General features: G+C 37.8%; 3 protein-coding genes across 3 annotated transcripts; 2 read left to right on the forward strand and 1 right to left on the reverse strand.

Annotated features, from left to right (window-relative positions):
• Positions 1-202: 202 nt before the first annotated feature.
• On the forward strand, positions 203-11,442 carry LOC128541168 (paired box protein Pax-6-like). The gene is made up of 8 exons (XM_053511425.1): positions 203-280; positions 1,014-1,139; positions 1,359-1,529; positions 5,060-5,142; positions 5,692-5,845; positions 5,977-6,047; positions 6,845-6,962; positions 11,281-11,442. Exons 2-8 carry the CDS (start codon positions 1,031-1,033, stop codon positions 11,376-11,378), a joined length of 804 nt encoding a protein of 267 aa, XP_053367400.1. The 5' UTR covers positions 203-280; positions 1,014-1,030; the 3' UTR covers positions 11,379-11,442.
• A 6,464-nt stretch (positions 11,443-17,906) lies between these two features.
• On the forward strand, positions 17,907-35,936 carry mmp25b (matrix metallopeptidase 25b). The gene is made up of 10 exons (XM_053511421.1): positions 17,907-17,964; positions 18,172-18,327; positions 23,255-23,387; positions 23,865-24,006; positions 24,129-24,601; positions 26,266-26,365; positions 29,506-29,588; positions 29,701-29,853; positions 30,568-30,855; positions 35,162-35,936. Exons 2-10 carry the CDS (start codon positions 18,223-18,225, stop codon positions 35,410-35,412), a joined length of 1,728 nt encoding a protein of 575 aa, XP_053367396.1. The 5' UTR covers positions 17,907-17,964; positions 18,172-18,222; the 3' UTR covers positions 35,413-35,936.
• Positions 35,937-50,920: 14,984 nt separating this feature from the next.
• LOC128541267 (uncharacterized) lies at positions 50,921-66,923 on the reverse strand. Its single transcript, XM_053511616.1, has 15 exons — positions 66,863-66,923; positions 66,673-66,699; positions 63,675-63,842; positions 62,546-62,697; positions 62,350-62,439; positions 62,168-62,240; positions 59,676-59,839; positions 59,126-59,313; positions 54,631-54,866; positions 54,206-54,357; positions 54,010-54,102; positions 51,829-51,901; positions 51,541-51,704; positions 51,222-51,446; positions 50,921-50,991 (listed from the first exon to the last, which is right to left on the reverse strand). Exons 1-14 carry the CDS (start codon positions 66,885-66,887, stop codon positions 51,234-51,236), a joined length of 1,818 nt encoding a protein of 605 aa, XP_053367591.1. The 5' UTR covers positions 66,888-66,923; the 3' UTR covers positions 50,921-50,991; positions 51,222-51,233.
• Positions 66,924-72,089: the final 5,166 nt, after the last annotated feature.

The raw sequence follows: 72,089 nt of genomic DNA on the forward strand, positions 1-72,089 counted from the left end.
CTCTCTCTCTCTCTTGCTTTGAGGACATAAGTGCCCGCAGACGCAATTCTCTCTGGAGCCCTCCCTTCATCTCACTCTCTTCCACTCTGTCTAACTCCATCTCTCTCTCTCTCTCTCTCTCTCTCTCTCTTCCATTCTTTGCCCTGATATCTCACTCTTTATCTTACAAACATACAGTCCAGTGTCAACAAACAGAACGAGCAGGATAAAACTTCTGTCTTTTATAAAGAGCAATGACTTTGGTATCACACGCTACGTGTTGTGCATAAATCGACATTTGGTAAGTTTTTGTTTTAACTTTTATTTAAATTGCATTTTACTGTCATTAAAGGAGTCTGCTGATTTTTCTGTCTGGATAGTCATGGGAAAAAGACAACTTAACAAAAAAAAAAAACATTGGACCTGGGCTACTGAACATGATTGTCTTATGGCATTCACACCCTTATTTTCAGTTAGTCCATTTCAGTTATTTGTGCAGGTTTGTCCATTTGTGCCTGTTTTCATAAATGTTATTTGGACTGGTTGTATTTTACTGTATAATACACAATGAATGAAAAAGAACCTATTACAATTATATAAATTAATGATGCCACATTTTCACATTCTACTAAAACCTACTTAAATTATTACACCACTCTAACATGCGCACATTAACCATTTAGATGTTTTATGTATATTTAAGCTCAAATGCCGTAAATGTGGGAGATAACTACATGTAATTCTAATGCAGTGCTCTTCCAATAGTTATGTTCGCCCAGTAAATAACTGTCCAACATGAGAGGAATCTTTCTGTTCACATAACATATTCCAGCTTTTTTTGCTGTCAGGATGATGCTAATTCTTTTTAATGCCAGACCTGTGTAGATTCATGCCATCTCTCTCTCTGTCTCTCTCTTGCTCTCTATATTTCACACACACGCACACACACACACACACACGCACGCACGGTCCACAATAGTTGGAGGTCACGGCTAATTTTTGTTGCTTACATGCTCATCTCTGTTCCTCTCTAGTTTGAAGGACATAGTGTATGATGTACGAGAAGTTAACAATGCTGAATTTGCAAAGTAGTTCGAACTGGAACATGCCCAGTGACTGGTACCATCAGCAGAACACCACTGCCTCCCATCACAGCACAGGTGACTTTACTTACAGCATTTAAGATTAATATGTTTAAAGCACATCAGGTTTAACCTGTTTGCATAAGACCATTCATGTAGTATATTGCACTTTATTAACAAATGTTGCATTTTTGTCAACATTTTTACTTTAAATTATTGACTAGGAATTTGCACTGATTATGTATAATTGACTTGGGGAAAAAGTGTCACTTTGAAAACTAAACCTCTTCTTTGTAGTGTCTGATGGCTGCATGGTGGACACAAACACAGGGATGGGGACAGGAGGAGGAAGAGTGCAGATGGACAGGGACGAGGGTGAAGAATCCCAACTGAGGCTGCAGCTAAAGAGAAAACTGCAGAGGAACAGGACCAGCTTTACTCAAGAGCAGATTGAAGCGCTGGAGAAAGGTACAAGTCTCTGTTTTGGGATGTGAGTGTGAATTCTATCCTGGATGTCTGTCGTAAAGTAATGATTTTATTCTAGTAAAATTTTGTTTATTTTGATATGCCAAATGCATAATTTTCTCATCTAAACCACTAATATTGACCAAATTTATAATATAATAGATAATATAATTATTGTAATTTTTTTTACTTATTGTGGCAATCTGTGCTTTTTTTTTTTCTTCGTTCTGTAAGAACAATAATGATAGGGTATTTGGCAGGTATTTCCTAGAAAACTGCTGTCTTTCCATTTATAATATTAGCAATGAGTGATCATCCTAAAGGATTATATCACATACACGCCAATCATAGAAGGCTTTCTGCACAAAGGAATTGAAATTAGGAATTGGGCAAGGCCAATGGGCAATGCACTGGATCCAGTCAAAGAGAAAAATACCATTTTCAACTAAAGGGCGTACCAGGCCTTTGTGCGGGGGATCTTTCATTCAGAACTATTTCCTAGACTACTAGTTCACAACTGGACATTGAGGCTGAAAAGTCAGACTCACAAATATACATGTTTTGGCTGAGGCTGCTGTATCTTGTCTTCTGAAAGTCCTCAGTCTATTACTGAGTCCTTTTGGTCTTTGTGCAGAAACATCCAGAAACTGGATTCTGTGGCCTACTTATTATAGTGGAAAGGAGGGGACAAAAGTAGACTGAGATTAAGCTGACTGTGCATGGTCTAATGGGGCCAGGGGTAGCTCAGTGGGGCCAGGGGTAGCTCAGTGGGGCCAGGGGTAGCTCAGTGGTTAAGGCATTGGACTACGGTTCAGAAGATCCCAGGTTCAAACCCCACAACCACCAAGTTGCCACCGTTGGGCCCTTGAGCAAGGCCCTTAACCCTCAACTGCTCAGATGTGTAATGAGATAAAAATGTAAGTCGCTCTGGATAAAAGCGTCTGCCAAATGCCCAAATGTAAATGTCCAATGCCAGATCTGGTCCAGATACCTAATGAGTTTTTCTTGGAAGAGTCAGAAATGTGTAAATAGGCTCATCTAAAGTTTTCTTTTTTCAGGATGATACTATTTAGGCTTATTTCACCATGATGTCTGGAATAGCTTTCGTACTGTTGTCCTTATGAACTATCACTTAAATGGCATCTGTGACATCTGAGAACCTGAAATAATTTTAGGGTGAAAAGGACCATTGTAAATTCCTGTTCTCCTACACTCCAAGTTGATCTTTGTTTGTTAGAGATTGTTGGCAAAGCATGACACCCAAGTAAGTACATGCTCGTGGCCATTTTGTTTGCGGTTCATCCAGAGACTTGTAATCTATCAGATTCTAAAAGTGCACAGGGTATCCTGACTGAATATTATCAACAAGCACAATAGTATCCAATAAAGTATAATAGAGTGATAAATTTAGCCCCATGTTTATAGAAGGGTCAGATTAAGTGCTACAACAAGATTTAAGTTAGGAAAGCATGATCTAGGGTGAGGCTAAACAGGGACCTGGTCCAAATAGGGCAATATTCTTGATCTAAATATAGTTATATTCTAATACCAATTGCCATCATGGAAACACCCATGCATCTTGAAAACAGCCATGGTGTTATGGAGAAGCAGAACAGTAAGTAGGATTTAAAATTTTAATGCCTCCCCTTGGAACAGTGTTGATGCAGCAGTGAAGAAATGCATTTCATGTTGGGGGTTTCACTGACATCCTCCATACCTACTCGCTGGACAGTCTAAGTGGAATCTCATGGTTCCCTATTAGAAGGATAGAAAGAATACTGGGCAGGGATCAAGAGTTACGATGCTCCAGTATCAGTTCCTGGATCTTTGATTGCAGGAAAGCAATGCCTGCTGGAAAATGCGGAAAAATGCGGTTCCTAGATTGAACCCTGGTTGTCCCTGTCATACCTGTCCCACAACTAACATGTAAGTGGTGAAGTGATTGCCCTATTCATCTGGAGACTGTAAGTTTGATTCCCAGTTAATGGTCTAGCCTCCCACAGCTGGGGCCCTGGAGAGAGCTGATTGGCTACGCTCTCTCAGCAGGGTGGGCTGGCAGACCCACTCCGGACCTGTCTGACCCATCCTGGTGCCCCACTTCTGGTTGGTGATCTCGTCACATGGATGCCCTGTGTGTCTCTTTGGGATGCGTCTGGTGTCTGGGTATGGTTCTCTCTACCTAGAAGATGGTTCTGGCCTCGACTGGTGTTGGCAACTGTTTCTCTGGGGACTTGACAGCTCGATAGTTCAGGACTGGAACTTCTTACAAGTCTACCTGGGTCTTCAATAACTACCTGGACTCCATATTAACATCAATTAACATCACCTATTATAGCTGAACTGCCTCCCACCCTACACACTGTATAAATGCAGATCATTTACTGCTTTCTGTTTCACCCAAATAAGGATGGGTTCCCTGTTGAGTCTGGTTCCTCTCAAGGTTCCTTCCTATTACCATCTCAGGGAGTTTTTCCTTGCCACCGTCGCTGTCGTCCTCGGCTTGCTCATCAGGGACTATCATATTATTTTGATTCATACACATTCACATCTCATACAAACTTAAATAATTCTTTTAATTATGTAAAGCTGCTTTGCGACAATGACAATTGCTAAAAGTGCTATACAAATAAAATTAAATTGAATTGAACTCTCGCTGGGTGGAAATTGGATGCGACTAAGTTAGGGAGAAAATCGTTACATAGCAAATAAGTAAAAAAGTATTATATGTATTTGTATGAGAAAAAATAATAATAAAAAAAAAATATTTAGAAAATGTTGACCAAATAAATAATGCTACGCTCACTTCATGGCTATTTTGTTTTTCTCAAGAAGGTCTTAAGTTCCAAAGCATACCACTTCATCTGTCACACAGGGTGGGAGCTGTTTTACAGTATGGCACGAGCCCATATGCCTGCTGCTGGAACTGGGCCATTGGTGTTTATTGATAATTGACTGCTAACAGAAATAGCAAGATGAATTCTAAGCATATAGAGACGTACTTTCTGCTCAGACTCAGTCAAAAGCTACAAAAATGATAGGACAGCATGTTACAGTACCGATGGATAATGTCACAAATTTACCACAAATGTAATGAAGGAACGATCTAATAAATGGAGAAACAAAAACTAATAAACAATTAAAAAAAAAATGTATTCCTAAACATACATTACTGAATGTATGTCAATGACATGCTTCATTTTAAATCCATTATGGTGATGTACAGAGCCTAATTTATAAACACTGAGTCACTGTTCAAATACCTATGGACCTGATTATATTTAATTTAATATCTGATTTCGCATTTTGTAACTATTCTAGCATCCTTCCCACCCCACAGACACCTGCATACATAATGTGTGTAAATACATGAAAGAAAATAATGGCATTACTGTACAATACCAGAATAAGTGCCCTGATTCCATGTCTCAAGTGATTTTAGTAAAAGAAAGCACTTGTTCATATATGTTTTGCCTGGATGTTGTGAGCTCCTCTGTCTGACCTTCTTTCTTATTTCTTTTCTTTTTTTTGTGCAGAATTTGAGCGGACACACTACCCTGACGTCTTTGCACGAGAACGCCTAGCAAATAAAATAGACCTCCCAGAAGCACGGATCCAAGTATGATGTTCTGATCTTGCATTTCCTTTAATCCTAGTTTAATTATACGTTATGGTAATGTCAATGCCATGGTAATGCAATCAAGCCTGGAAAAAGGTGCAAAGGACCAAGCTTCTCCTAAAACCAGAGTTTTTACTCATCTCTTTAAGACTTTATGTGCATTAGTATAAATATGTACTATGTCTCACATGTGGCAGCACGGTAGTGGCGTACTGGCGTAGCACTGTTGCCTTGCACCTTCAGGGTCTGGTTTCGATTCCCACCTCTGGGTGCATAAAGCTTGCATGTGCTTGATGGGTTTCCTCCAATAATCCTAAAACATGCAGATTAAGCTAACTGGCAGTCCCATGTTTCTCGTTTTGCCGTGAAGACGTGTGAATGTTGACCTGGTCAATGGTCACCATTGGCCTCCATGGCCCCTAGTTGAACTACAGAGGTTCCTGGATGGATGGATAGAGATTTACCACATGTACAGTAGCTTTAATCCAACAGCTAATAAGTCTCATGTGCCACATCTGTATGTCTCTTCACATCCCAAATGACTAACAGGTGTGGTTTTCCAACCGAAGAGCCAAATGGAGGCGGGAAGAGAAGCTGCGCAACCAGAAGAAATCTGGGAGTGGAACTTCATGCACCCAAACACTTACTCCACTTAGCACTTCCTTTAATTCAGCCCTCTATCAGCAGCACAGCAACACTGCAGGTGTGTATTCCTACAACACTAAACTACTCATACTATTTGCATGGTATAAACGTTTGATCTAAATGCTTCTGTATTTGCATGTGTGTGTGTGTGTGTGTGTGTCTGTCTGTCTGTCTGTCTGTATGTGTTAGGTTCCATGATTACTCAAAGTGAGACATCTCTTCCTAGCTACAGTTCCCTCTCTGTTTATTCTGGAGTACAGGTAATGTTTATTTGATTTATATAGTGCTATTTTGATTAATATCCTGCAGAACCCAAGCCACAATTAAACATAATCATTATAAGAGAACAAAAATGGAATAAATTGCATTTGTGATACTACATTTCAATAGCTACAAGATGTCCTTAGTGGTCATGATGTCATGATTACATTGCATTATTTACCAGTAAGGATGCAGGTTTACAGTGTAATTTCAGTGGCATGTACTACAGCATAATCACTAAATATGGTTTAGGAAAAATATTATACTGTACATACACTATATGGACAAAAGTACTTGGCCAAATCTGATAATTATTGAATTCAAGTGTTTCAATTAGGCCGATTATCCCCAGTGAAGGGCAATCTTAATACTCCAGCATACCAAGACATCTTGGACAATGCAATGGTTCCAACTTTTTAGGGAAGGCCCTTTCCTATAACAACATGACTGTGCCCCAGTGCACAGGGGAACAACTCCCTACTGAATTATACAGTATGTGTTTGGATACAAAGTCATTCCAGGTTTGGATAAATACTTTTGTCCATACAGTGCATTCTGAGCATGTAATGTTTGTAAGCTAATGAGGCCCTCTTGTGGTTAACAGTACACAAGAGTCATGGCAAAAAAAACAATAAATAATCAGCATTGCTCTGTCAAAAATACATTTCATTCTTAAAAAGAAAAACTCTTTTCTCCATCCCACTCTTTCCTTAATTCCTTATTCCTTAATATTCACTCCGGTTATGTTTTATTGTGAATTTCTGTTTTATGGCATGAATTTGAATTGTCTGGGTAGGCTGCCCCATCATATCCTTGCATGCTGCCCCCTTCCCCTTCTGCCCCACAATCCTTTGAGCCGTCTTCTTACCCCTCCCCTCACCTCCCAGGCCCGCCTACCGGAAACAGCAGCGCAGGTAAGATCCGTCCTGTTTCATACTGTATGTATGTCAATTTCAGTTTAACTGTTTAGAAACACTAATAATACATAATATAAATGATGGAAACTGAATAAAATAATTATTATAACTGTTTAGTAGTTATAAAATAAATGAATAAATGAACATTTCTATCAAAAGTGGAGACCAATATTGAAAACTGGAACAACAGTAAAATCTAAATGATTTGGATGGGTTTCTATAAGGGTCATTGACGGATAAGACTTTTTAATAGGCCAATTTTAAAATACCAAAAATATGGATATGTTTGGCCATTTTCTAAACATTTGGAATGTAGTGTACACATGCCTTTATAAAGAAAAGTAAAAAAAAATGTCATTTTAGTGTTTTTACACTTAAGTTAATAAAACATAGCCTTAAAAAAGTCATCTGGGGCGACCGTAATACATCTCAAAATTCACATTTTTATGTATCATTAAGACTAGTTGAACTCATATCAGTAAGTAGATAAACTGATGAAGAAAGATAAACTTTAGTGCCCTTTCATTTTATGAAAACCATTATTTCACAAGTTTATTCTATAATATCAGAGTCTCCTTCATTATCCAGTTAAAATAAATGTTTATCCCCATAAAAGGAATGGAAAATTGCTGAATTTAGAGAAAAAAAAAGATAAAATATACAAATAATTATACTTAAACAATTAACTCTATGTCTATAATTGATGTATAGGATATGAAAACTACAAATATAGGACATATATCTATCATTTAAAAAACTCAGCAGTGGTCGCCCCACATGATACTCGGTCGCCCCATATGATGTTTTCAAGTTTACTCAAGTATAACAGGCTAACAGTTTCCTCAGAAACCAAACAAACTTCTGCTAGTGACAAAGCACTATCAAATTTATCATCAAAATATAGATTTGTGGGAAAATAATTATAATTCACAGTTTTGGGGTGGTCGCCCCACATGATGACCAAAAGTGACTACGACATCACAGCAGTTAAAAAACAGCTTTTTCCTACTATATGAGAGAGACTGATTTACCTTACAGTTGTTTCCAGGGGGTCTTCACTTGTGTCTGGTTGATGCAGTATCCCATCCTTGAGATGTTTTTTAAAATAAAGGTCCCAAAATTGTGGTTTGTTGATGGTCGCCCCGGATGAAATGGATAGAATCAACATAATTTAGACAACATTAGTTTGTATATCATGATAGAAATATATGTGCAGATGCTTTATAGTTTTGTTAATGGATGTAAAACATGTTTCAAATTATGCCAACTAGGAAAAGGGAGATATTTAAGTTGATTTAAAGTGTTTTTAAACCAGTTGTCCTAACTAAAGTCAAGGCCGGGCGGTCGCCCCATATGGTGTTTTGGCACCAAGTAGTAGTATAACAAGTAGATGAAAAATTTTTATGTATTTTTTAGTTTTTTCTGCAAAATAAAATTAACCCGGACAGAAAAAGGGGGCGTCACGTCATTGACCCATAATAAACATGGAAACCCACATAGTATCACTTGTACCGTCCCCTCCGAATGTGTGAGAATAGAAATGCCAATACTTTTGTTTTTGCTATACACTAGGCACTAAGGGTGTCCTTTAATCCTGACTGGTATAGGAAGGGACCCCAGGCCTTGACACCTACCCCTGAGCCATCAGTGACCTAAAAAGTTAAAGCAAATACAGTATTATTACTTTAAAGCAAATAATCCTTTAACAGTAAATATTGCTTCCTTGCACAGTAACAACCTGAAATGACTTCTTGTACCGGCTGTAATAAGACCACACTTCTCACTTTATGAGTTCTTGACCAATGAGCAGATCATTTCTTTCTTCACACTTTCGCATCCCCTTTGGTAGAGGGTGAATCTTGGTTCCAGAATTTTGTAACTCATCTCTGTATTCCAGTTTGAAATCAGTCTGATTTTTGCTGCTTCCGATTGGCTTGCATTCTGTAGCAATTTAAATATTCCGTGCAAGGTGGATTGTAATACTTTTACCCTGTTCTGTGCAGGTTGTTGTTGTCACTGGGCTTTTCTTCACAGCTCTTTCATCAACTGTGATTTTTCTTTCCCAACCTGTTTTGATGTCCGGTTGTTTGTACACCAGTGGATTCTTTTTTTTTGGGGCCAAAATTTAATGCAATGACTCTGATTGATTTTCTGTTTTTTTTGTTTTTTTTCATTTTCACAATCCTTTTATTTAAAAAATGCAACTAAATATAAATATTCTGAATAGAAATTAGATTCAATTATCTGTTTAGATATTGTTATTAGAAACACCCTGTAAAGAAGGACATAATCCAGTATCTTTTAAAAGATGATGGATGTCCTCAAACAAAAGGTGCCATTTTCCACCCTTTTTAGAAGGGACAGGAGGTGCACTGTTGTTGTTGGTGTTGTTGTTGACGTGTATCTGTGTTTTGCTCAAGTATCCTAACTTAACACCACATTACCTATCACATCTTACACAATGCTTGATAAAAACGTCAACAGGGCATCTGTAATGAATGGAAGTGATGTTGAGGAACTGTGGTTTAGGAGACAACCAAAGTTATATTTTGCACATTGCTATTTAGGTGGCATTGTGGCATTGTGGCTTAGTGGTCAGCACTGTTGCCTTTCGATTCGATTCGATTCCCACCTCGGGGTCTGTGTGCTTAAAACTTAAAATTATGCAATTTCCCTCTGGGATTAATAAAGTTCTTTGAATCTTAAATCTTGAATCAAATTTGCATGTTCTCCCTGTGTTTGGTTTGTTTCCTCCCAAAGACATGCAGATTAGGCTAACTGATGTTCCTAAATTGCCAGTAGTGTGTGAACGAGCATGTGAGTGTGTTTACGTGTGTGCCCTGCGATGGGTTGGCACCCCCATCCTCGCCTTGTGCCCTAAGTCTCCAGGGATAGGCTCCCGGACCCCTGCAGCCCTGTAAACATGAAAAAATGGTATAGATGATAAGTGAGTGAGACATTGCTATTTATTGTTTTATTTTTCATTTTAATGTAAAAAATGATGTCTGGAAAGAGCATCCTTGTTTGTTTTTTCCTCACTGAAAGATTTTGGAGGAATACTGAGATTCCAGGACAATCCATGTCAGGACAAGTCCACCTACAGTACAGTTTATGTTCAATACAGCTATTTGGACAATTAAACATATCTTGTTTAATACATGGATGTCAATTTTGTTTGCAATAAATAACCAAATAATCATTGAAACAGACAAGCATTTAAACATAACTGAATGCTGGAGTAGAGTGAATTTGAATGGGGATACCTTGATAAACCAAATAGAGTGGAACCTCGGATTACGAGCATAATTAGTTCCGGAAGCGGGCTCGTATTCTAAAACACTCGTAAATCAAAGCACACTTTCCCATAAGAAATAATGAAAATTAAAATTATTCTTTCCACAGCCCCAAAAAATAAATTCATAAAAATAATTAACACAAAATATAAAGTAAAAATAAAACAAATTAACCTGCATGTTACCTTAGAAAAAGTAAAAAATCCCGACCAATAAGTGTTTCCATTTATGTGCACACACACACACAAACATTAAAGGCGAGAGAGAGAGAGAGAGAGAGAACTGAGAGTGTGAACCGGCACAGTGTCAAATTACGCGTGCGCACACACACATAACACACACTCAAAAACGGACACACACTAATGACGAGAGTGTGTGTGTGTGTGTGCGAACCTGCGCGGTGTCAAATTACGCGCACACACATAACACACACACTCAGCAGCGCAGGAGAAAGAAAAACACACACATTTAACCACTGACACACAGTAAAGGCGAGAGAGAAAGAGAGCGTGTGTGTGTGTGTGTGTGTGTGTGTGTGAACCGGCCGTTTCAAATTATGCGCACACACATAACACACACGCTCTGCAGTGCAAGAGAAAGAAAACACACACACACACACACACGGATTGATTATACCAGTAAGAGACGAGCACTAAGACCCAGCAGGGGAGATGAATACCCGCAGCGCCAGAGAGAGAAAAACCGTTGGCTCAGTTGTGATGACGCGACGCTCGGTGTCAAAACAAGAAGCGCATGCGTTATACATGATACGCGGAGCTCGTAAACCACGACAACGCTAGTTTTTTAAGTCAAGATTTATTAAAAATCTTAGCTCGTCTTCCGGAACACTCGTAAACCGCGTTACTCGTAATCCGAGGTTCCACTGTATCATATATCAAGTTTTTCATGCACTTGAATTTATACTCATAATTATTTTCAGCAACATGGCATGTAGCTCAATCATGTCAATGAAGTAACTGATCTGAACTGATTAACGCTTCATTTGCTGTTTTGTGTTATAGGTCTGATCACACCTGGCATTTCAGTACCGGTCCAGGTCCCAATAAATGAGCAGAACATGGGCCAGAACTTGGGCCAGTACTGGGCCCGACTGCAGTGAAGAAAAAAGCAATTCATGAGCATATAAAGAAGTGATGGAGTCTGAAACAAAAGCTTGAAGAGAACACTCATGGACTCAGCTATTCTGAATTCTCAGTCTAGAGTTCACAGGGATACATAATATGAATTACCGTTCAAGATTAATGCATTCTGCAAAAGTGTTGTAACTTTCTGATTTTGTAACCTATATTGCATTGTCACCAGCACGACATGGTTGCAATGCACTATGCTTGATATTCTGCTGTTTAAACTTTGACGACTGAATTCGCAAGAATCAAGTGTTATCAGGATTAATTTGAAAAATTGCTACATTTTTGATTGAGCCTATTCAGAAAGTTTACTGATGAGTAAGTCTAAGTTTGTGTCCCCATTCATGAGCTGAGAGACACGCAAACATTTTTTAAGTTACACAAATCATTTAAAAAAAAAGGAAATCATGTAAGTTTGTTTACAAAACTCTTTTAGAATAGTTTCATAATGGGAGATTTGGAGAATGAAAAATGCTGTGAATATGAACTTTTGGTAAATTTCTAAATCATCTTTTTTTAATTTACACTTTTTTTTTTAAAGACTGAAAAAAATATGTTTCGCATACTTCCACATGTGGACTTTTCACATGTAGTGCATGTGTATGTGTGTAGTTTTTTTTTTTTTTTTTTAAACAGAAGATAAATTTATTCACATGTGAATATGTGATAGGGGGGATTCCACCATACAGAAACTGTGAGAGGAAGTCAGCAAACATATTGTAAAAACACTGCAGCAGAGCCATTGTGTCAAAAGCTGACATCTGTCGAAAAGCATGCACTACAGCGAACGACTATCAAGTACGCATTACAAAGCCAGTGACAATCAGCGCCAATTATGCATCTTGCATTTTAAGAATCTCTTCAAAAACACTTGACAATCCAAAGTTTCTTATCACTGTTTTTTGCCCCGATATATCACCATGCTTTAATTTAAACCGTAAAAAAACATTTGATAGTTATTCATATTATTTGCCATCTTTTGTGTAACCATGTTTAAATGGTATGATTTCTGATGTGTGTACTCTTTTTAGTATACTGTATACTCATTAAATTTGTGAATGTGTACATAGTGTATGTGCATGTGTGTGTTTGAGGGCACAGATGCAATGCAATTGTTTTTTTTTTTTCATGTAAGTATAAAAAAAGTGTCTTTTTCCTGCAGTCAACCTATTTTGTGTATGCACTGAACCCTTTAATAAAAATCTATGTGTACTCAGTAAAACTAAGGGGTTGTTTTATTCCACGTCAAAAGACAACACATTAAACTGGTAAAAATACATCAATGGATGCTTTGCCTACACTATGCTAGTCATTTAAAAATAAGTTTCAAGTTCCCTGACATTTGACATCACTGTGACCTTGACCCTGTTTAAATAATTTCTAGAATGAAACCAGTTTATCTTCTGGTCACAGGGATAAATCCATATAAATGCTACAAGTATTCGATCACTTTGTTCTTGAGTCCTGGATGGATGGACAGATGGACAATCTAAAAAACATAATGCAACCTGAACCACATTCTTAAAAATGAATGTGCACTATCAAAATGTATTTTTTTTTTTTTTTATTGTAATTCAAAACAATGCATATTAAGTTGTATTAGGATCTCTATTTTTTATTTCTTGTGAATAGCCAATTAATATAAACTTTTTTTATGTGCTTAGTGGACGTAAAAGTGTAATTAGCAAAAACATGCTTGCTCAAGATTGGCAGTTTTATCTCGGTTCACATTTATTTATTTATTTATTGAATATTTTTTTATTATCTGAACAATAAGCTGCATTATCTATACAGTCATGTTTGTGCATATTTCTAACAGAACAAACAGGCCTACAATGATTGCAAAATATGTTGTCTGGCTAAGTTGTAATGTTTATCATGACTTTGTCCTGTGTATAATGTAGGGACAATACAAAAAAAATATATATTTAGATTATTATTTTTCTGAGTCCTGATCAATATGGTATAATTAACTGTCAGGAGAGTGAATATCTATTTAATGCGTTTCTCCTTGTTTTTATTACATGATAGTATTGAGGCAAATGCTATGAAGATGGTTGATGCTTGACCCTTGACAATCTCACTCTCTCTCTCTCTTTCTCTCTCTCTCATTTTAGACACACACACACTAGACCAACATAATCCCCCGCCCCCACCACCACTAATAACATTATTAGTCTGGGTAAGAAGCTGCACAGTTTGGAAGGCAGAATAAAGATTATCACTATCTATCATTTGTCTACTTGGTGCTGCAGTGCTGCTATGTGTTTACACATTCTTGCACTCTGTGAAGTTTAGTCCATATTAGTTTAGTTCCATTTAAAAATGTCGATCACAATGAGCACAGGAAATGTGCAACACTTATTTCTATACATTACAACATACCAGTTTTGCAGGTTAATTCTTAATATCAAAGAATTTGGCTTCTTTACACATTGTTGCTACCTTGTGGTTAAAACACAGCTTGGATCCAACTGTACTTTTAATACCAGACTTACAATTTTAAATAAAAATAGATGTTATCATTAACAAGGTCCCATGATACCCTATAAGAAAATAAAAAAAAATATGTGCAGACTCCATTCGGTTCTCATTTAACTAATTTACGCACATGCAGTTCCTGTTATGTTGTAACAGGAATTGTCTTAATCATGCTTCGTATTTTAACCACATTACTTACGTCATTCAACCTTGAGAACGCAGTTGACGAGAGTAATCTGTGAAATAAAAGTAATAAAGACAAAGGGGCTTTAAGTGATGCTGTTGTGGCTGCTGTTGTATACCTGGTCCTTTTCTTAGTTTTGCAAGAAACTTGGAAGACTTCTGAATCAAGACTAAACATTTCTATTTAGCTAATTTAAAGGCCTTGCTCGAGAGCCCTTTGTTAGTGCTGGGAATGATACTTGCAACATACTGGTCACTAGCTCATGACTTTAACCACTAACCACAAAGAATCCACTGCTGCTGCAGCTAGATCTATTTTTATTATAAAAACTGTGATAATAATCAATCCTATGCATACACAGTAAAGAAAAACAGAGGTTCAAATATGATTTTTGTTTCTGTATTAATTGCAGAACTTGGTGCTTTTATAATAATAATAATAATAATAATAATAATAATAACATGTGACCATAAAACCTGAAATAAACTTAGTTTAGTGACAAATTAAAAACTTTTCTTTCCTGTAGTTTCAAGCTTTGTTATTGTAAATCTTATGTACATTTGGCTGGATGATTTGCATATATATATATATATATATATATATATATATATATATATATATATATATATATATATGATTCATGAAATATCTGCAGTAAACAAATTAGATGTAATTAAATGAAAAATTGTTGTCTAGTCAAATGCTGAAAGCAAGTTGGTCCAGTTATGTATACTTCCTACCTCCTACAGCTCACTTCCTGTGCTTTGATGTGGGGTTGGTGGATGTGTGTCAACTGCTATGTGGTAGGGATCCTGTTTATGAAGGTTTCCTGGCTTGGTTATTAATATAACTGCATCTACCTTTAAAGCAGCTGTGTTACCAAACAGAAAAATTACTGTTAACTAAGTGGTTAAACAAGGGCTTCCTTACAAGTCTGAAAATGAATCTTCACACATTTAAATTATACTGCTTATGTTTACTGGTAATTTTATAAATATATTTATTATATTGTCGTTTTTAAACTCTTGCTAAAAAAAAATGAATGTATATAAAGTTTTTATTGAAGTCATACTGAATGTGGTGTAGCTGTGAGAGTTGGCAACTAGACTTATGGTACGATGTTTAGTATATATGTGTAACTTGGGGGTAAAATGAGAACTGAGAGGTGTGTGACAAGTGTTGCATTAAACACCACACTGAGGAAGGTGTCCATTGCTTTATATTGATTTTTATTTTTTTTTGGTTATGATAGATTCATATTTTTAGATAGTGACTTACGTCAAATAATAGTTATACATTTCAGTATATAATGTATTGACAAACTGAATATTAAACATAAATTGTAAATATAAATGCCAATATAAATAAAAAAGTTACGTTATATGATCATTTATCTTGTCCTTACTGAGTGTGCATCATGGATAAACACACACCAGTTCCCATATTTACCAGATATAGGATGATTTTTTTGCCTCTTTTTTTTTTCTTTTTTTTTTTTAGAAAGTCCTATGACCCCCAAGGTATTGTTGCAAATGATCTGATCAAAATTAAATCAATTTCCAGAAATGCACAGTCCAAAGGCAAGCAGATTAGTTTAATTGGCATTCTTAAATTGCCCCATAGTGTGTGAATAAGCGTGTGAGTGTGTGTACTGTATGTGTGTGTGCCCTGCAATGGATTAGCACTCCATCCAGGGTGTACCTATGCTGCATGCCCTAAGTTTCCTGTGATAGGCTCCAGGCCCCCCACGACCCTTTATACAGGATGAGTGACTGAGTAAGTGAGTGAGTTATGATCTTGAGAAAAAAATATTTGCTGTATGCTTTATTAAACATATATACTGTACAACAGAGATGAGTGCATCTGTTTTAGCTTGAATCAGTGAAAACTGGAAACAGTTTCTTTCAAAAAATTAAATCCTGGTTTAAAGCCTGTTTATTTAAAATTCCCCAAATTTTCCCTTGCTAGCCAACAAAGTACGTTTATTTATCCAGTCACTTCTCTATCTAGCTGTATGTTTATGTTTGAATATTAGTTTCCGTCATTTAAGAAGATGGCTCAGAAATCCGCAGCTATACTGTCATCGATACTATATTGATCATGAAAAGATGGTCATTTCAGAAATATACCACAAAGATTGATTTTGGATGCTCATTTTGGTCCATTGTGTCATCTCAGAGCTATGAAATTACACAAAAAATATATTAATTTCAATAACTTTATAAAACATGTGCAAGAAGTCTGCATTGTGCCCTGGATCGACATTTCTGCTACATTGTGCTGATATCGTAAGCAAAGCAACATCAGTGTGCAGGAATAGACTTTATTTAATGCGCCATAGTAATCAGACCAGGATCTAGCTCTAAATGCAAAATAATAAAAAATTTAGTCTTGCTATTAACTCTGTATGCTGCTACATTGTATATAACATAATAAATTTTGTAAAACCCTAGAGAAGACAATTTTGTAATCAGTCACAGAAAAAGAAAGAATGTTCAATATACATTTTATGTATTACATTACATAATTAAAATGCAAGTAATGCTCTTATGGGAAAGAAAAATTTAAATTAACTAAATTAAGCATGTTGATTTTCTTTCCACATCTTATTGTTAGCTGTGGTTACCCTCACAGGTTTATTTCCCCAACACGTCATAATGTCTGTCATAGGATGATACAAGTGTCAAAGTATAGGTATAAGGCAGAGGTGTTTGTACTTAGAAAACCACAACTGGTGAGAACCAGTGAGGTGCAATGTGCTGTGACATCCTTCTCATAATGGAAGTAACACCAACATAATGCTAAATATCACACAACTAAACATAATTATTTAGATGCACTTTATAATTTTAAGAGAATTTACATGCTAAAATTGTTTTAAGTAACAGGTTTATTATTAACAAATTACAAGTTTACTCCCTACTAATGAGCTTCATTACAAGCAACCACCTCATGTGAACCAATCTGAAAGATTTTGTTTCTTTTCTTTCTGCTACATCAACATCAACTCAATAGTAAATCGACAAATGTAGATTGTTCTGTACACTTCGTGAACTCAAGATTTCAAATTAATTTACCAAGATTCAAGCAGGTTATGGAAAGAGAAGCATGAAGAAATGGTGTGTTTTGACATTGAGGTGTGACAGTTAAGTGCATCCACCCAAAAGGAAGTTGACATCCTGTGCATGTAGTTTAACAGACTGTATATTCCACCCATATTTATTTGGTATATACCTCATCATTTATCATGTGTATATTATATAATCTGAGCTCTTTTTGACATGTCTCTATTCCACTGAACAATGTTTGCAGTGCAGTTACAGTATATACTGTATACACCATATCTTCATTACTTACTGCACCTTCTGTTTGTCATAACACAATATACATTCATTTATTTATTAATATATTAGTTATTAATTGTAAACATGCCACTTATGGTTAACTGCATTTCACTGGATCTGTACATGTGCAGTACTTTGCACAGTGACAATAAAGTTGAATCTATTCTAAACAAATTATATTCTAAGATTTTATATACCACAAATATGCTAAATTGAAATGGTGGTGCATAAAAGAAAATTGAATACAGTATATACAAATATAATAATAATAATAATAATAATAATAATAATAATAATAATATACATTTTATTATTACTACTAATAATAATAACAATAATGTGGGGGAGTGGGGGGGAATTTTATGGGTATAGATATATAAATCTCCCTAGACACCCCCCCCCGCCCCCCCCCCCCCCCCGAGCCCACCCACCCACCCACTCACTCGCACGCACGCACATAAAGAAGAGAGAGAGAGAGAGAGAGAGAGACTTGTTATTGATCTTTCTTGGCGCTGGAGGAAGAGCCGGAGGAAACAAACAGCGCACCGGGTAGGAGCGCGCGCGCACGCACACACACACACACACACACACTCATACATGCATACATACATATGTAAATCTTTTTTATAAATCGTATTATTTCCTTATTTCCAAACTCTGCACTTTATCCCTAAGATTTGTTATCTCAGCCTGATGGATATTAAGGATGTGCTGTGAACTCCAGAGTGACTCTATCCGCTTCTTTTGCATCCACAGCTGGAAGACGCAGTGTCCGCTCGTGTGAGGAGTAAAGTGCGATCTTTCGGGATGGAGATCCTGGCTGTCCTCTACCTGAGCAGCGCGGTGATGGCGCTCGTGTCTACGGGAAGTGCCGCGCCCGCGCCCGCGCCCGATCTCTACTCCCGGGGAATGGTGAGTGATATCCGACTCCGACATGAAAGCATCCGCACAGCACTGCGTCTTATCTTCTACACACACTCACACACACACACACACACTCAATGCATGAACAGATGAAAGGTCTATGAACGGCTAATTTAATGCAAATAAAAAGAAATCGTCCTTTGATGTCAAATCACTGCACCGTTACAAAAGTAACATAAACTTCCAGTATGTGTGGTTTCTTTAAACACTCCACGTTTCACACTTTTTCTCTCTACAGAACAATTTTCACATGGGGCTTTTACACACTTACTCACGTGACTAATTCACACTGAGGGGATATCATGATTCGGAAGCTTTTGTTTTTGCAGGATGTTTAACCCTTTCGTGCATAGATGAGATATTTTGAAGACCACCAAGCAGCATTTTTCAAATTGTCAAAGAATTCTAGAGTTGGGTGTTTAGTGATGATGTAAACGCATTCCTTGTTGATTAGTACCTTTCTATAGAAAAAGAATTACTCTACCAATGTGTGCAATTTAAAACCACCTACTGTATGCCAGTTAATGAAAATGTTATCCTTACTTTTGCATTACTTTCAGTACATCCCTTGTAATTAGCTTTTTGCTCATATCCGTGCCCATTTTTGGCTCTTTTCTCTTGGCAAATCATTTTCGTTTCCCCAGAATTGCAAGGGTCAGTGTGATAGACTTAAAGTTTCAAAATAGTCTGTAAGTTAAATTCATCTCAATTATAGTGGCATAGACTGTTTAACATTGGACAGTGTACATCACTGCTTTTCTAATTGCTCTGATGATAAGTCCAAGTACAGTTTGCAGATTAGCAGTTCCATCTCATGATGCATCTCATCTTTAAACTCCTTCCCTACAGTAATGGTGTTTTTGGAAGCACAAACATCTTGTTCCTGTAGTGATGATGAGCTAAATTATTGTGAAAGAGTTTCCCATTTTTGGTTTATCTGATCGGAGTAATTGTTGCAAAAGAGCTTTTATTTGTGCACAAATTTTGGATCTGCATCTCTGAACTTATTTTTAGATTTTTTTTTGTCCATTTTTGTTATTATAACTGCTGCTTTTAACATTTTTTCAAATGACCTACCTTCTTTATCACTGGTCTATTGGCTGTGATATTTTGTGTAGATTAACTGTCTAGGGACGAATAGTTGCAGTTTAAATAATAGTTGCATATTATTGAACCAATTTGCTATGATTGTGTATCTTTGACTTTTATGGTGGCTTATGTTGTTTAACAATGTTATCCCTGAGGAAAAACATCCAGACCAATGGCAAAAATATATATATAATTATGCCATGTTAAGAGTGCATCATATTTTAATATATGATATCTAAAACATTAAATGATTTATTTTCTGTAAACTATATATGTTCAAGACATACATTTAGTTGATATTTGTAAATCAAAAGATCATGTTTACATTTAAAGTGGTTTTATGCACATGAAGTATAGTAAATAACCAAAAGTGTCTAAACACTTCCTTCCCCACTGTATTTTCGCATCTATGGCATGTGGAATTAGCTCAGTAGTGTTTTTTGCTTGTCACAACATTAATTCCTAAAGTTAAAAAAACATTAGCGTTTTTTTTTTTTTTTTAAAGTTAGAATTACATTGATAAAATGATGCTGGGATGGTGCTGACTGAATGATTCCAAAACAATGTAACAAATCTGACTTAAAGATCTTAAAACTTAATGATCGATGCTAGGTTCAGTTTGTTGTTCTTTTAGCTGCTCTTATTAGAGGTCACCACACAGGTTGATTTTGTACAGGTTTTATGCAGAGTTAGAATACTCTGGTATTTCTGGGTGGAAATACCCTGACTGTACTAACAGGACACTGCTGATATGACTTACTCACTCACTCACTCACTCACTCACCATTAAACCACTTTATCTTGAATACAGGGTTGCGGGGGGCCTGGACTTGGTTTAACTACTGTATTTTCACTGCTGTACACCCGTCTAAACCCTGTATGGCATTGTACACCTTGTATGGGGTGCCAATCCATTGCAGAAACACACACATACACACGCTTATTCACACACCACGGGCAATTTGGGAATGCCAGTTGTATTAATCTGCATGTCTTTGGACTGTGGGAGAAATCCAGAGCACCCAGAAAAAAACAATCAAGCAGCGGGGGAACATGCAAATTCCATGCACACAGACCCTAGGTGAGAAACAAACCCAGACCCTTGAGGTCTGGACAGTGACAGTGCTAACAACTAAGCCATCATGCCACCTACTGCTGATACTAATAATAAAAGATAATGGTTATCAGTGCACGGTAAGACATAAAGACATAAATACTCAGTATGGTAAAATAGGAAATAACTATTTAGGCATACACTGAGAAAAAATTGTTTCCCATTTTCATCTGAAACAATATACAAATTATTGGGCAGAAATAAGAGTATATTTACCTATCATATGGTAACGTGGGAAAATTGTTAGAAATGGAGGAATTATTATATGATGTAAAAACCTCAAGTTCCCTTCGAAACTGCATGATTAGATAGATGGAAATCTCCCATGTCATGCAGCCTACAACTTCTGTGATTTGTTCCAACAACTAATAACAATAATAGTAATAATAATAATAAAAATAATAATAATAATAAGTACTGTTCAATTAATCTGATAAAATCAAAACCGCAATATGGACATGTGCATTTATCCAAAGGCTACAGTTTATTACAGAAAATATATGCATGCTGTAGGTGGGGATTTATTAGAATTTTTTAATACTTTAATCATGGTGATGTTTAAACATCTCAGATTAAATTACAATATGTGATAAAATAATTGCAATGTGATTTTTGATTAAATTGTGCAGTTTGTGCAATAATAGTAGTAACAACATCAATAATAATAATAATAATAATAATAATAATAATAATAATAATAATAACTTTAACCATATACAGTATAATGTAAGTGATCTGTGATTTAGAGTATATGGTTTACATTTATTGCTTATAAGGCGTGATGCTGCTTTATTTAAATTGTCGATCTGGATAGTTAATTTTTGCTTCTAGTGACTTTTTTTTTTGACATTGCAGCCAAGTGACTCTTCAGCAACCTGAGGCTGAAACACATGCTGTATGTTGCTTGTTTGGGTTATTACACAGGTTTTATTGAGGAAGGATGCATGCTTGGTTGGTATTTTTTGCATTTCATTTTTTAGTAGCTACACTTCTTCATGTGGGTGACATTAATCTAAGTTTTAATGCTTGAATTGCCTTTTTTGGTCAAACCACAGCATCAAGCAGTATAGTACTCGAAACAGAAAAAAAAGGTTTTCAAAGTTTGTTTTCCCGGAATTGAAATCTGACATAGATACTAATACTGTAAAGTCATTAAAATACACGCACAAGCTTATGGTAAGGTTTGTTTTAAATATCAATAACAGCTAACAAACTAATCAGTCATTTATATTTAAATACTGACATATTGATTATTTATTATGTAACCCCAAAAATTTAGCTAAATTTGGGGATGGGAATTATATAGACAATTTATTTTAACAATAATGCAGAAATCTGGACATTTCACATTTCATCAACCTTTTTAAACTTTTTTTTAATTTAATTTAGAAATAATAAACAAGTTAAAGTGTGCTGTTTAAACAAGTTTTTTTTTATTATTATTATTTTTTTTAATCAGCCTGTTTGACGTACAGTGTGCCTGGGATAACAGTTCTTCTTTCTCTACCAAAAGGAAGTGGTTACAAAATGTTTCTGGTTATTTCCTTAAGAGACTGGTTTTTATTTTGGTAATAACACTAAACCTATTCAGGGAAAGACTTTTCATTATATGATGATATGTAATACAATATGTTACATATACTGTACAATACTAGGCGAAAGACTTAAATTAAATTAAAGTTAATGATGTCGTTTAAAGAAATAGGAAGAAATGTTTTACTGTAATGGGCTGCAAAATGCCTAAAGATGCAATTTAATTGGTAGTTTATGTAACAACCATAGTAGCAACCACATGATGACTGATCTGATCATCAGTCATAATGTGAACCTGTTTTTCACTGATTGATGTCATAAGTTAGATGCTTTTTATGCTTGAATGATTCATAGGACACACTTAACAAACAAAAGACATTCCTCAGAAACTGCTCAGGTACAGGGACTGGACTGAAAAAAGTACCAAAAATGTGAGCTACAGAACTATTCCTCAAGACTAGATAAAAATTATTTATAATTAAATGTTTTCTATTAAACCATAAACAGTATAGTACACCTTAAGGATATGAGTTGGGGTGTAAAATGGAAATTCATAAAGAAATAGCAATTGTTCACGGTTCATGGTGTAACATTAGGATACATGTGTCTTGAGTTTCTAATTTCTATAATTCAGTGAGGTAACACAGTATCTATAATTAATAACTGCTTTTATACTGGTATCGCTGGCATAAAAAACAAAAGTGTACATGTTTAATTCTCAAGGTAACTAAGTTTGATGACATTACTTTTTATTGATGTGTTAATTTGAACCCAATGCCATAATAATAAATAGATGTATATGCAATTATGAAATAGATAAATAGATAAAAGTGGCAAAACTAGCTTAACTGGGACAATTTATCCATCTAGTTACATGAGACTTATGTTTAAGATTCTTACATTAAACATTAACAGGAAAGTCTAAGTGCCATTATAATGGTGCAGTAGAAATAAGTATAGTATTTATATTAACAGGTAATATAAATCATGTTGTGTAATAGTTCTTTTTTTAGCCACAACAGATCACTGGGTATGCATCTGCTGATTTGGCAAAGTGTTGGCAAAAAAGAAGGTCTACAGTTTTAATGAACCTGATTTGAGGGTCGAGTCTTCATTTAAATGTGTATTTAATATTAGATTTTTTTTTTTAAATTAGGTTTAATTTTTTTTTTTTTTTAGGATTGGCTGAGCAGGTATGGGTACCTTCCTCCCCCTGATCCACGAACAGGAAGACTGCAGACCAAAGAAGGAATGGAAAGTGCCATCAGGCAGATGCAGAGGTTCGCAGGCCTGAAGGAGACAGGCAAACTGGGTAAATTTGATATTCTGTGCATTGATCTTTTCAATAAGACACAAGCTTTCTCATGTGATATTTGAGGAACTGGCATAAGTGCACATTTTTATTGTGTGTATTAGGACATAGACATATTGCTGGAATATTTACATTTAATTGCAGGACACTTTACGAAATGTTTCAACCAATATCAATTAGTTCATCAATCAAAAAACAGTTTACTCAACATTGTAAGAACTCTAAACAGTTTGCCAGGTTCCTGGTATCTGATTATTTCTTCTTGTTGTCTAAGATGTTTATAATACACACTGTGGTTTTACAAAATTGCACTGTTAGTGGAAATTCTTCATTCATAATCCGTTAGTCTAGCCCTATGCTTTTAGTATACTCTGTCAGCAGTGCATTAGAAGCTTCCATTACTACAATCAATATATTGATCTGTACTCTTCAGCTTCTGCTCTTTCTCTCTCTCTCTCTCTCTCTCTCTCTATCCAGATGAGGCCACACTAAAACAGATGTCAATGCCTAGATGCTCACTGCCGGACATTGTAAGCTCTGAGGACAGGCTAAGGAAGAGAAGGAAGAAACGTTACACTCTCGCTGGCTCCAGCTGGGAAAAGACTAATCTTAGATGGAGGTTTGTACAGTATGTTCATGTATGAACTATGTTACATTCTGTTTTATGCCGCTGTTTTATGCACTATAACACGTTGATAACTATATTGCATCAATCTTTCTCTTCTTGTCCCTCCTTCCTAGTGTCCTAAGCTATCCCAGGCTTTTTTCTACACTCTCACCGAGTGAGGTGGAATCAATTCTGTTCCATGCCCTTAAAGTGTGGAGTGATAATACCAACCTCCAATTCCACTCTACCTCCAAAGATGAGGCTAAACAGGCCGAAATCCGAATTTCATTTGAACGCTCCCTCCATGATGACGGCTACCCTTTTGATGGGAAGGGAGGCACGCTTGCTCATGCCTTCTTCCCTGGCCAGGCTGAGATTAATGGGGACACACACTTCGATGATGAGGAGACATGGACATACAGGGAACCAGATGGAGTCGGCACTGACCTCTTCACTGTGGCCGTGCATGAGTTTGGCCATGCACTAGGTCTCTCACACTCTTCTGCTGATCCCTCCATTATGCGCCCATACTACCAAGGCCCAGTGGGAGACATTACCAGTTACATACTTCCCATGGATGACGTGCAAGCCATCCAGACACTGTATGGTAGGAGAATTACAAATCACTTATTTTGCTATGAATAAATAAAGCAATTCACTTATGAGTACTAGTAACAATGAGAAATCATGATTATTTAACAAATTATGCCCACTGTTCTCCAGATGTTTTGGCAGCTGTCACCAAAATGATCAAACGTTGTTTACTTTTACTAAGGATATTTTAAATTGTCCCCACAAACAATATTAGCTTTGTTCTAAACTATCCTCATCAGAAGTTCATATTAAGAGTGATCTCTTTTATCTCTTAAAACTACAAACTGTCACATGGCCTCTCCTTTGAAAGTAAATAATTAAACACGCATAACTAATGACAAAAGGATACAAGGTATATTCAACCAAAGTAAATTAAGCTATTGACCTGTGCAAATCATTCTATGGCTGAATCAATAATTTTGTGGGTAAAAAAAAAATCACATAAAATACTGGTAAGCAGAATCTGATCAAAGGTCTGAAATTGTAAATTGAACAGGAAGCACATTGTCTCTGTATTTACTTGGAAGGATCATGAAGGAGGGAGAGGCAGAGATCAAAGATCACATTGTTACTGATACTTGGTGGTTGTCAGTTTACTAAAGGCTGAACCTCACCCAGCACCAGTAGAACTACACCCGGCATTGTCTTGTGATCAGACTGAGACCAAAATGTACCAAAATGACCAAAATGTCTTTGTTCCAGTACACAATCAGCAAATGATACACATAAAAAAACCTAAAAATTTAAGAACCTAAGAAGACTTTCTCTCCAGGGCAAAATATAAATTTTAAGGGTACACATAATTTAAAAGTTATTATATATTTTTTTTTTCTAAAAGAAATTTTGCCATCAATCTATAAATATACAAATATGATGTCTGTATAGGTCTAAGTTACAATACAACTTACTCTCTATGAATTTAGAAATAAATTTGTGCTAAAGGTCACCAATAATCCTTAAGAGTTTAATTGCATTTACTGAGCTTACATTAGTTTATATTGGCAATCTTGATGTGGGAAATATTTCTTTTAGCAGTCTAATTCGACTGGAGGAAGCTTATCGTTTATCCACTCAAATAATATTGTAGGGGTGACTTATTCAGGTAAACTTTATTTAGCTAAGATGATTCTAACTGTTCATTAGTAACATTTAATGTTCTCTCCCATGTTAGCACTAGTGGTTAGCATTGGGTGGGACGTTTTAATTGTGTTATTAAAGTAACATTTGTAAATAACTTTTATAAAAAATAAAAGTATATTGTATATCATAAATGTTTTTGTTTAGTAATGTGTAGATGATGGCTATAATTGAGGTGATTGGATTTTTTTGCTTGTTTGTTTGTTTGTTTGTTTGTTTTTAGTAGTAGTAGTGGTGTTTAATATTAGAAGAGGATTGATGCCACCATAAAAAATACTTATTTTGTATTTATTAATAATATTTTCTATTTCTGACGTGAAATTCGTACTTTAACTTAAGAATTTCAGAATTATGCCTTTACATTCAGAAATGAATTTAAAGTGAGAATTCTTTATTACACCACATTTTATGGTTTTCTAAACAACATATCATACAGTACTAGCATATAATATTAAACAGATGCTAAATGATGGTTTCTCTAAATAAACATGATTCTACTGGACTCTGTGTGTGTGTGTGTGTGTGTGTGTGTGTGTGTAGGAGTCAAAATGAACAGTGCAACGATTCCCCCTAGTGGTCCTTTAACACCACGTTTGCCTGAGCTACCCAAGACACCAAGACCACCTAGAGGGACTGTACAGTAAGTGAATCACAACCTTGATTTAAATGAATCATAACTGCACATTATACCAGTCTTGGGAAAACCACAACTCTTTCTCTGCATCAGTCTTGCAACTGAAACACGGGTGGTGACTTCCTGTACTCATGTGAATGACAACTGAACAGGCGAGGATCGGGTTTAACTGTCACCGAACAATGTAAAACACAGGGTTTCCACACCTTTCCTGTGTCTCACTTGTTTCTGGTGTCTCATAACTGTAAGTCTAGATGATAGACTGTATTGATATTGAAGACATTTCTCAAGCTGAAGGAGCTGGATCAGGTGCTTCTGTGTGGTCAAACACGAATATGTGCAGGAAATTGACCGTAGGACTAATGTTTGCTATCAACATTCTCTTACTGCATTAAAACACTTTAAGGTTTAATTCTATGGATTTAAGCAGCACGCTCTATTTTTGAGGCCACAGTTCAACCAGAGGTCATTCTACCGTAGGTAACAGAACTACAGGGTGGGTGAAAAGTAAGCAATTAAAACTGGTAATTGTCACGATTCGGGTGTATCGGGCTGTTGGGACGCCGTGGGCTTACAAAGGGCAGGCATAGATGCAGAGGGTTCTTTTCAAAAATAAAGGAGTTTTTATTGACCAAACAAACTAATAACATGAAACTAAACAAACAGAACACTGGCTCTGGACAACATCACACGGAGGTATTTATAAAACAAATCACATGGGGATACAAGAAAACCCTTAACACTTTACCTCTACCTAGAGTGGGGACAGAGACTCTCACAGTCAGGCTCTAATACCTGAAACATACACACACACTCGCTCTGTGTTGTGACACAGGCTCAGTTACAAACAGGCTCTAATACCTGAGACATACACACACCCTCGCTCTGTGTTGTGACACAGGCTCAGTTACAAACAGGCTCTAATACCTGAGACATACACAGTTACAAACAGGCTCTAATACCTGGGACGTACACACACTCTCCTCTGTGTTGTGACACAGGCTCAAGTACACACAGGCTCTAATACCTGGGACATACACACACTCTCCTCTGTGTTGTGACACAGGCTCAAGTACACACAGGCTCTAATACCTGGGACATACACACACTCTCCTCTGTGTTGTGACACAGGCTCAAGTACACACAGGCTTTAATACCTGGGACAGACACACACTCACTCTAGGCTAGACATTTTACCCTCATAGGGCTGTGATAAAGGCTTAAAAACACATCTTGTGTACACATAATCCAGGCTCTTGCTGGTGGAATAAAACCTTGTCTGCTACTACGAGAGCCACACAACACCACTCACGCTCCTACGAGCGGCATACTCAACTCACACACGACCCACGCTCCTATGAGCGGCACACACACGACCCACGCTCCTATGAGCGGCACACACACGACCCACGCTCCTATGAGCGGCACACACACGACCCACGCTCCTATGAGCGGCACACACACGACCCACGCTCCTATGAGCGGCACACACACGACCCACGCTCCTATGAGCGGCACACACACGACCCACGCTCCTATGAGCGGCACACACACGACCCACGCTCCTATGAGCGGCACACACACGACCCACGCTCCTATGAGCGGCACACACACGACCCACGCTCCTATGAGCGGCACACACACGACCCACGCTCCTATGAGCGGCACACACACGACCCACGCTCCTATGAGCGGCACACACACGACCCACGCTCCTATGAGCGACACACACACGACCCACGCTCCTATGAGCGACACACACACGACCCACGCTCCTATGAGCGGCACACACTCCCACACTACACACGCAGATTCACGCTCCTATGAGCGGCACACACACATCATGCACATCCAACCTACCTCCAAGAGCTTTACACACACATCCTCACACACCCGCGGACTCGTAGAGCAGACCCAGGCTTTAGAGCTTATATTAACACAGGGAAAAGACACTAAATACATACAAACGAACTAACAAGGAATAACTGCAAACTAAAAAACACTAGTCACATAATTAATAACCACAAATGACTGCAAAACCAAAAATACACATAATCATATTTATACTAATCATGCCCTCAGAGCCAGTTTAACCCAAAAACTGAATTCAAACAAAACAAAATAAAACAAAAGCCCACTAGACATTGTTAATGCTCGACCCAGTTTCCCAGAACTGACAGCTTTTTATAATGTCCCTAATGAGCCACCTCGGTTCAGGTGAACTTCGTCAACACCTGACCGAGGTGCCTTCTGGGAAACTGGGTCTTCTAACAAAACTACATACATAAAAACAAACAGCCACAGTGCCCTCTAGGGGCAGTCCCTTACAGTAATAAAGTCCATATTTCTAACACAAATTAATTGATGACAACAACAACAAAATAGATAAGAATATTAAATACTTCTATCAATATACCAGAATAAAAAAAAATTGCAAACTTATCCAAATATTACATTGCCAAAAAATAATTTTACACTTGGTGGGTTTTCTCCCACCGTCGAAAGTGTAATTGTAATTGCACCCTGCAAAGTCAAGAGTGTACCTTGTCTAGAACCCCAAGTCCCCTAGGATAGGTTCCAGGCCACCCTGTACAGGGTATGCAGTATAGAGAATGTGTGAGTGAGAGTATTTTACCCACTGAGTTTATAGAGTTTTATGGAGTTTTTAAATGTATTTTTATGTATTTTATTTTATGTATTTAATTGCTCTATTTTATTCCACTGGTAAAAGAACAGAGACTTTCAAACTTTCAACTGCAATCCACAAGTTGATTTTAACCTAAAATTATTGTTGGCCTGGCTTATGCACCATATGTTTGACATCTGTGCCCTAGGACATAAAGTAATATTGTTTTTTTCACTTTCACTGCTTTATCAATGATATACAATACATAAATACAAAATGTGCTTACAAAAACAAACTTAACTGTTATTATATTAACGATTTATCACATGCAATAATTTAAGTATGGGATCTAAAGTCAGTGAATGTGAAAGCATTTTGTAAGCAATAAGACAGCTGAAGGTAAATTTGTATGAATGTGTAAGGAAAAATTTTTTACCGTGGATGTACTCATACGCAAGTAGTACTGTATGTTTGCGAGAAATAAAATGAGAAATAAAATTTTCTACTTTTTTTTTTTTAGACCCAATCCCGGCTACCCGGACCGCTGTGAGGGAGGATTTGATGCAGTGGCCAACATCAGAGGAGAAGTCTTCTTTTTTAAAGGTGTGCTTTAGAATTTAATGCAATTTTTTTAATTATAATCTTTAGAATAAATTAATTCTTTCAATTAAATTTGTTTAAAAAAATATTTGTTTTTGCTCTCGGATGATGTTAGGACCTTATTTCTGGCGAATGCAGCGATCAGGGTCTTTGGTGTCACTCGCTCCTGCTTCAATTAAAAATTTTTGGATGGGACTGCCACCTGGCACAAACAAGATAGATGCTGTTTATGAGAAGAAGACTGATGGTCACATCATCTTCTTTATAGGTCAGTAAGTATATTGTGTATTACAGTGATGGCATTCTACAGTTTATGTATGAGAGGGAGATTAGTGACCTGATGAGGGTTTGTATTCTAAATATCATAATTTGACAATTCAATGAAATTTTTTATGTATTTTTGTTTACTTTTTAATATTGAGATGCGTATGATTTAAAAAAATATTATTTACTCTAAATGTTAAGTATACAGTAAATTCAGGATATTCAGTGTGTGTGTGTGTGTGTGTGTTTGTTTGTATATATATATATTATATATATATATACTATAACACTAAGCAAGGCCACAATTTAAGTACCCTAGATAAAACTTTACAAATATTATTATACTTTATAGCCACCAGTCCACCTAATGGGGAGAATAGGGCTATGAGACAACAAGGCTGCCTGCTGTAATGAAAAACCTTAATTTAAATATTAGTCTAACTTAGTTTAACCATAGGACTTTCTAAAAAACATATATGCACACCATATATGGGCCATTTCCAGACTGTCACCATACAGTTGTGTCATAACGTTTGATTGGTAGATTATATGACAGAGCAACATCATTGTATGGCGTATTTGTTTCCATCTCCAGTTTGGGTTTGAATACATTTTGTATGCCAATGCTCTCATGGTTAAATGTAAATTAATCATTCAAGTGTGCTATATTCTGAATGGGTTTGCATGGAAACAAACAAATTCCTCATTTGCCTCTCAGGTTCACAGTTCTGGGTTTTCAAGGACACCATAGCAATGCCTGGGTACCCACGCCCTTTGTCTGAATGGGGCATGAGAACTCGTGGTGGAAGGATGGTGGAGCGAGTTGATGCGGCATTCGTTTGGGCCCACAATGGCCACACGTACGTGTTCAGTGGTGAAGAGTTCTGGAGATTCACTGAAAATCAGGGACAAATTGTGCCACGCCCTGATGCGGACTACCCTAGAAGCGCCTCCCTCTGGAAGGGGGTGCCCAGCAGTCCTGATGATATCATAAGCTGGGGTAAAGGTAAGCCATTGTAGCACGTTTCATACACAAATGCAAATTAATATTTGTGCCTAACTAAAGGAAAAAGAAAAATGAAAGAATGCAGTAGAAGCATGCACGTGGCAGGAGCTTAGGTAACCATTAGGTTAAAGTTCCTTGAATCACATAATTTTGTAGTTGGGTTTTTAAGTTATTAAGAGTGGTACTGTGGTGCCTCACAGCTCAAGGGTCTTGGGTATGACCTGAGCTCAGGTTTGTGTATGGGAGGTCCCCATGCTTATATGTTATCTTCTGGATTTAAGTAGGTGGATTGGGTACCATAAATTGTATTAGGTGTAAATGAGTATCATTCAGGGTAATGGATTACTGCTCATTCAATGGATGATGACTAAGATCATTCTGGGATTTGTGATTATTGCTTATAGATTGAATTTTATTATTAGAGTTATTATTGATATTTTTGAAAACAGGTGATTTAACTAAATTCCTTAATGAAAAATAGTTCTGTATTAAGTTATCTTATTTAATCTACAGTATTGTGCTTTTAACTCGGGAGCAATCAACACATCATTTTGTAGTTATATGATATCTCCTGTTTCAATTTGAAAACAATTTGTATGTAAATGCAATTATGCTTGAATGGAAAAAGGTTATTCAGTTGCATTATATTTATATATTATATATATATTATTAAACTGTCATCTGATTGGTGAAAAAAATTAAATACAGTGGAACCTCTGATTGCGAGCATAATTCATTCTGGGAGCGGGCTCGCATATCAAAACACTCGTAAATAAAAGCAAATTTTTTCTAAGAAATAATAAAACCTGCACTTTACATTTTTAAAAATGTCAAAATTAATTCAGACGAATAAGTTTTTCTGTATTTGTTTGTGCGTGCACGTGCTGTGTATGTGTGTGCGTGTGTGTGTGGCATTTTTCTTCTTCTCGTCTTACACAGTAACACACACACCCACACACACACACACACACACTAACGGAAACGCTGCCTTATTAGAAAAATGAACAAGAAACATCTCAACATCTTAGTAAGCGCACACTAACAGACTCAATGGGGTAAAGTAAACATAAAACAAATTAACCTGCACTTTACCTTTGAAAAGAATTGTGACAGAGCAGTGTCTCTGTTAGAGTGTGTGTGTGTGAGTGTGTGAAGGCAAGAGGAGGAAGGGTGTGTGTCTTTAACCTCTTTCTTTTTGCTTTACACGCGGGCATACACGTGTTTTACACAGTTTAGGTGCAGCTGAGCAAAAGGCCCTATCTCCCATAGTATAAAGCATAGGTCGGCAATTAGCGGCCCCCGGGCCACATGTGGCCCGCAAGCAAAAACATCTGGCCCGTGAGATTGTTTAAACTAGAGAATGAAAATAAATAAATTATATATTTTTTTAAAATCGGACTGACAGTCTCAAAAAAACTCTTTGTTTGGAAACCTCATTTTTCAGAACAGAAATATTTCATCTATTAATCTAAATTCTTATTTGTTACGATACGAGGGTGAATAAGTGCATCAGCGAGGTGCAGAGCAACGCTCAACATGCAAAAACAAATGACGTCTTGTTGTGCTTTGCGAGCACCCAGGGGTCCGTTCTTCGTCTGTCTCTAACTCAGTTAGCTGGATTTGATTGTTGTGGATTTGTCCTGATCTTGGATTGTTTCGTTCTTCGATGCGCTTCTCGCATTTGTTGTCATAGCAATATATCCGTAAGCTTGAACCTGCTCTGGAGCAGGTTTATTTCATGTAAACAGGATTTAGCCTGCGCTCCTGCCAGGTTATGATTGGTTGAAATGGTGAGGTCACATCTGATTGGTTAAAGAGCACGACTGACGTGGACTGACTCACGTAGGAAAAGAAAAGGATCTTGCATATATCCTTGCATCTTGCACATCTTCGTCAATCAATCGCAGGGCTTGTGATCAGTGAGTAGACAACTCAATCCAGCCATACTAATCATCAACAACAGGTGTGCTCGAAGAACTAACCTAGCCGGATCGTAATTAGCACGATGATCTCATCTTAGATGTGTCAGTTTATCTCAGATCTCGGTTCTGTCATTTTACGAGCGCCTACCATTCATCCTCCCCTATTAATTCTATAAATTAGCCAATGTTTCGGTCGTGGCCCGCCATGTAATGGCTTGGAAAAAATCTGGCCCGAGGCCAAACTTAATTGCCAACCCCTGGTATAAAGTTTAGTCTTAGGAGGTTTCAAAAGATGTACTAATGCAGAGCGGAGGTTGCGTGTGGATGTATGTGAGGTAATAAGTTCTTCGAGGTAGGGATGGGCATCCCCATACATACACTGGTGGGTAAGGAGGGCAACCATGTAATCAATTCTGAATAAAACAGGGAGCCAGGGAAGAGATTTAAGAATAGGCGTAATATGGTCGTATTTACGCCCTCTCATCAGGATCCTAGCAGCACTGTATTTTGTTTTAGATGAAACTGAAGCTGTGCAGCAATTACTTTTTTCAGCACTTTTGAAAGGAACGGGAGGTTGGAAATGGGCCTGTAGTTAGCAAGTACTTCTGGATCTAAGGTGGATTTTGTTATAGTAAACAATACACGTATGCACGGATGTTGCTTATACCTGTTAGAGACGCGCAGTAAGGATGAGCAGGGGAGACGATTACCCACAATTACGCAGTGCAAAAGAGAGAGAAAAACCATTGGCTGAGGTGTGATAATGTGACACTCAATGTAATTTTTTAATTTTTTACTCGCAAATCGTGTTACTCGCAATCTGAGGTTCCACTGTATACAGAAGCATTCAATGCTGGCTTTACCTTCCATCACACAGTAGAAGTCATTTAACATTTAACATTCTGGTCTGATATATTAAGAAATGTTGAACTTTTTTTTTTTGTTTACACAAGTACTACAAAGTCAAAGACCAAAAAACTTGAGAATTTGCTAAAATTTTCACATAAACTTTTTTTACCCTGGGGTCCAGACTTTTTGGGCTAATGTGCATAATAATAATACACTAATTCCGATCGCAATAATTTGATCCAAAATCTTCCATTACGAATTACCCATTATTATTGAAAACACAAGTATTGGGTGAAATCTTTACAATATTACATGAATATCAGAGATTTCTAGGGTGTGATACGGTACATTCCTGCTTTGATTTAATGAGTGAGCATTCAAGCTGGCTGGATTCAATAAGCTTGCTTGGATAAAACCTGTTTGACACCTGAACTTCCACTCAGGTACAGAAAACTATTGAAGAACATATATTTTTTAATAGAAGACAAAAAAACAAGAAGACAAAATTAGACGTGAAAAGGAATTAGGAAAATCTGATCTTTCGCGAAAAGCAGTTAGGAAACATGTGCTTACATTTAAACGTTGACCTAGAAATAGCAGGACATTCTGAAAATTTTAATATTTAAGATATTTAATGTTCATGATACAAAAACATTTTTTTATTTTATTTTGAAGACTTTTGAAACCACTGTACTGTATACTGTAAATACTGAAATGTTAAGCTTTACATATAGTAAGGAGGTATTCATGAAACTAATGTGAAAATTGATATTGAGTAAATGTAAATTGTTTGACATAAAGAAAAAATATACTAGTTTTTATTCAATATACAGTAAAACCTATTTTGATATACCTGTATGGCTGCATAAACATGTCAGAAAAGTAACAACTGATATGCAATATACAATTACGAGAGATTTGAATGCCCAACCCTGGAGTTGTGAAAATGACCACGCTAACTACTTAGCCACCATGCTGCTCTATTTAATATATACAGTGTAGCCAGAAAGTATTCACAGCGCGTCACTTTTTCCACATTTTGCTATGTTACAGCCTTGTGAAAAAGGTTTGCCATGACATTTAAAATTAAGCTCAGGTGCATACTCTTTCCACTGATCATTCTTAAGATGTTTCTACAACTCGATTGGAGTCCATCTGTGGTTAATTTAGTTGATTGGACATGATTTGAAAAGACACACACCTGTCTATATAAGGTCCCACAGTTACCTATACATGTCACAGCGCAAACGTAAAAAGGGTTGTAATACCTTCCGACTGCACTGTAGAGTACTACGATTATTGCTTATTTCTAATTAACCAAGTCACACCCATTTTTATTCTTTGAATTTTTGGCTCACCTTCATGACTGTTTTGTGCTCATGCTTTTGTAATTGAATAAGGTGTGACCAAAAGGTGTTGGTTTTATGCTATTGTTGTAGATAATTAATTTTATAAAAAGCTTTTCTTATATGCAGACCTTTCTTCTAGAGTACCAAACAAATCTGGGAAATAATCTTGCCTTCTTTTTTCTACAGCGGGAGATACATACTTTTTCAAGGGCAACTCCTACTGGGTTCTAAAGAGTGGGGGATTGGATCAGGATGTAGTGAGTCCTAACTCAACAGCAACTGATTGGATGTTCTGTCCAACTTCAACAGCCGGCCCGTTACCGGTCACCCCTAATTACCGCAAATGCAATTGTGGCATTAACAATGGGTCTTCATTCACTGGACCTTCATTGCTACTTCTTTCAATGCTGCTTCTAAGTGTCCGTGTGCTGATTTAGCCCAGGCTGATTACTGAATAAATTTTTAGATTTTCGTTGTTGTGTATGCTATTTAATTACTAGCCCTAAATTCAGAGTTATGTTTACAAAGAATTTGAAGCAATTGATCAATTTAATCAAGTATGTTTATGATAAATGTCATTTGAAAATATGTCAAATGAAAGTGCCTACATTCAGCAAAGTACAGCGCTGTCACTTTTAAGTCTATTATGTTTCAATCTGCAAATATCATCTGTTCATGGGGGGGGTGTAAATCTAGACATTTATCATTTCATATTAATTCATTCAGGGTGTTTTAATAGGAAAAACCATGTTACCTTTTTAAATTAAATGTATTATTTGTTATCATTAGAAAGTGAGTGACAAAGTATTTAAGATCCTTAAATATGCAAGTATACATATGTATTTATTCTTTTATTTAGTCCTCTGCTAATGCTTTTTGAAGTGTTAATGAAAAGCATGAACTGATTTACAACCGGTTCTATCAAAGTTTTGGTGTAAAATGTCTCGCCTTTCTTTGTGTATGTGTGTGTGTGCGCGCGCAGAGGGGCCCAAAAAAATTCCACACACCTCAACAGTTCTTATCTATGCTCTTTATTAAAACTTAAAAAAAATCTAATTGAATTATGGCAGCAATGTGTAGTATACGTTTCCTCTAAAGATGTTCATATTCACACCACTGTTGGTGATATGCGACTGTCAAAAGTAAAGTATATTTGATGTGTGTATACATTTTTTAAGCCCCTCTGTATATACAATATTATTACTATGATTGATATGCCGTTTATAGGAAGTGCAACCTCTTTTACGTGATCGGTTATAGTTACCTTGAATTTTGCAAGATACATTTATTCCTGAACTTCTGGTTTTATTAATGGTTTCATAGGGACAATGTTTTTACAAGACAACTAGCAGATAAATGTATTAGAGATATAGCCCAACGATCATACAGGGGAACTTTGCAGGTCAGAATCCCCACAGCTGTGCTTTTTACACAAGGTCTTAATTGTTTGTTTGTTTTTGCTTTGTGCATCTTCCTATTTACTATTAAACTGTGAAAACACTTGTTCTCAAGTTTTTTTTATTTAGCTGGCAAAGACATTGATGAATTATGTTCCAAATATAGACAGTATCTGGATAAGAATTGGATAAGATGTTAGCAACCTAATAGATCTGAAAGGAAAAAATTAATATAAAAAAATATGCAGGCTTGGACTAAGCTGTTACTTCCATTCAGGTACAGAAAACTATTCGAGAACGTATTTTGTTAAGCCTTGACAAAACTAACTAGATGGGTTACACATGGGTCAGTAGGTGAGAGAGAGCAGCTGCCTGCCAAAACCCAAATTCAAAACCTGTCACATTTCATCAAGAAATGCACCCAATATAGCATATAGTACCCAATATAAATGTTTTCAATAAGGGGGACTGATCAACTTTATAAAACAAATAATAAAACCTGAAAAGCATGTTGTTCAAATAAACTTGGCAGTAAGACATGCTGCAGATTTCTTCTAAATATTTGTAACATAGCAATTTTTGGGCCACCATTTGCAGGAAAATCCAACTTTACAACCAATAACAGTTGCATTTGCGATACTGGAGAGATACAAGGTCAAGGTCAAGTCAAGTCAAGTCAAGTCGCTTTTATTGTCACATCACGTTACTGGTACACTGGTACCGTACACGTGAGTGAAATTCTTACGTGCAAGCTACACAAGCACACAAGCAATAGTGGTGTACAATTATAATAATAAATATACATATGGATAAATATACATAAGGTCTTCCAGCTCTTAGGTTGCCTACATATGAGTGATAGTTGGTGTCTTTGTAATAAATTAACAAGAAACATCTCTGACACTGGAGTGAGCACACACTAACAGACTCAATGGTGTAAAGTAAAAATAAAACAAGTTAACCTGCACTTTACCTTTAAAAAGAATCGTGACAAAGCAGAGTGGAAAGACTTTGAAGCAGCTGCAGCATTTTTTCAGTTACAACAAGCACAGCGATGAGTCCACGTCTGCTGAAATTGACAAACTGAAGACAAATTACCGTTGTCTGACAGACCCCTACATAAAGCCCCGCCCCACACTGTAGTTCTATACTGCTTTGTTTCAAATAATCATAGCAGTTTTTACAAATCCAGCGTACTTACTTTCCACTCCAGCCTTCATCAGCTCACAAATAAATAAAAGTTACTTCTGCAATGCATAAATTTTTCGGAGCTTTTAAAAAGTGTAGTGCTGCTCCTACCTGTACTAACAGTACTAGCAATAAAACTGCTGCTAGTACATCAGAGACAGCTACTACTAGTAATACTACTACTTCAGCATCAGCAAGCACGGTCCTTAAGCACTGCCCCTATCGTCCCACCATGTCACACAAAAGAAAGCAGAATTTGTTGAACTTGGCCCATGAGAAGTCCATAAAAAATAAATTTGTGAAAGTTTGCGAGGATGATCAGCTGTCCTTCCTGTCTCCTCTTTAGTGTCTTGCGTTTTTAAAACTGTGACCTTAAATGCCTACCTTCTGTAAGCTGTTAAGGTCTTAACGACCATTCCACAGGTGCATGTTAATTCATTGATTATGGTTAATTGAACATGCATGGAAAACATTGTTTAAACCCTTTACAATGAAGATCTGTAAAATTATTTGGATTTTTACAACATTATTGTATAAATACACAGTCCTGAAAAAGGGACGTTTCTTTTTTTGCTGAGTATATAAATATAAAACATAATATGATCTGTTCTATAACCCATCTGTTTTAGTTTTTTTTATTATTCATAAGACAACATTTCAGTTTTGTAAACATTCTAGTTATAGTGTGTTAAGTCTTACTTTAGGTTAAATGTTTTTAAGAATTAGACCATCCAGCTAAGATAAATGTTATGTCATTGATTGATAAAATCTAGATTAAGGATATTTTATTATTTTGTTTTATTTATTTAATTTTAAATTTTTCAATTTCCCCCTGAGGGATTGCCAATTTATTGTGGTCAGGGGGTTTGCGTGCCTCAGTGACCTTAAGAGCTATACCAGCTGGAGCTTAGTCCTTAAGTGGGACACCCAAGTTGGACAGGTCTGAAGGTAGAGGCCTGACAAAGTGCAATCCACTTCTCCAGGCTTTGGATGCAGCTAACGACACAATTCAGCAAGGACAATATTGTTACTACAAGTACAGGGAAAAAACAGTGCTCGAACATGATGTGTACATATGATGCCCCCTTCACATTTCTAAAAGCGAAGAACTGCATATGGTATCTGCAAGTAAGGGTTTGTTGCCGGGGGCTGGGGGGATGGGCGGTTGTGGGAAAAAGGCATGGTAATACAACAAGGAATACATTGCAGACTGGACGTTGACTGTGTTCGCAGTTGGACAAGAACAATAGTCTGGCTGACCCAGGGATAATAAATTCCCGAAGCCTGGTAGACTGCCTCAAGTGGGTTGATGTCTCTAGATTTACGTCCTGTTCTGGTTCAAGACATAATACTGGTTGGGGGCTGGACTCTTGACTGTCCATTTCCTCATGGAGCTGGGGTTCTTCCTGGCCATCATCCGACAGAAGTACAGTCATGCCTTCCACATTATCCATGCTTGTCACTTGTTCCTTTAAAGCATTAACGCATCGTTCTTGCTTCGGATGACAATTCTTGTCTGGTCCAGGTCTGCGATGTGACACACTGTGAGTTTGCTCAGTTGCATGCGGATGCTCAATTTGGGGATAGTTAACAGGAGTACGAAACCAATAGAAAGTGACATCATCTTCTGAGTCACTGATTTCTGGACTTTGTAATTGGTCAGGAGTCTTTGACTTTTTTCTGGACCTTTTATCTCCCTTTTGCGGCTTGACAGTGGGGTTCTGGACTATTTCTACTGGCAAGTCATTTAGAAGTGGACGTCCCCCTGTCTCTGGACTTACTTTATATACTGGATTGTCTCCAAGCTGCTCTCTCACGACATAGATGGTTTGTCCCCAGTAAGACCCTAATTTGCCATGCCCACCTCTTTCACTTAGATTGCACACCAGTACCCTGTCTCCAGGCTGTAGTGTGACTCCCTTGCACCTTTTGTCATAGTGCATTTTACCTTTAAAACTTGACTGTCGACTGTTTGTGCTTGTGATACGATATGCCTCCACCATCTTCCCTTTCCACTTATCAGCATATCCATGTGGCGTTTCAGCATTTTCCGTCAGGAGAAGATCTACTGGAAGATAAGGGTGTCTTCTGTCCATCAGATAATGTGGTGAAAATCCTGTGGCCTCGTGCTTGGTACAATTATAAGCATGAATGACATTGGGCAAATGGTCCTTCCAATTTTGTTTCTCTTTTTCTCCCAAGGTACGAAGCATCTGTAACACAGTCTGATTCAATCGCTCGACAGGATTGCACTGTGGATGATATGGAGAGGTCCTCGAGTGGCCCACACCGCCGAATTGTTTAAAAGATTAGAACAGTTAATTTTCGAATTCACGACCCTGCTCATGGTGGAGCTTAGCTGGGTATCCGAACTTTGGGATAAAGTCATTAAACAGGCAATCAGCTGCCATTTTTTAGCAATCTTATTTTTGGTGGGGTAAGCCTGGGCAAACCTGGTGAAATGGTCCACCAAAACTAGGATGTACTCGAAGCCACCTTTACAAGACTCTTAGTGGAGAAATTAGAGGCATTAGATGTTATGCTGCCCATGGGCGCTCTCTCATGTTTTGCTGGTTTCTTTTGCTTTTTGCAGGGGCATTTCCTTGTTACATACTCCTCTATCTCTCGTTTCATGAAAGGCCAAGAAACGCTCCCTCGCCAGACTCAAAACTTTTTCCACACCAACATGGCCCATGTTGTTATGGAGGTGTGTAAGAGCTACCCGTTTAAAAATGGAAGGCAGGACCAGTTGGTTCCGTTCTGTGGTCTTCCAGTACAGGAGGTCATTCTCGATATACAATCGACTCCATTCTCTTAACAGTCTTTTGGTGTGAATGTCCTCTTCTGACAGCGTGATGTCCTTTCCTTCTTCTCTAAGACTTTCCCAATCACAGCATCGATGTTGACTTTTCCTGGGCGATACTTTACGCCAAAGTGGAAATCTGCAACAGCATTCAGTTTAGCTGTGCTTAAAACATATGTCAGGGCATTACTATCCGTAAAGACGGTGAAATGGGGTGCATAGAACAGGTAATCTTTAAATTTGTCACACACTGCCCACTTGAGGGCTAAACACTCTAGTTTTATGCTGTGCAAGTGGTAGTTATGTTCCGCTGGTGATAAGGTACGTGACCCATAGCCTATTACTCTCACCTTGTTGTCATGATTCTGCGTCCGTATGGAGGATAAAGGGGCGGGTAAAGTCGGGATAGGTCAACACTGGTGGCTGGGTTAACCTGTCAATTAAGCCCTCAAGGGTATCTTGGTGTTCTCTTTCCCATTGTATTGGCGCTCGAGATGACTGTTGGGGATGCTTTGCTCTGCCTCTGGCTGATTTGGTGTGGGATGTGTCAGTTTTGACTTGGAGCAAGTCGTACAGGGGTTTTGCAGTACGTGAGAAGTCCTGGACATAGGTCTAATAATAACTCAGGAATTCAAGGAGCTGTCTGACATCTCCTATGGTCTTGGGTCTTCTGTGTTTAAGTGACTGTACAGCCTCAATGTCTTTAGGGTCTACTTTTACTCCCTCCGCAGACACTATGCGACCGACATACCGAACCTCTGCCAAACAGCTTACACTTTTCTGGTTTTAGTTTGACTCCATGGCGTTGTAAGGCCTTAAGGACTATATGCAAAACTTGGACATGTTCATCAAATGACTTTAAGAAACAAAGCACATCATCAAGGTAAGGAATACAGCATTCATCCCGCAGCGTGTCAAGCATCTCCTCCATACTTCGTTGGAAAGCCGCCGGTGCATTGGACAAACCGAATGGTTGCTTTTCCTCGCTCCGTCCCGTTTGTTTTAGTGCACTTGTGTTTGGCTGGCGGTATTTGTCTTTGTGGTAGGGGAGTGTTTAGTTTGCTCTTCTTAGAAATGGCTACAAAGTTTAACTTGGACCAGTTTACCATTTGCCCCACGGTAGAGCGGTTTGAGAAGTGCCGTAAGGATGACTTGTTATTGCTCGCCGATTTCTATCAGATTTCAGTGTCACAGAGTGCTGCTATTAAGAAGCTGCTCCACGCTGAGCTGTTTGAACAGCGCGTTGAGTGTGAGCGTCCGGAGGCAGGTGTTGCAACTCACTCAGGTAATCCAGAGGATTTGGCTGTAGCGGAAGCTGGCGCCAGGCCCAAGGATCCCGCATGCATAGATCCCGCTATAGGAAGCTCACCATTAGAGGACCCCATGCTTGCGCTGCAATTAAAACAGCTGGACTTGAAGTTAAGTCGGCAGCAGTACAAGGCTCAGCAGCTACAGTTTAAAATATTGGAGCTGGAAACTAAGAGGGAGATAGGGCTAAAAGAGCTGGAGCTGGAGTTGGCCTTAAGGTTTGGGCCCACCAGTGCACCTGTGTCTCCTGTACCTGTTTGCGCATCCTCGCCTGTGCCTGCACCCCTGCATGTATCTCATTGTCACCTGTGCTAGGACCCACTGTGTCTGTAAGTTCTGGATTTGATGTAAGTAAACACATTGCTTTGGTGCCTAAGTTCAGAGAAAGTGAGGTAAATACTTATTTCCCTGTATTTGAGCGCATCGCTGCCACTCTGGAGTGGCCTAGGAGTATTTGGTCCTTGCTTTTACAGTGCAAGTTCGTGGGTAAAGCTCAGGAAGTGTGTTCTGCCTTAACACCTGAACAAAGTGTTGATTATGAAACTGTTAAATCAGCTGTGTTACGGGCATATGAACTTGTCCCCGAAGCTTATCGACAGAAGTTTAGAAAACATGCCAAATCCGCCAGCCAAACATTTGTAGAATTCGCCCGTGAAAAATTAGCTTTGTTTGAAAAGTGGTGTTTTACCACCTTTGACCAGTTAAAAGAACTATTTCGGATAAAATAGTTCCGGATAAAATAGTTGTTTATTTAAATGAACAAAGAGTCTCATCGCTTGCTGATGCTGCCGTTTTGGCTGATGAGTTTGTGCTCACTCACAAAACTGTGTTTTCGCCTCCGCGGCGCGGCATTACTAATCATAGCCCCAAAGTTTCCACTAGCGCGTCTAAGAATGGAAGTGATTCCTGTGAATGTTTCTATTGTCATGAATCTGGACATTTCATTGCTACCTGTCCTGCATTATCTCGTAAGAACCGTCGTAAAGCACAGAACACTAAGAGTGTGGCTTTAGTTAATGTACCACCGCAGCCAGCTGAAAGTTCAATTTCGCTTTTGTCGGTGGACGCTGCGTTTAACCCCTTTATCTTGGATGGTGTGGTTTCGCTTTTGGACAAAGTATTCTGAGAGACATGGCACCGCACAGTCGTTTATTTTGGAAGGTGTCTGACCAGTCTAGTTGTGGTGCAAATGTTTTTAGTTCAGGGAATTGAACTCGGTGTGGTAAAAGCTCCGTTACATATGATTTATCGTAACTGTGATATTGTGTCTGGCTTTGTTTAGGTCGCAGTTCGTCCTCAGTTGCCAATTAAAGGAGTTTCTCTTATTTTGGGTAACGATTTAGCTGGTGGTAAGGTTTTTCACTTGCCTATTGTCACGGATACTCCTGAGGTGAATGAAACTGATGCGCTGTCACATGAGTTCCCCTCGGTTTTTAGTACCTGTGTGGTGACACACTCTCAGGCTCGTAAAATGAAGGATGCTGACGACATCTCAGATTCCTTTATATGTAGCGATAATCCAGTATTTGGAGATGAGAATTTGTCCTCTAGTCGACTTGTTTCACCGGAGGATAAGGCCTCCTCCATACAAGAGGATGTCGCTACTTTGGGTGTTGAACAAGAGCAGTTCGTTGCCGCTGAAAAATTTGATGCGTCTCTCTCTCGTTGTATAGTTGCAGCTGTAGATAGTGCTGAGTTACCTTAACACTCAATGGCATACTTCTTTGTTGATTATGTTTTAATGCGAAAATGGTCACCCTCTGATGTTAAGCATGAGTCAAGGGCTGTTTTCCAGGTTGTGGTTCCAAAACCATATAGAACACAAGTTTTGCTTATTGCCCTTGACCATGATGTTGCTGGTCACCTTGGTGTAAGGAAGTCCTACCTCTGTGTTTTAAAACATTTCTTTTGGCCTGCCATTAAGTCTGATGTTGCTAAGTACTGTTGATCCTGTCATGTTTGTCTAATTGCAGGGAAACCTAACCAGGTTATTCCCCCTGCTCTATTTCAACTATCCCTGTTCTCTCTGGGAAAGCCTTTTGAGAGACTTTTGTTAGATTGTGTCGGTTCCCTTCCTCGAACTAAGTCTGGTAATGAGTATCTGCTAACCCTGATGTGTGCTGCAACTAGATATCCTGAAGCCATACCTCTGAGTAGTTGACTCACTGTCTCGATGCCATGATTATAATTGTGAACAGGGTGTTCATTCTTAAGGGAGGGGGTGTAATGATATTGGATTTATTTTTGTGTTTTCGGTTATGCTTGCTTTGTCTCTGTCTCTGCTGGTGGTGGGATTGGGGTCTCTTCCTTGTTCTTGCAGGTTCCGCCCACTCCTGCCATTGCCTGAAATCTGTTGCCTGTTGCTCTGCCTATCCTTTGTTGGTCCCACCTCCTCCCAGATGATTATTCCTACAGGCAACCCAGAGGCCTACTTAAGTCCTTCAGACCACTATGCTACAGACCTTGTTTTTGCTTACTGTCTATCCTATGCTTGATCCTAAATGTTATTCTGTGTATGAATCTTTGCTACATTTCTGACTATTATTAGACTTTCCCCTTTTGATGATTGCTTGGTTTTGTTCGCTAATTCCGTGTATGACCCTTTTTGCTTGTTTTGACTACGCTTTTGTGTTCCCCCTTTTTGTTTTGTTTGTTTGGTTTGTAAATATTTTTGTATATATTTGTATTTAAACTCTTTTTTGAGTGGCTTAGTAAGGAGTTGATGCAATTTTGTTTGCCCCTTGTTTTTCTTGGTTTGTGGTTAGTTAGGGAGTAAGGGAAGAGTCTTGTATTTCTGTTTCTTTATTTTTGGTGCAGGTAATTTGTCACTTTCGGTACTAGGTAGAGGGAAGTTTGTTTATTGTTTTGGCCTTGTCGGCTTCTGAAGCTCACAGCCACCTTTTGGGGATTTGCTTATTCACCTTTTATGTAAATAACCACTAAGCAAACGCACTTTTTGTCACCCCCTTTTTTTCTTTTTATCCTGTTACGGCCCGACCTAGACCGGGGCGTAACAAACAGCATTTTTTTTTTAAATGGATTAAATTCATGTAGAATTTAAAAATTCTACAAACAATGTGCTTCATAATGAGAAGGTGAAAAAAGTTTGCTTTTGCCATGACACTTAAAATTAGGCACAGGTGCATCCTCTTTCCACTGATCATCCTTAAGATATTTCTACAACTCGATTGGAGTCCATCTGTGGTTAATTTAGTTGATTGTACATGATTAGGAAAAATAAACACCTCTCTAAATAAGGTCCCATAGGCTATGTTTACACTGCAGGTCTTGATGCTCAATTCTGATTTGTTGCCTATATCTGATTTTTTTTGACCGTCTGTTTACACCTTCTTTCAACTATGACTCATATCTGATGCACGTGTTTACACTTGCCATGCCATCTAAAACATCGCACATGCTTAAAGGGAGGTTCTTGCGCTACACACTAGCCAAGACAGACGAAGGTGAAGTATGCTTGACGCTCTGCGATATATGCAAAGTTCGCAAAATGTCGCCATGGTTTTAAAACAGAGAAGGAGTAAAAAACGGCATAATTGCAGCCTTTGCATATGCTTCATTTACCAAATACATGTTGTCTTAACGTTAATTAGCCCAAATAAGCATTAAAAAAGGGGGGGCTGGGTGCTTTTTCTTTTCCATGTGACGTCCGATGTTGTAATTCCACACGCGCTTTCAACGGAGAATAACATTACGTCATTAAACCACGAAGAAGTCGCAGTTTTAATGACGTACAGAACACAATGCCTCAGAAAATCCGATCCGTCTGTTTACACGACAATCACATTAGCACATATCTGATTTAAATTTCTGATTTATTTCCACATATAAAGGAGGCCTGAAACCGATCTCGAAATATCGGAATGCATGCATTTTTTCCTGTTTACACGGACATAGATCATATCCGATATGTGTCATATATGAGCAAAAAATCGGAATTGGGTCACATTTACCTGACAGTGTAAACGTAGCCATAGTTAATCATGCATGTCAGAGCGCAAACGTGAAAAGGGTTGTGAATACCTTCCGGCTGCACTGTAGAGTACAGTTATTGCTTATTTCTAATTAACCAAGTCACACCCATTTTTATTCTTTGAATTTTTGGCTCACCTTCATGACTGCTTTGTGCTCATGCTTTTGTAATTGATTAAGGTGTGACCGTAAGGTATGGTGTTGGTTTTATGTTATTTTTGTAGATAATTCACTTTATAAAAAGCTTTTCTTATATGCAGACCTTTCTTCTAAAAAGAACAAATTTTTAAATGAAACATACTATTTGTTATTGTAAGAAAGTGAGTTACAAAGTATTTAAGAGCCTTAAATATGCAAATAAACATGCTAAACAATATGAATTTATTCTTTTATTCAGTCCTCTGCTAATGTTTTTTGAAGAGTTAATGAAAGGCATGAACTGATTTACAATGGCCAGTTCTATTAAAGTTTTGGTGTAAAATGTCTCCCTTTTTTGTGTGTGAAAAAATTACAGACACTTCAACAGTTCTTATCTAAGCTCTTTATTAAAAGTTTGAAAAAAATCTAATTGAATGATGGCAGCAATGTGTAATACACGTTTCCTCTATAGATGTTAGTATTCACACAACTGTGATATACGACTGTCAGAAGAAAAGTATATTTGATGTGTGTATACATTTTTTAAGCCCCTCTGTATATACAATATTATTACCATGATTCTTCTTCTTCTTTGTCTTTCGGCTGTTCCCTTTCAGGGGTCGCCACAGCGAATCATCTGCCTCCATCTAACCCTATCCTCTGAATCCTCTTCTCTCACACCAACTACCTTCATGTCCTCTCTCACTGCATCCATAAATCTCCTCTTTGGTCTTCCTCTAGACCTCCTGCCTGGCAGTTCCAACCTCAGCATCCTTCTACAGATATATTCACAATCTCTCCTCTGAACATGCCCAAACCACCTCAATCTGGCCTCTCTGACTTTATCTCCAAAGCATCTAACGTGGGTTGTCCCTCTGATAAACTCATTCTTAATCCTATCCATCCCTGTCACTCCCAAAGAGAACCTCAACATCTTTAGCTCTGCTACCTCCAACTCTGCCTCCTGTCTTTTCTTCAGCGCCACTGTCTCTAAGCCGTAGAGCATCGCTGGTCTCACCACTGTCCTGTACACCTTTCCTTTCATTCTCGCTGATACTCTTTTATCGCACAACACACCTAACACTTTTCTCCACCCATTCCAACCTGCCTGTACCCGCCTCTTCACCTCCTTTCCACACTCTCCGTTGCTCTGGACCGTTGACCCCAAGTACTTAAAATCCTGCACCTTCTTTACCTCTGCTCCCTGTAGCCTCACCGATCCTCCTGAGTCCCTCTCATTTACACACATGTATTCCGTCTTGCTGCGGCTAACCTTCATTCCTCTGCTTTCCAGAGCATACCTCCACCTCTCCAAATTTTCCTCCACCTGTTCCCTGCTCTTGCTACAGAGCACAATGTCATCTGCAAACATCATAGTCCATGGGGACTCCTGTCTTACCTCATCTGTCATCCTGTCCATCACCAGAGCAAACAAAAAGGGGCTTAGAGCCGATCCTTGATGCAGACCCACCTCCACCTTAAACTCTTCTGTCACACCTACAGCACATCTTACCACTGTCTTACAGCTCTCATACATGTCCTGCACCACTCTAACATACTTCTCTGCCACTCCAGACTTCCTCATACAATACCACAGCTCCTCTCTTGGCACCCTGTCATACGCTTTCTCTAAATCTAAAAAGACACAATGCAACTCCCTGTTACCTTCTCTGTACTTCTCCGCCAGCATCCTCAAAGCAAATACTGCATCTGATGTACTCTTTCTAGGCATAAAACCATATTGCTGCTTACAAATGCTCACCTCTGCCCTTAACCTAGCTTCCACTACTCTTTCCCACAGCTTCATTGTCTGGCTCATTAGCTTTATACCTCTATAATTGCCACAGCTTTGCACATCTCCCTTGTTCTTAAAAATTGGCACCAATACACTTCTCCTCCATTCCTCTGGAATCCTCTCACTCTCCAAGATCTTGTTAAACAAACTTGTCAAAAACTCTACTGCCACCTCTCCTAAGCACTTCCATACCTCCACAGGTATGTCATCAGGACCAACAGCCTTTCCACTCTTCATCCTCTTCAACGCCCTTCTCACCTCACTTCTACCAATATTTGCTACTTTCTGTTCCACAACAGTCACCTCTTCTACTCTTTCTTCTCTTTCGTTTTCCTTATTCATCAACTCCCTAAAATACTCCTTCCATCTTCCCATCACCCTCCTGGCATCTGTCAGTACTGTACATTTCCATCTCTATCTTTAATCACTCTAACCTGCTGCACATCCTTCCCATCTCTATCTCTCTGCCTTGCCAACCTGTACAGATCCCCCTCTCCCTCCTTACTGTCTAGCCTAGCATACAAGTCCTCATATGCTCTTTGTTTGGCCTTTGCCACCTCTACCTTCACCTTACTCTGCATCTCCCTGTACTCCTGTCTACTCTCTTCAGTCCTCTCAGTGTCCCACTTCTTCTTAGCTAGCCTCTTTCCCTGTATACACTCCTGGACTTCCTCATTCCACCACCAAGTCTCCTTGTCCACTTTCCCCTTACCTGATGATACACCAAGTACCCTCCTACCTGTCTCCCTGATCACATTGGCTGTAGTTGTCCAGTCCAGTTGCACCTCCTGACCACCCATAGCCTGTCTCAACTCCTCCCTAAAGACTTCACAACATTCTTCCTTTCTCAGCTTCCACCACTTTGTCCTCTGCTCTGCCTTTGTCCTCTTCGCCTTCCTCAACACCCGGGGTATTTTACACACGACCATTCTGTGTTGTCTGGCTACACTCTCCCCTACCAACACTTTGCAGTCACTGATCTCTTTCAGGTTACAACGTCAACACAAGATGTAGTTGACCTGAGTGCTTCTGCCTCCACTCTTATATGTCACCCTATGTTCCTGCCTCTTCTGGAAGAAAGTATTTACCACTGCCATTTCCATCCTCTTTGCAAAGTCCACCACCATCTGTCCTTCTACATTTCTGTCCTGAAGACCAAACCTGCCCATCACATTTTTATCACCTCTGTTCCCTTCCCCAACATGTCCATTGAAGTCTGCACCAATCACCACTCTTTCACCTCTGGGGATGCTCTGCATCACTTCATCTAACTCACTCCAGAATTTCTCCTTCTCTTTTAACTCAAATCCTACCTCTGGGGCATAACCACTAACAACATTGAACATTATTCCTTCAATTTCCAGCTTCAGACTCATCACCCTATCTGATACTCTCTTCACCTCTAGAACATTCCTTACAAACTCCTCTTTTAGGATAACTCCTACTCCATTTCTTTTCCTATCCACACCATGGTAAAAAAAATTTGAACCCTGATCCTAAGCTTCTAGCCTTGCTACCTTTCCACCTGGTCTCCTGTACACACAGTATATCCACCTTTCTTCTCTGCATCATATCAACTAACTCTCTTCCCTTCCCTGTCATGGTCCCAACATTCAAAGTCACTCCTAAACTCTTGCCTTTCCTCTTCTCTCTCTGCTTACGAACACGCCTTCCTCCTCTCCTTCTTCGACCAACAGTAGCCCAATTTCCACCAGCACCCTGTAGGTCAACAGCACCAGTGGCGGTCGTTGTTAACCCGGGCCACGACCGATCCGGTATGGAAATTATATTCTTGATTCGCATTATTGATTTGGCAAATGTTTTACGTCGGATGCCCTTCCTGACACAACCCTCTGCATTTATCCAGACTTGGGACTGGCACAAGAAGACACTGGATTGCGCCCCCCCGTGGTTGCATTATTACCATGATTGATATGCTGTTTATAGGAAGTGCAACCTCTTTTACGTGATTGGTCATAGTTACTTTGAATTTCGCAAGAGACATTTCTGAACTTCTGGTTTTATTAATGGTTTCATAGGGGCAATGTTGTTTACAAGACAACTAGCAGATAAATGTATTAGAGATATAGCCCAACTATCATACAGGGGAACTTTGCAGGTCAGAATCCCCACAGCTGAGCATTTTACACAAGGTCTTAATTGTTTGTTTTTGCATCTTCCGATTTACTAGTAAACTGTGAAAACGTTTTTTAATTTAGCTGGCAAAGACATGTTCCAATTATACACAGTATCTGCATAAAAATTGGATAAGATGTTAGCAACTTAATAGATCTGAAAGAAAATTATAAAAAAAAATATGCAGGCTTGGACTAAGCTGTTACTTGCACTCAAGGACAGAAAACTATTTGAGAAAGTATGTTGTTTAGCCTTGACAAAACTAACTAGATGGGTTACACATGGGTCAGTAGGTCAGAGCGCAGCTGCCTGCCAAACCCCAAATTCAAAACCTGTCACATTTCATCAAGAAACACATCTGATAAGTGCCTCTTTTATTACTGCTAGTTACAATGAGTGCAAGTTTTTGCCAACATACTGATAGCTTTATGACTCACCTCACCATCTTGTTTACAGCCATCATGAGATACAAAATAAACTGCCTTCTAACAAAGGCTAAATTCCAAATCCCTCTCCAATTCCTGAAAGGCGGCACTACTACTTCTGGTGGAACAAGTGATTCTACTCCCAACTTAGCAAACAAGCCTTCCATTTTATGCCATGTAGGAGTCAACCCTGAAACTGTTACTTAGCTGAGGCTATTCTAACGTGGATTAAAGATTTACAAGAGTGTCTATTATGTTTTATTCTCCCTGCATAATATTAATAGGAACTACGTAAAAACTGTTGCCTACAATACTTCCATTCTTTTTTATTATTAGAGACCATAAATGGAATTTGCCAAGTAAGAAATGTTGGGACTTGGATTATATGGTCTTTGTCTTTCAAGAAATTCTATATTTAAGAATATAGTACCAAATATAAATGTCTTTAATAAGGGGACTTATTGCTAATAAGCAACTTCAATTAATGGAACTTCTTACCTTTATACAACTGAACTCCACATTTGTTCTTAGCATCAATATCATGTACCCAACATGCATTCTTAAATCAGAAAAAAGGCCTCAGTTATAAGCAATTTTATTCAGAAGGTACAAACATTTATGCTTTTGGAACCAGAACATTCACAGATAGAGTACAATTGCATTGCGTGTGCGCATGTTAAAGTTCCTGTTTGTCAGACACCCTTATAACAATCTGTGCACATTTAAATTACTAAACGTATAAACCTTTAAAATTTTAACCTCTCCCACTTTCCTCTTTATGCAGAAAGGAGATTCAGCAACATCTTGGTTATTGCAATGATTTGCAATCAAAAAATCTGAAAGTCAAATATTTAAACAGCAAGATTAATATTGCCAACAACTCTGATCAATAAATGTGATAAGTTTTAAAAGCATTTTACACAAATAAATGGCTAAAAATGGCACTATACAGTACATTTAAAAGTTTATGCTCAAATGTGCCATGTTCCACCTAGCAGCAGTTGAGGTCTACACTTGACCGGCTGGTGCAGCAAACACCATGAAGTAAACAAATGTGTTCACTCACCATGTGCAAACCTTATAACCAAAAGCCAAACGGGAGTACTGCAATAAACAAGTACACACTGTAAGGCTGTCGTTCTGCGGAATTTGCGGGCCAATTTGCCCTGGTACTTCTCTCCTGAGTGGTTACAACCCTGCTGTTTAGGGCCTGGCTGTGCCTGAAGTTATTAGTCAGCAAGTATGGAGTCATGCTGTTGTTGAAGTACACACTAGTGCTGAAAAGATCAATCTAGTAATGAGAATTTTTTTTTTTTTAGACAAATTATCAAACGCGTAATATCCATTTGTTTTCAAATTTCATTCCTGTCCTTTACAGTACTTACCAAATCTTGGCTGACTTCAATGGGATCTTCAAAGACGGTCCATATGACAGATTCATTGCATGGTGGTGTGGTCAGAGAGCCGAGGTAACGGTAATATTTAGTCTGATCCACGCCTTCAAGCAGACTGTCCATGGTAATGGGCTGAGTTATTGCCACTGTATCACCTGAAAAGCATTTTGTTCAAATAATCTTGGATGCAAGACATGCTGCAGATTTCTCCCAAATGTTTGTAACATGGCAATTTTTGGGCCACCATCTGAAGGAAAATACGATCTTACAACCAATTACCTGCATTCGCGATACTGGAGAGATACGAGGTCAGGGTCTTCCAGCTCTTAGGTTTACCAGTGTCATTGGTTGCCTACACATGAGTGACAGTTGGTGTCTTTGTAACAAATTTTGTGAAAAAATAAATTAACATAATAGATTATTTTTTTGTCCCTATATTCTTGACTTGACTTACCCATGATCTGCATTTAATTATGAAATCCCCCCAGCATTAATATATTACCCTATTCTATTGTTCTAGTGATATTCACCCTAAATTGCACAACTGAACACAAAAAATTGGCACAATGCTTCCGACACCCCCTAGGAAAAAAAAGAAAAGGAAAAAAAAAAAAAAAAAAACATACAATATCCAACTCTTGTATACAAGAACCATAAAAAAAAAATCTCACTGCCATTTACATAAAGGCGGTTTAAATCCCAGATTGAAACATCCTTGATTGTTTTTAGTACTCCCCCACTTTATGCCACCCCCCCCCCCCCCAAGTGACCTAGTGATAATTAGGACATTTTTTACAGCCATTACGGATTAGCTACAGTGGTGTGAAAAACTATTTGCCCCCTTCCTGATTTCTTATTCTTTTGCATGTTTGTCACACTTAAATGTTTCTGATCATTAAAAACCGTTAACTATTAGTCAAAGATAACATAATTGAACACAAAATGCAGTTTTTAAATGAAGATTATGTTATTAAGGGAGAAAAAAAACTCCAAATCTACATGGCCCTGTGTGAAAAAGTAATTGCCCCCCCCTTGTTAAAAAATAACTTAACTGTGGTTTATCACAGTTTAAAGTTCAATTTCTGTAGTCACCCCCAGGCCTGATTACTGCCACACCTGTTTCAATCAAAAAATCACTTAAATAGGAGCTACCTGACACAGAGAAGTAGACCAAAAGCACCTCAAAAGCTAGACATTATGCCAAGATCCAAAGAAATTCAGAAAAAAATGAGAACAAAAGTAATTGAGATCTATCAGTCTGGTAAAGGTTATAAAGCCATTTCTAAAGCTTTGGGACTCCAGCGAACCACAGTGAGAGCCATCATCCACAAATGGCAAAAACATGGAACAGTGGTGAACCTTCCCAGGAGTGGCCAGCCGACCAAAATTACCCCAAGAGCGCAGAGACAACTCATCCGAGAGGCCACAAAAGACCCCAGGACAACAACTAAAGAACTGCAGGCCTCACTTGCCTCAATTAAGGTCAGTGTTCACGACTCCACCATAAGAAAGAGACTGGGCAAAAACGGCCTGCATGGCAGATTTCCAAGGCGCAAACCACTTAAGCAAAAAGAACATCAAGGCTCGTCTCAATTTTGCTAAAAAACATCTCAATGATTGCCAAGACTTTTGGGAAAATACCTTGTGGACTGACGAGACAAAAGTTGAACTTTTTGGAAGGTGCGTGTCCCGTTACATCTGGCGTAAAAGTAACACAGCATTTCAGAAAAAGAACATCATACCAACAGTAAAATATGGTGGTGGTAGTGTGATGGTCTGGGGTTGTTTTGCTGCTTCAGGACCTGGAAGGCTTGCTGTGATAGATGGAACCATGAATTCTACTGTCTACCAAAAAATCCTGAAGGAGAATGTCCGGCCATCTGTTCGTCAACTCAAGCTGAAGCGATCTTGGGTGCTGCAGCAGGACAATGACCCAAAACACACCAGCAAATCCACCTCTGAATGGCTGAAGAAAAACAAAATGAAGACTTTGGAGTGGCCCAGTCAAAGTCCTGACCTGAATCCTATTGAGATGTTGTGGCATGACCTTAAAAAGGCGGTTCATGCTAGAAAACCATCAAATAAAGCTGAACTACAACACTTCTGCAAAGATGAGTGGGCCAAAATTCCTCCAGAGCGCTGTAAAAGACTCGTTGCAAGTTATCGCAAACGCTTGATTGCAGTTATTGCTGCTAAGGGTGGCCCAACCAGTTATTAGGTTCAGGGGGCAATTACTTTTTCACACAGGGCCATGTAGGTTTGGATTTTTTTTCTCCCTAAATAATAAAAACCATCATTTAAAAACTGCATTTTGTGTTTACTTGTGTTATCTTTGACTAATAGTTAAATGTGTTTGATGATCAGAAACATTTAAGTGTGACAAACATGCAAAAGAATAAGAAATCAGGAAGGGGGCAAATAGTTTTTCACACCACTGTATATGCACATCAAAGTGTGTACCTTAAGAAAGAATCCTAGAACAGCAAACCCTGTGGGATCTTTAACGTCACTTTCAGTTGAATTATATCCATCTTTAACATTCACTAAGTGCATCTAGGTAGAAACGGGGAAATAAGTATCAGGCAACTGCAAAAATAGATTGATGCAATAAGGTGTAGAAAAAAAAAAAAAAGTTGCATGTAATGCATTTTTAAACCTCCATAGAGAATCTTTGCCCATTTATCATGTGCTCAGATCCAGCCATGGAACTTCCATTGCCCCAGTGAAAGTGGAACTGCGTGCTGTGGTAAATGCCTGGAAGAGCCCCAGCTTCAATAATCATCTTTTCATGGTTCAATGTGACCATAACTAAAGAATACAAAATAAAGTAATTTGGGGAAAATACCATGCTTATGACATTAAGAAACAAATTTTGAACTTACTAGTTATTTCAATGACACACTAAACAAAGAACATTAGGTAACTGCTTTGCAGCTACGACTGTACTGTATGTTAAAGTTACTCAACACTCATGCAAAAAAGTAGTTGAATGGACTTTAAATACTGTAAATTTATAAAAAAAGTTGGCCATTTATGGATACAAAATAAAATATGGAAGGGCATAGTATAGTAGATACATACTGCCCCTGCCAGTGTTGGTCATTTCAGTCATGACCGTGCCATCATCAAAACCAGTCAAGCTGAATGATGTTAAGTTGACATCAGTTTCAACATTTGTGGTCACAATGTTAATGGGTGACTGGCGGCTTCCACTGCAGTATGCATTGGGGATTAAAGGCCAAGTAGATTCATCTGAAACATGCAGTACAAGCTGCCACTTAACAAAAACAGCAGCATGGCTTACAAAGCAAGTTCTACTAGGAGATAAAACATGAGTGGTTAAAGCAAACATATCTGGAGCAGTCTGAGGTGAGGGCATGTAAGATACTCAACAAAATATTTTCTTTGAATAAATAAGTTAGGTATAGAGTCCATCGTACAGAAATACAATGAGACTTGTATGTGGGCTTCAACCTGAAATATTATAGCTGATAAATGGTTAAAGCTAAAAATTAACAATTTCTACAAACTCTTTACCAATCAAAAATGGGTACTAACACAGTATTTAAAAAAAAAAAATCTAGCCATTTGACTTTGCTTGACTAAAATCCAAAAATTAAAAATCAGCTCATCTGTTGGCTAGAATGAAAGCAGTGCCCTAAAATATATACAAATGTCACTATATATATATATATATATATATATATATATATATATATATATATATATATATATATATATGATGCACTGAATAAAAGGATACTCACCGCATGATGGAAAGTTATAGCACCAAACTGAGAGGAAAAAGAGGGAATGTGAAAAAATTCCAAAAGGAAAATAAAAAGCATGCATGGAACCAATCATCAATAAACATCACTTTATCAAGAACTGTAAATTCTCTACAATGGAGTATATTTCTCTGGACTCAAGAATTGTCACTTGCCTGGAGCATCAGTACTACCAGCCACAGGCAACAACCAAGCAACAAGATGTGCAAGAAGCAACAAACCCTACAGGAAATAATTTAAAAGTTGTTGATTTTATACTTGTAAAGTATAAAATGAAGTGACCAGAAGGCAACCAAAGACTTATATAAAATAGATACAGGCTGGAGCTCAAAGAACCATACAGTATTTACAATTAGGAACATTGAGAACTTAGAGCAAAAACCATGGGGAGAAGTACTACTGTGTATGCAAGCAATGTTTCTACATAAGCTGAAAAGATTACCATTTTACTGACTTGGCCCATATTAGTCTTCTTTATGGGGGCGGTGAGGATTTCCTACTTTAAACACCAGCCTGCGCTTTGCCCCGCCCTGTTAATTAGCTCCTGGTGTTTTCTATCAACCTATAGTGCAAACTGCAGGCTGCATCAGTCACGCTAACTAAACAGTATGACATAGTTGGTGATTTATCATTTGAAAAAAAAAACTGTTTTTTTATGTGAAATTATTACATTTAGTATTTTAAAGTTAAGCAAAGACAAAACAATATAAAATGTTAAAGAGGTAAAATATTCACTTTATTTCTTGCATTTAGGCTAGTGTATTTAAATTGATTTTATAAATAAAAAAAATTTAATTTAAATTTTTTAAACTTAAAAAAAAAAAATTAAAAAGAAATTAAATTTTATAACCAAGTTACTGTATCATAAAAGTATGTTACTGCACAAAACAGAAGGTAGAGTAAAATTTAATTAAATTATTTATTTAAGTAACAGCCTAATTGTACTTTTAAAAAAAGAAAAGAAACTTGCAAGGATCCTAGATAAATGAGCGATTTATGTAGTAAGCTGAGTATTTGGACTTAAAGAAGAGAGTTGGAATTTCTACCATTGTCCTGCTAGGTTCCTAGCCCTTTTCCTGAAATACCATTGTCCTATACAATTTAGTTTTCCACTACAAACACACCTGGCTAACTGGCACACCTCAACTACTGTAACTGGTAGTGATGGCGAGATGAAGGTTCATGAAGCGCTGAAGCCTTCCAGCCAATTGGTTTACAAAAGCGTTCATTTTTTAGGCTTCATTTGCACACAAACCCTCCTACTGATCAAAGAATGTAAGACGAACAGTTGTGTTCGTAGTCATTTTGCCAGTACTGTATGTGATCCCCTCAAAGCCATCTTGCCCTGGTTGGGCATGGAAGTAATACATAATTTTGATTCAACTATGCATTTTTCTATTGTGTGCACAAGATAATAGCCCATTTAAACCATCTGTTATTGTCTCCCCCTAATAACGTGCCTGTGTTTATTTGCAAGAAGTGTTATTATATAAGATAATATATAGAATATAGTGTATTTTCGTCCCTGATACATTTTGATCAATCAGAAATGTGAAGATGGCATCATGTGTACACATCATGTTCGAGCACTGTTTTTTTCCCCTGTGCTTATACAGTAGTAACAGTATTGTCCTTGCTGAATTGTGTTGTTAGCTGCATCCAAAGCCTGGAGAAGTGGATTGCACTTTGTCAGGCCTCTACCTTCAGACCTGTCCAACTTGGGTGTCCCACTTGAAGACTAAGCTCCTGCTGGTATAGATCTTAAGGTCACTGAGGCATGCAAACCCCCTGACCACAATAATCCTTCAGGGGGGAAACTGAAAAGAAAAATCATAAAATAAAATAAAATATCCTTAATCCAGATTTTATTAATCAACGACATAACATTTATCTTAGCTGGATGGTCTAATTCTCAAAAACGTTTAACCTAAAGTAATACTTAACACACTATAACTAGAATGTTTAGAAAACTGAAAGGTTGTCTTATGAATAATAATAAAAAACTAAGTTAAAGCAGATGGACTATAGAACAGATCATATTATGTTTTATATAAAATGTTTATATAAAGTGTTATTTTTTATAGTAAATGAACAGCTCTCTTCTCTCTCCAATCCACTCTACAACAATAGTCTCCCACACGACACTATGTTAGGCTACGTCTTGACTCATTTGCATACGGACAGTGATTGGATGTTTACCGAGGGCTCAGGAGAGGAGTGTGTGTGTGAGACCATTTGACCTTGGTCTAATTCCAAAAATTAAAATAAGCTTATCTTTTGGCAATAAGGAAGCCTCCATACTGTATAAATCCTTTAATTCAATTAGTTGTCCTTTAGATAAGCTAACAAAAGTCTCCTTTAAAATTTGAATCCTCTAATACCTCTCATAATGATTATATCAAATACAAAGATCAACTCAATTACTAACACTACCACCAGGTGAACTAAACAAGAAGTTTCAGGATCAAGGATGTTTCTTATGCCTTCAGTGACCAACCTGGCAGGTCCAATACCACAGAAAAGCCAATGCTGCATGACTTAACAAAAAAGTATATAGACCCAGCCAATAAGGCCCCACCTCACAACCCACAGTACCCAAAGACGCTCTAATTGTCCACAATATGGGCCTCTGCTAAATGCCTAAATGTAAAGGTAAATGTAAATGTTATGACAGCAAACAAACAAACAATTGGACACTTTTGGGATACGTTTAATAGTAAACTTAAAAAAAAGTATATCTTATCTCCTAGAAACTTTGCTTAAAAAACTCACTGAGCACTTTATTTGGACCACATCTACTGATTCTTGCAATTATCTATTCAGTCAATGATATGGCAGCAACACAGTGCACACAATTATACAGATACTGTACAGCCCAGTCACATATTAATCACACTGAATAGGGAAAATGTGAGCTGCGGTAACTCAGGTAGTTTATGGTTACAGCATACAATTTCTGGTAGATTTTTCAGGTGTACTTAATTAACAATTAACAATCCAGGCTGGAGGAGGTGGCTTCATAATGGTATGGGATTTTTTTTCTTGGTACATTTACAGTAGGCCTGTTAATTCTAATTGAATTCAGTGAAACAACCTATTTGAGTATTGTTGTTGAGCGTATGCATTCTGTCATGGTCAAAATTTTATTTTGTAATGGCATTATCCAGTATGAAAATGAATCCCATCTGAAGCTAAAACCCATGAAAATCTTTCGGAATGTAGTAGAACAAGAGATTCAGCACATTATTAAGAGAGTATGTAAAGGATCTGCGGGATTTGCTTGATGGATCAGAATCTCAAAGAATGTGTCTAAAATCTTGTAGAATCCATGTCAAAAAGGAATGAAGCCCTACCCAGTATTAATATTTTGTTTCTAATAAAATGTATATCATTATGCTTTAGGTTAAGCTTAAATTGAACCTTTTTGATGATAATTATGCAGATTTAGCCTGCACATGCCTGCCCCCTGCCACTAAAATGCACCCCCCTCCCACACACACACACACCCCACAAACAGACACATTATACAAAGATAAAATCCAAGCACATAAATTACACCAAAGTGACCTTCTTTGTACTATAAAATTGATTTATTTTTATAAGTAGTTATGGTTTATGGTTTTTACAACTTTTTTTACATAATGAAAAATAGTAAATTAATAACATGCAAGTGCATAAATTAATGTAGGTATGATATATCTTTTCTTAAAAATATTAAATGGAAGCAAGTTTCTAGACTAAACAATCACTCTAAATATCTTTTTGTTGTCTCAGTAGACTGGAACTACAAACACAGAAACAACACAGAGTAGATAAGTGCTGTGCTGATGGACAGAGTGTGATGTAATGTGCTTTGTGAAGAATTTGGTTGTGATGTCACAACCCTGCCATTCAGAGCTTGAGATGGTCTGTAGTTGTTGATGAGAAAAGGATCAGCTGTTGTATTAATGTGCACCGTGTTGCTGAAAAGATCAATCTAGTGACAAAAAGAATTAATTAGTTAAAGTTAAAAACTTATCTGTAGTTTAAAGTTAAAATTTTTAAGTAAAAACTGCAACTATCATTTTAGAAGCTTTAGTATATGCATGCTGAAATATTTTTCTGTCTTAGTCCAGATGGAAAAAAAAGTTATCTGGCAAACTACTGTATAAATCATTTATTCTGTTTACACTTCTGTTTATTTAAATAAATAAATAAATAAATAAATAAATAATGGAACATTATTTTTACTAGGGTAAAATCTTGGTCAGTGGTTAAATAAGGGGGAATGACAAATGAATGCATGTGATGAAATAACTTGCAGGGAATTACAGATCAGTAGGGGGCATAAAGACTTACCAAATCTTTGCTGACTTTGATTGTGTCTTTAAATACAGTCCAAACCACAATTTCACTACATGTAGGTGTAGTCAAAGAGCCAAGGTAACGGTAATATTTGGTCCGATCCACTCCTTGGAGAAGACTGTCTACAGTAAGTTGATGCATAATGTCCAACAAGTCACCTAAAATCAATAGAAAGCATAATTTTAGCATCAAAATACTTTTTCTGAAACTAAATCTTTTAAGATCTATTTAAGAATAAATTAAACAGATTAAAGAAATAAGGTGATTTACAGAATCATTTGCTGATGCTACAAATTCTCCTTTGTTGAAATTTTTAATATTGGTTTGTGTAAATTTGATGACATTACAGTGTCTGTGGAAAAATCTGGAGTGATCTTTTATTTCTGCCAAGCCAATGTCTTTTGTTCCTCTCTCCCACCAAGAGTAATAAGCCTTATCACCAAAGGTAGTTACTTACTTCAAATAGTTTTGTTTATTACTACTGCTATTGCTCTGAAGAATTCTTTACTTTTCTTATTTTTATAAAAATAAAGGGATGGCGGCCAACTGGGTTTTGCAAGAAATGATGTTGTCATGAACCAGCCCAGTACATCCAGATCATAACTCAACCCAAGGTTTTCCACGTTCCCTGGGTTGATTAGCTGAGTCCACCTGTTCCTAATCTGGCAATCTACTCTTGGCTTTAATAGGAAGCTAAAAGCTCTACTCATTGCCGATGTATCTTACTTGCGTGCCTCTTATCCCATGTTCCTAGCAAGTTCTCCTAGTGCTCTATTTCTGTGTTTGACCTAGCCCATTTTTCTGGATTTCTCCACTCTCTGCTGGATAAATGCCTCATGGATTTAGCAGGGCGCATGGACACGCATCTAATGCAGAGGCACTGCCCTCGAACCAAGCAGCCCACCTCTGGGCCCAGATCTTCTACTCCATCCCTAAAGCCTCAAAGCCCTGTCTCATCACCAAGCCCCAGGTCAGACCTAGAACCCATGCAAAGGGGTTGGGCCCAGATTTCTTCCGAAGAACGTCATCAAAGATACCAATCAGGGTCCTATCTCTATTGTGACCAGATCTCCAATGCCTGTTAAAAGCAAAGCCTCTCCAGTGAACCAAGAGGCTCTTGAGGGGCCAGCTACTAACCGCTTCCCTAGCCCACATCAGCTCCTCCCAGCCATCATCGTAGTTCAAGGCTGACCTCGCACAATCTCCACTTTAATTGACTCTGGATCTGATCAAAACCTAATCTCTGCCTCAAAGGTTCAGGAACTTAATCTCACAACTCTAGCCTTGAAGAACCCATTAGCTGTGGGGGCTCTCGGTGGAACTCCTCTGCCAGTCACCAGCCAGTGTACAGCCCTGATAACCCTACGAATTTCTGGTAACCACACAGAAGAGATATCCTTCCTGATCATGCAAAATGCGCACTCACCCTTGGTGGCTAACAGTGGCAGTACATCCGTCATGGGCGGGGATGAAAGGGAGTGAACCCAATAGGAGACATTATCTTCTTAAAAGCTCCAGAGGTGTTTGGCGTGTATGCACAGCAAAAGTAGAGGAGAGAACCTGTGCATGAGAGTGAGCGAATTACCAGGCTGTGTGGGAAAATTCCTAGGGATGTGAGCGAAGGCATGCCGATGGCACAGGGGAATCACCAATAACCCGTAAGTAGAGCGCGAGATGAGATTTCCAAGAGATTCTGTGTCAGTGAACAAAGGCTTAGTTTCTGTGATCACTGCTTTTAATCTTTGATTAGGTAATCCAGCAGGAAAATACATCCTGAGTGTGATGTTGAAGCGCTCTTGTCTGTAAATTTCGGAAATCCAGAAGCACAGTCCACAGTCCTGGGCCCTTGAGCAATGCCCTTAACCCTCAACTGCTCAGATGTGTAATGAGATAAAAATGTAAGTTGCTCTGGATAAGAGCGTCTGCCAAATGCCTAAATGTAAATGTAAGATCAAAGTCGTTGAGCAGGCAACGTCATACATGCAGGGCAATACACGGAGAGAGACAATCCAAAGGGCTAGGCAAAAAAAAATCCAGAAAACGGCAAAGTCGACACAGAAATAGAGCACTCAAAGGGCCATCACCACATCTTGACTGCCTCCATGGCTCCCTCAACTTCAGCCCCTGCCAGCGGCAATTATCATTTGGGTCAGACAGCCACTGCCACTTCCAGAGGCTAAGGATCTTTTCCCTTTGCACACTCTGCACCTTCCCCCTGATCCTCACCTCTATTTGACCTCTTCCCAGGTTCCTAAACCACATTTTTGTGAAATAAAAAAGCACTTTTTTCCCCAACCTCCATCTCCTGGTGTCTGTGTTTTTGCTTGCCTAGTACACATAGAGTATTTGGGTTAAAGTTTAATTATTTTTTAAGAAATAATGATTATTGACAGGTTATTATGATTGCCTTTCTGTTTAAGGACATTTGATGTGCCGTTTTCAAGCAGCTTCCTAGTTGGGTCAGTATAAAAGAATTATATCAGTACCTTCATTAGGAATTTTTGATAAGAACGAGGTGAGGTTATTCCAGCTTCCTGGTGTACCACTGTCATTAGTTGCCTTATAAGATAATAATAAACAGTCACAATGTAAAAACTATGTATACGTTATCAAGGTAACAAAGCAACTGTTTAACATTTTCAAACCAATTAGTATAGCAAAGACGTACTTCAATGAAGAAACCAAGGACAGCATAGCCTGTTGAGTCACTGGCAGCAGCTGTCGGGGATAGATCAGCCCTAATGTTTACTATGTGCATCTAAAAGGGAAAATCACAAATGCTAAATCAAATTTAATTATTTTTTAAGTTAGGTTAAATTAAGTCTATTTTACTATTACAATTTGTATGCCAGCTGTTGTCACACCTCCATTGCATACTGTCTGCCATCCACAGTGTGTTCTGATCCAGTGATAGACGACCCATTGCCCCAGTGAAAGTGAATCTGGGAGGAATTGTACTGATTCTGAAGACCTCCTCCTGACACACTCATCATGTGATCATCAAGTGCAATTTTCACTACGGAGGAAAGGAATTTAAAAATGCAATGTCTTAATGAAAGTCAATAACAAACTTTACCAATGGGTGCCCACTATAGCCTCAAATTCTTGTTTAACAAGTGTAAAACCTGCACCTGAAACTCTCTGTGCATTCTATGCTTTTTTCTGCTTACCAGAATTGTTGATTAGTTTTTTACCTACTTGACAGAATCAAAAAAAAAAGTCTGGCCACTCCTTCTCTGACTTCTTTTACCAATAAAGAAATTTTGTTTGCCAAGCGTTTTTGTATTTGCTTTTTGTTTAAACTCAAATCACCACTCCTTCACCACCACAACAGATGAAATAATTTGTTTGTAGTGATGTACTGTTTGTTTTTTACCAAACATGGTGCTGTGCTCAATGATACAGGTACCATGTGCTCATTGGTCTCGTGAGTCCAAAGGCTATTGTTCCAATACAATTCTAAAGACTGATAAAAAAAAGGACTGCTTCAATTTATCTTTTGTTTTGTCACTGCACACAATTGTTATGGAAATATACAGTATTTGGGGGTGAGGTCTGCGGCGTTGGACTCTTTGCCTACTGGCAAAAAGTTTATCATCATTATCATTAGTTTACTGTATTTCGTTACCATGTACTGTACCTACATGTGCAGTGACAATAAAGTAGAATCTAATCTAATTTAATGTAATATAATCATATCACGCTGCGTATGTGGCCTATCAGGCAAAGATTTTACAATATTCACAGATTTTAATACAATCAATCATTCATTGAATATGCAAGTTTGTTCCAATGGCACAACCCAGAGTACCAAAAGAATCAGTTGCTAGGAGCCAGGCACAATAGCACACCCCAGATGGCTTGTGTAGTATTTCCCCAACGTCGACATACGTAAGGGGAACCCACATACTGTAATACTGAGCTTAATGTTTGGAGTTTTATTGTTATGCCTGATTGGTGAATATAGTCAGTGCCTTAACTCATGTTACTAACCTGTCTTTCCAGTGTTTGTGATGCTTAAGACTGTGGAGTTGTCACTAAAGCCATTAAATGTAAAGGCTCTCAGGTTGTTATCAGTCGTCACATTAGCAGTTACAATATTAATAGGAGACTGACGAGTGCCACTGCAGTGAGGTGATAAAGTTGCCCATGTGTTTGGATCTAAAGAGAAAATCATCAAATAAAATAGAAGAATGCAAAATACAGAGCAAAAAAACAATCACAATTTTAATGGTAAAAGTAAATTACAAAAACTAATTTGACTTTTTACTGCATTATTTATAGTATTTCACAATACTACACTTTCACAAGTGAGTAATTTCTTCTCTCGTCTTACTTACGCTTCACACACATGCACACATACACAGTGCGTGCATACACAAACACACTAACAGAATCACTTAACTGTCAGAAATTAATTGTACTTTTTTCGAGGGTAAAGTTAAGGTTAATTAGTTTTATTTTTACTTTATATTTGTATTAATTATTTTTATATATTTATTTTTTTGGGTTGTGGAATATATAAGGGCAGTAGACCAACTGCCCTTCTGTCAGACAAGATTCTCTCATCTATACTTTTATAGATATACAGTACATCTATACAAGCCTTGCAATCTGTGGCATGACATGACAATGGTTTGCTTCCAACCTAGAAAATAAGTTGTATAAGGTGACATGGAGAGGATCCATATCTGCCCTACACACACTTTCTAGGCTCAGTACTTGGTCCTATTCTCTTCTTCTACTACACAGTCTATGAAAAAAAAAAAAAAATTGACAAGGTTTTGACAGGAGGACCAATCACCTGGGGTACTTGGTCCTATTCTCTTCTCCTACTACACAGTCAATGGTCTCTTGTTAAGGTCCTATCATCACATGGCTTTTTATACCTTTGTTATACAAATAACACCTTCCTTTACCTTCCTCAGACTCTTAGGTTTCCACCCAGACTTTGAGATGTCTGTCTGGCAGACATCTCAAAACTTAATCTCAGTTAAACCAAACCGCTGTTCACCCCAGGTGATTGGCCCTCCTGTCAAAACCTTGTGATCTCCCTGGACAACAGTGGAGTAACTTCTTAAGTCGTTGCCCACAATCTTGGGGTAACTCTGGACAATCTACTTTAATTTTCCCAACATATGGATGACATTACATTGCTCTTGTCAATTTTCTTTTCTTTTTCTTGTCAATTTCTTTTTTACAACATCAGCAAAACATTGTGGTGCTAGTCTCTGCCAAATGCCCAAATGTAAAGGTAAGTGTAAACAGTAAAATATACAGTAGTAGCACATAATTGTAAAAAGGAAGGACAATATTAAATGATTTTCACAAATAACTATATGACTGAAAATAAATAACTGGAAAGTGTGGCTGCATTTACTGTATATTCAGCCCTTCTGAGTTAATACTTTGTAGAAGCACCGTTCACTGCAATTACGGCTGCAAGTATTTTGGGGTTATGTCTGTACCAGCTTTGAACATCTAAAGAGTGATATTTCTGCACAGTTTTCTTTGCAAAATAGCACAAGCTCAGTCAGATTAGGTGGAGAGTGGCTGTGAACAGCACTTTTCAAGCCACAAATTCTCAATTGGATTTTGGTCTGGATTTTGACTGGGTCATTCTAACACCTGAATATGATTTGATCTAAGCTGGTGCTGTTTGTTCAATAATGCTTTCTAACAGCTGTATTTAAACTGAGATTAAATTACACACAGGTGGACTCTTTTTACTAATTGGGTATTTTGGTTTCCTGGATTTTAGTAAGGGGTATCAGCATACAGGGGGCTGATATATAATGCACACCACACTTTTCAGATTATTTTTATTTTTATTTTTATTTTTTGCTAATTTTAAAAACCATTCCACTTTAAAATTATGTTCCATTTTGTGTTGGTCTATCGCATAAAATCACATACATTTGTCACAGGATTGTAACATGACAACATGTGAAAAGGTTCAAATGGTAGAAATACTTTTGAAAGGCACTGTAAATAAGTTTACAGCAGGGAAAAATAGTGTTACTAACAATGACTGTTTAATTAACATTTTTAAAAACACCTGTGACGCGACAAAATGATACATATACTTAAATGCCCCATTGATGTAATGCTGTATATCTATATGGACTGCCTCTCATTCAGTGAAATTGCTTGGTTAGAACTGACTGTACTGTAAGTGTGTGCCTACTGTATGTGTGTACTGTGTGTGTGTGTGTGTGTGTGTGTGTGTGTGTGATTAGGAGAAATGTAATCACATGGTTATAATAATGATGTGTCTAATTGCTGATTATAAGTAACAGTATAGTGTAATGAGGAGCTAATTATGCTTTTAAAATGATGAACAGTTCTTATCATAGTTTAGATACGTACGTTACTAATTATAATTAGCGTAATTAATGTGCAATTAAGGTTTCAGATAGATAACAATGGCAAAAGATTGGAAAAGGTTGACGTACATAATGTCCTGGTCTTTTATTCTAATAGCATAAAAAGAAAACAGGATAAACATGTTTGGGGATCAGTTAACTTTAACATGCTTATTCAGTTGCAAGTACAGAAGAGAGAAACATCATCAGCTGTTTGCACACACACACACACACACACACACAGTATATAAATCGAGGAGAGGAAAACATACTCAGGATTACTTGTTTTGTGCAAACTATACATATGTGTTGATCTAACTTATTCTGTTTATTTTCAATCATTTTTGTTTATTGTTAATATTTTACTCATAATTGATGTTTCAATATTATTGATCCTGAAGCATTCTTTTTCACAACAGTGTACTTATTTTTACTCTTTGAATATCTAATATTGTCTCATTATTTTAATATAAGCTATACTGTATGTATATCCTTTTATATATATATATATATATATATATATATATATATATTTTTTTTTTTTTTTTTTTTTTTTTTTTTTGCATATACAATATATGGCTAAGACTATTTTTCTACAAATACAATTGAATAGTAATTTTACTTACTGCATGATGGCAAGTTATAGCAGAATTCTGAAAAAGTGACATAAAAAGGTTACAATGTTATCAACAATGGCAAAAATAAAAGAAGAAGAACACAAAGCATAATAATAATAATAATAATAATAATAATAATAATAATAATAAGATGATCTAGTGTGTTAACAGGTGCAAATTTATAAAAAATCTCACCTACCTACTGAGCCTTCACTATTAACCATGGAAAGCAGACAGGCAGTGAGAAATGACACAAGCTGTAAATTCATCTGTATACACAAGACAGTGTTAAAGAAATATGTCGATATTGAAAAAAAAACTAAATAAAAAAAAAAAAATTCAACATTAAAAGACATTCAAGTTAACCGTTAAAAATCTTTCAAATAAAATAAACGATAGTATTAGTGTAAAATATAAAAATTAAAGATAATCGTAAAAGCTGCTACACACATACATACAAACATACATACAGTACAAACATCCTAGTTTTACCTTTTATCAGAGACCTTTTACTGCAGTTGATTAGAATTTTTAAAGTCACACGCTTTCCCTTACATATATACTGTGCATGGGTGTGTCTTGTGATTCTTGTGCCAACACCCACTGAATTTCAAAGCCATCATTGGATCTTATAATAAACATCTTGCCTGTGTCTGTAACTGCTATGTTTCTGGTTTAATTTACCACACCCTTCATTTTAAGTTGCTTTGGTATGTCTACAAAGCATGCTGTACAAATACAAAACATAACCTAGTTATGTAAGATTTCAAGTAAAACTAAAATGCGCATGCAAGAAGACCTTCAGCAGCTCATAATCACTTACACACCAAAGAATCTTTTTTGCAAGTGTTTGCTCTTTTAAATAAAGGTATTCAAATGGGTGGTTTATCAATGTGGGAACGACATTTTCCACGAGCACACCTTGTCCGCACTCACATCCTGTGAGAGGTAAATTCACCAGGCAAATTTAACCTATGATCTGTGTGCAATTTCAATTAATAATTTTATTTTGTATTATTTATTCTTTTTTTCTCAAGACTCGAAATAAATACATTAAATTAAATTAAAGAAGGACCTAGGACTATTGTTTTAGAAGGAGTAGAAGTGAGACTAATGAGTGATAATCCTGGCACATATTTGAACAGTAACAAATTGAGAGCTTGTGTTAAAATTCTCTTTAACTACTGTATGTCTCTAACTTTGAAAGACCAATTTTACAAGTATATCTTGTAAAATTGTGTCCTTCTAGCTATAGGTTGGAGAAGGCCGGCTTACAGTACATTATGACTGTCATTGGTCATGTCCCACATAAAAAAATTGCCAAAAACATTTTTTTATTAATATCATAGAGTATCCTCCAGCTTATCCTATTCTTAACTTGGGTAAAGGTTTGATGACAGGGTTGACAACATTCTTTTTTCTTTTTAAGATTTCTTCCTCATGCTATCTAGTATTTCCATTATACAGTGTCACCCAGACAGGAATGAGTTCCTCTTAAATCTGTTTAAAAGATTAAAATGCACACAAAGAAAATCAGCCATATGCATAGTACTTGGGGTCCATATGACTATATAAGGTCATGTGTAAAAATTATTCTTATATATAATCTGTATACTTTCAGTTAAATTTAAATGTACTTATTCATATGTACTTATTCATGCTTATATTTAGGACCCTAATCTTTCGTGCATGTGCACTTTTAGACTCGTTTTTGCACGCTGAAGCTCTCTCTCTCTAAATTATTAAATTCTTAAAATTATTAATTCTGCACGCTCACTATCATAAAGCTACACTTGCACAAACTGCAGCAGCGTTAGAACTCTATTCCAGCCACCCAGAGACTAGAATCCGTGCAACACAGGCCAATCAGAAACTTCAAGTTTGAATTTACGCCTGAAAGCTGCATCATTGCGTGCGTTAGTTTATATCGTTTTTATTTTATTTTCATTGGCATAAGGTAAATTCCCAATAGTTTTTTGTTAGGTAGTTTAAAATTACGTACATAGATTAAACTATAGAATGCATTGTTTAATGTGTTTTTGCTAAATCTTATGTACTTTGCTTCTGCTATTATGTTCTGTAGGTCTTTGCCTGTTTTCAGTCTCTGTGTAACATACTACTGTTTTTTTTGTAACCTTGTGCAAAAGAAAAATCTGCCTCATAATAACTGATGTTTCAAAAACATGCCATAGTGTAAAAAATGCATTTAGTAATTTGTAAATTATCCTAAACACCTTTAGTGTACTGGTAACACATTTGCAACACAGTATTATAGAAGGCTGTGTGTCCTATATTATATAATAAAGTATATTTGTATTAACTACAAAGTGTAATTTTTTAGTACAGTGTAACCTTGGATTACGAGCATAATTTGTTCCAGAAGTGGGCTCGTATTCCAAAACACTCGTAAACCAAATCAAATTCTCAAAATATGCATGAAAGTGACTTATTATTAAAGTGACTTGTGTGCATTATCCAAGAATGAAACATAAATACACTCAACAAAAATATAAACGCAACACCTTTGTTTCTGCTCCGATTTTTCATGAGATGGACTTAAAGATCTAAAATTCATTCCAAATACACAATATTACCATTTCTCTCAAACATTGTTCACAAATCAGTCTAAATGTGTGATAGTGAGCACTACTGCTTTGCTGAGACAATCTATCCCACCTCACCCATAATCCATCCCACCTCCCCATCTTTTTTTTTTTTTTACAAAAAAAAAAACCCGTCCCCGCAGGAGAAGTGGAAGGCTGAATAAACCCTAATGAGAGCGCCTCCTTACTGTACTTCTCCATGGCTGAGTGCTCCACGGAAGATAGGGAGAATAGCCTGCCCCTAGGCGGAGTGATGCCAGGGAGCAGATTTATCGCACAATCGAAAGGTCTGTGAGGGGGCAGTTTTTGGGCCTCTTGGAGAATACCTTCTTAAGGTCCCAGTAATCTTGGGAAAACGTGGACAGGTCCCATGGTTCGGGAGAGACTGGGGAAGATGGTTGGATCCCCTTCAGGCAGCTCTGGGAGCACCGAGACCCCCAAATGGAGACTGACCTGGTCGACCCAGCATTACTTGTAACTCTGGAATCCGTGTCACCAGGAATGACAAGCGCTCTGTGTGTTGCCCAATCAGCAACTTGACTGGGCCTGTTTTTTGGGTGAGGGGTCCTGATTTAAATGGCTGGCTGTCCAACGATCCCCAGAGAGAATAACCCTGCCCTTTTGGCTGTTTGTCGGATGGGGCTATCTTGTGTTGATGACCAGCCCTGCGTGTGTTGCATCGGCTAAAGGGACGAAAGCAGCCGCACTCAGCTACATAGGTTTTTCTAAGTCTCCTTAGGGTTCAGGTGATCCAGATAGAGGCTAAAGATTCCGCCTGTAAGAAACCCCGGCCAGGTGCTCGGCATGATGCTCACGTATGCAGTTGTCAATCCGAGTTGCTAGCCTATAAAGCTCCTCTAGATAACTTCAGGGTTCCCAAGTGGCTAACACTTCCTTGAGCCGATCTGATTACACATACACTTACACATAGACGGCCATGAGGGCCAAAGCATTCCACCCAGAGCTCGCCGCCTGGGTCCGGAACTCAATGGTGTAATTCACAAATGACTAAAAAACCCTGACGAATGCGGAGTAATGGAGCAGTTACGCCCCCCTTCATATGGGGATGATGAAAGGTGGCTGTAAGGACCTCTACAAAGGCCTCTAAGGTGGTGTGATTAGACAGTGGACTCTGCCACAATGCCCGTGCTCGTCCTGTAAGCAAGGAGATCATGAAAGCAATTTTAGCTTGCTCTGTGGGGAACTGGGATGGTTGCATTTCAAAAACCAGAGAGCCCTGTTATATAAAAGCATTACACAATACACTTTCAGGTTCGCCTGCATACGGCTGGGGGGGCTTGTAGGTGCGTTTTGGCCACCAGAGGGGGCGATTGCGCCACTGTACCAAAAATTGGAGCTGACTCACGTGCTCTAACCTCCTTATTGACCTTTAGTTTTTTGCGAGAGGGTGGAGACCAAGAAGTACTATGCACACTAAGCTGTATTTGGATCTGCTCAATGCGCTCCGATATCCCACGTATCTCTGAAAATAAGGAGGTCAGAGCATGTTCATGTTTTCCAATCACTCCTGCCTGCCCTGTTACTATTTGTTGAATCCTCTCCAAGTCCGCGGGATCTTGATGAGGTGCAGACTTTCTGTTATGATATGGTGGGATAGCGTGTTAGGCTAGCGCCCGACTTTCTTTTTTTTTTTTTTTACTGAGCCCTGATGCAGGACTTCGGAGGGAAGGTTGTGTGTGTGAGCTGTGGGAGTGATTGTGCACACTCAGTGATTACATGGGATTGTTAATTAAACACAAAACTTCTGATTAGGGTTAATCCTTCTTATTGACCTTTAGTTTTCTCTTTTCTTTTTCTTAGTTTTTTTTTCTTTTCTCTTTTCAGTTTTCTTTTTTCTTTCTTTTCTCTTTTTTCCTTTCTCTTTTTCTTTTCTTTTCATTTAGTTTTCCTATACCAGAGCAACACTCCACACCCTGGTGTTAAAAGGTGTAAAAGTTGTTCGCAAATAAGGTAAAAACTAATGTGGGTCAATATGCTGTACAGTATGTACCTGTTTATTTTCCTTTCTACGGAGTGATTTACAATGTAAAAGTGGCACATTTTACAGTTGCTAACTAATAAAAGGTCATGAAATACTGACAGTAGCTTTGATGATAGACAGTAGTGTATGGTAGGGTTAAGTGTGGTGGGGTTAAAATTTGGAATTGTCACAAATTTTTAAACTAAAAGCCCTGGCCTATATTGAACCTATACCATTACTTTGCTGGGTAATTAACCCCCTTATTGCCCTGATTGTAGTGTTTGAGTGGACAGACGGGGAAGGTCTCTCACTCAAAAGTAGCATGAAAAAAGTGCACATTTAGTTTTATACAACAATGCAACTAGTAAAATCACTTACACTACGGAATGCCACCTAATAACCCACAGATCATTTATAATCTATAATTAAATACATAAAATATACAGTGGTGTGAAAAACTATTTGCCCCTTCCTGATTTCTTATTCTTTTGCATGTTTGTCACACAAAATGTTTCTGATCATCAAAAACGTAGTCAAAGATAACACAAGTAAACACAAAATGCAGTTTTAAATGATGTTTTTTATTATTTAGGGAGAAAAAAAATCCAAACCTACATGGCCCTGTGTAAAAAAGTAATTGCCCTCTGAACCTAATAACTGGTTGGGCCACCCTTAGCAGCAATAACTGCAATCAAGCATTTGCGACAACTTGCAACGATTCTTTTACAGCGCTCTGGAGGAATTTTGGCCCACTCATCTTTGCAGAAGTGTTGTAGTTCAGCTTTATTTGATGGTTTTCTAGCATGAACCGCCTTTTTAAGGTCATGCCACAACATCTCAAT

The sequence above is a fragment of the Clarias gariepinus genome, chromosome 14, assembly GCF_024256425.1.
Source record: "Clarias gariepinus isolate MV-2021 ecotype Netherlands chromosome 14, CGAR_prim_01v2, whole genome shotgun sequence".
NCBI classification, from domain to species: Eukaryota; Metazoa; Chordata; class Actinopteri; order Siluriformes; family Clariidae; genus Clarias; species Clarias gariepinus.

What these genes read in the sequence shown, in the direction of transcription:
- LOC128541168 (XM_053511425.1), top strand. Translation starts at nt 1,031, where the DNA reads ATGATGTACGAGAAGTTAACAATGCTGAATTTGCAAAGTAGTTCGAAC. An exon ending in GATTGAAGCGCTGGAGAAAG is followed by an intron (nt 1,530 to 5,059) that starts GTACAAGTCTCT and finishes TTTTTTGTGCAG; the next exon opens with AATTTGAGCGGACACACTAC. An exon ending in TACCGGAAACAGCAGCGCAG is followed by an intron (nt 6,963 to 11,280) that starts GTAAGATCCGTC and finishes TTTGTGTTATAG; the next exon opens with GTCTGATCACACCTGGCATT.
- mmp25b (XM_053511421.1), top strand. Translation starts at nt 18,223, where the DNA reads ATGGAGATCCTGGCTGTCCTCTACCTGAGCAGCGCGGTGATGGCGCTC. An exon ending in GAAGGAGACAGGCAAACTGG is followed by an intron (nt 23,388 to 23,864) that starts GTAAATTTGATA and finishes CTCTCTATCCAG; the next exon opens with ATGAGGCCACACTAAAACAG. An exon ending in AGAAGTCTTCTTTTTTAAAG is followed by an intron (nt 29,589 to 29,700) that starts GTGTGCTTTAGA and finishes GGATGATGTTAG; the next exon opens with GACCTTATTTCTGGCGAATG.
- LOC128541267 (XM_053511616.1), bottom strand. Translation starts at nt 66,887, where the DNA reads ATGGTTAATAGTGAAGGCTCAGTAG. An exon ending in TCTGTGTTGTTTCTGTGTTT is followed by an intron (nt 54,867 to 59,125) that starts GTAGTTCCAGTC and finishes TTTATCTCCTAG; the next exon opens with TAGAACTTGCTTTGTAAGCC. An exon ending in GGCAAAGATTCTCTATGGAG is followed by an intron (nt 54,103 to 54,205) that starts GTTTAAAAATGC and finishes GTTTCTACCTAG; the next exon opens with ATGCACTTAGTGAATGTTAA.